The 71,486-nt window shown below is 44.3% G+C and overlaps 4 protein-coding genes across 4 annotated transcripts in view; 3 read left to right on the top strand and 1 right to left on the bottom strand.

The window, feature by feature from the left end:
• Nucleotides 1–6,690, bottom strand: part of LOC311111414 (Wilms tumor protein homolog) — a gene marked incomplete at its 3' end in the record, with an annotated part of 10,607 nt that extends 3,917 nt beyond the window's left edge. The window contains exons 1-2 of the mRNA XM_084154126.1: nucleotides 5,868–6,690; nucleotides 1,198–1,320 (exon numbers count right to left, since the gene is read on the bottom strand). Of these exons, the coding sequence (XP_084010252.1) occupies nucleotides 1,198–1,320; nucleotides 5,868–6,297 (553 nt within the window). The 5' untranslated portion in view covers nucleotides 6,298–6,690. The remainder of the gene's footprint in view (nucleotides 1–1,197; nucleotides 1,321–5,867) is intronic.
• A 23,461-nt stretch (nucleotides 6,691–30,151) lies between these two features.
• LOC311111928 (eukaryotic translation initiation factor 3 subunit M) lies at nucleotides 30,152–36,810 on the top strand. Its single transcript, XM_084154852.1, has 11 exons — nucleotides 30,152–30,301; nucleotides 31,431–31,563; nucleotides 31,978–32,116; nucleotides 32,345–32,468; nucleotides 32,743–32,837; nucleotides 33,425–33,508; nucleotides 33,618–33,717; nucleotides 33,927–34,008; nucleotides 35,068–35,211; nucleotides 35,325–35,385; nucleotides 36,575–36,810. The coding sequence occupies exons 1-11, from the start codon at nucleotides 30,260–30,262 to the stop codon at nucleotides 36,696–36,698; spliced, it is 1,128 nt and encodes a 375-aa protein (XP_084010978.1). The 5' UTR covers nucleotides 30,152–30,259; the 3' UTR covers nucleotides 36,699–36,810.
• Nucleotides 36,811–41,107: 4,297 nt separating this feature from the next.
• On the top strand, nucleotides 41,108–46,501 carry LOC311111625 (transmembrane gamma-carboxyglutamic acid protein 4-like). The gene is made up of 7 exons (XM_084154397.1): nucleotides 41,108–41,319; nucleotides 41,954–42,069; nucleotides 42,185–42,348; nucleotides 42,449–42,476; nucleotides 42,906–43,047; nucleotides 43,814–44,002; nucleotides 44,501–46,501. The coding sequence occupies exons 2-7, from the start codon at nucleotides 41,958–41,960 to the stop codon at nucleotides 44,526–44,528; spliced, it is 663 nt and encodes a 220-aa protein (XP_084010523.1). The 5' UTR covers nucleotides 41,108–41,319; nucleotides 41,954–41,957; the 3' UTR covers nucleotides 44,529–46,501.
• Nucleotides 46,502–46,765: 264 nt separating this feature from the next.
• Nucleotides 46,766–63,499, top strand: LOC311111676 (glutamine and serine-rich protein 1-like). Its single transcript, XM_084154464.1, has 13 exons — nucleotides 46,766–47,118; nucleotides 51,576–51,676; nucleotides 52,250–52,399; nucleotides 54,334–57,684; nucleotides 57,930–58,240; nucleotides 58,432–58,548; nucleotides 58,875–59,008; nucleotides 59,125–59,348; nucleotides 59,770–59,892; nucleotides 60,248–60,345; nucleotides 60,444–60,590; nucleotides 60,882–60,977; nucleotides 62,791–63,499. The coding sequence occupies exons 1-13, from the start codon at nucleotides 47,012–47,014 to the stop codon at nucleotides 62,929–62,931; spliced, it is 5,100 nt and encodes a 1,699-aa protein (XP_084010590.1). The 5' UTR covers nucleotides 46,766–47,011; the 3' UTR covers nucleotides 62,932–63,499.
• Nucleotides 63,500–71,486: the final 7,987 nt, after the last annotated feature.

Raw genomic sequence — 71,486 nt, 5'->3', positions numbered from 1 at the left:
ATCTCCGCTGCCTTCATCATGCATGTTTTTACAAATTCACCCTCACTAAATGGTTTTGAAGCCACTGCGATTTCATTAGCAATGAGGTAGCTAGCTTTCACTGCAGCGTCACTGATGTCTCGGCTGTGAGTAAACACAGACTGCTGTTTCTTCAGACCCGCCAACAGTTCATTCACCTTCTCTCATCTCGCTGTCCTTGAAAGTTGTCATATTTGTTGGCATGAAGACTCACACAGTGGCGACGAAGGTTATATTCTTTCAGCACTGCAACATGCTCTGAACACACCAAACATACAGCTTTCCCATTCAATTCCGTGATTAAATAGGATGACCATTTTTCTTGGAACACTCTGCACTCTGCGTCCACTTTTCTCTTTTTTGACAGAGACATATTGGGGCAATGAGGGTGCCAAAGCACATAATGTTAAAAGTAGAAGCCGTAATAAATATCGCGGGCAAAACAAAGTAGCTCATTGGCTGCACGTGCTTGACCTACTTGCTCTGCCCCGGTATAAACAGTTTGCTTGCTTAACACAATTGCTATTGCGCCATCCAGTGGACGCAATTGGAACAGCAGTTTATTTTATTGAAAAATTGCAGCGCATTTTTATACTTTACCTTTTTTCTTCTTTTTTTTCTTTCTTTTTTTATCATCTTGCGGGCCGGATTATACCCGTTTGCGGGCCTGATCCGGCCCGCGGGCCGTACGTTTGACACCCCTGCTCTAAACAATTATCAAAACACCAGTCCTCCCAGAGGTGGTAAAACAATCAATCTCCTTTTAAAGGATCTACATAGTTCCTTCTCTGGTTCAGTTGTGGATTGGTCCCCTGATGGTGGTCAACATTCCAAAAAAGTCTCTCATAAAGCTGTTTCCTTAAGTTATCATTTCCAGAGCCAGTATATTCATTTGACCAAAATGAACAGAAAACATACGCAGCTTTGAATAAGAGCATTGCGAGAGGTAGTGTTAAAAACAGAGAGAGAGATTGAGGGGAGATAGGGAGAGAGAATGGATGATAGTAATTTATAGCCCTGCAACCTCTGGGTGACTTCCTTACTAACCCTGCAGAGACCTCAGAGTCCTCATTGTTTGTGAGGTTAACTTTCACCTGCTGCACGTTCACAAATACTAAAACACACACACGCTATCATACACACAGGTGGACAGGAAGTGTTAAGGACAGTGATAGTTACCCATGGTAGTCGGAGGGGACAGGGTGTCCTCGTGTTTGAAGGAATGGCTGGAGAACTGAGGGGAGTGGTGAGACGGAGTGTGACCATAGCTGGGAGCCCCGTCCAGACCTACTGTCCCATAACCTACAGAGAAAAGACAGATTATAAAGACAATAGTTTCTCAGTTTCATCATTATGGCAGCATTTTGGAGGAAACTGTGAGTCTCCAGGAGCCGGACGGATATCTGAATCCCCATAGCAGCGGCTCTAAGTCCCTGGCAACATCACAGTAGTAAGTTTATCACACTACTGAATTCTGCCTCACTGGAAGGTATTAATTCACGGTTTCAGTAAAGCTGAAGAGGAAAGTTGGCATCCAGAGAATATGAAGATCAGTAAATCTAAGGACAAAGTGGTATGTGTGTCTGCACTTGCTCATACACACAAACGCATGCACACACACACTCACACACACACGCACACACACACACTCACACACACACTCGCACACACACACACGCACACACACACACACACCCACACACACCCACACACACCCACACACACACTCTCACCCAAACATGACATTAGCAGGACAAGAGTCAAGGGGAGTGTTGGACAGTTCCTGAGGAGACTGACTCATCTACACGTCTCTAAATCACTGGAGCCATTAAAGTCCTGCACTGACCCTCAAACCACTTCATCAAAAACTACTTTCCACAGAATAAACAAACTCTCAGTGTTCAGTGGGTCTGAGACTCACATTACCAATAACACAAGCTAAACGCTATATCAGACTCACATTATCACTCACATGGGCTAAACGCTATATCAGACTCACATGACCAATAACACAAGCTAAACGCTATATCAGACTCACATGACCAATAACACAGGCTAAACGCTATATCAGACTCACATTACCAATAACATTTACATTTTAGTAGACGCTCTTATCCAGAGCGACTTACAGTTAGTGAGTGCATACATGTTTATTTTTTTTATTTTTTCATACTGGAATCGAACCCACAACCCTGGCGTTGCAAATGCCATGCTCTACCAACTGAGCTAAATCCCTGCCGGCCATTCCCTCCCTTACCCTGGACGACGCTGGGCCAATTGTGCGCCGCCCCATGGGTCTCCCGGTCGCGGCCGGCTACGACAGAGCCTGGATTCAAACCAGGATCTCTAGTGGCACAGCTAGCACTGCGATGCAGAGCCTTAGACCACTGCGCCACTCGAGAGACAATAACACAGGCTAAACGCTATATCAGACTCACATGACCAATCACACAGGCTAAACCCTATATGACTAATGGAAGTATGAAACAATACTGAAAATAGACTTTCTTTGTTGACAAATAATAATGTTTATTGCTGTTGTCAAATTTGATAAAGTCTCAATAATAGCACACAGGAAACAAAGAAATTAAATATAAATTCAGATAAATATCTGTTAAACATTCCCCTCTTATCTTCTGGGGTCAGATCTTGGGGGAACAAGACCCAAAATACTATTGGGACTAATAAAGAAACCCGTTAGTCAGCGCTTGTGTCATTTCAACATTTGTTTTTAAATGAAAATAATGAATAATATGGGAAATTCTGAAATTGGAGAGCAATACAGTCCCTAGATATTTTTTTAGGCTTTGTGTAAATCTTGGAAGAAACATCTTGACCCGATATGTCATTATGATTTAGAAAAGCCTGTTTTGGAGCGGAGCATTGCAATTTGGGCTCAGGCCATGTTTCTCCATTGGGCGGAAAAGTGCTCTCAAGGTCTTGATAGTAAAGTAAGGCAAAGTGTTAGTCTGTAAAAAAATGTGTTTGAATTTGATGTGTTTTTGAGGGAAACACCCAAACATTATCACACACAGAACACATAACATCAAATGCTACAACATTCCAGAAATCCTAAGAATCAGGCGTGTGTGTTTTCACGTGTGTATGTGCGCGTGCATGTGTGTGTGTGTGTGTGTGTGTGTGTGTGCGTGCATGAATGAGTGCTGCGTGCATTAGTGCGTGCTGTGCGTACGTGTGTTATCAATTTCCATGGCACAGACAGTGACGGTCCAAGGTAATGTCCTTTTCCCACGCCCTGCATGGCTCCTATACTGCTACCTTTACTAGTCAACATCCTCACACCTCTGAAGAATAAACGCTCCGACTTTAAACAACTTATAAAGGCTTTATATAGCACACATAAAGGCTTCATAAGCACTACATAAACGCTTCACAAATCATCTATAAAATTATCTCATACTCTGTAAATGGTGTATGAACATGCATAGTGCGTTATGTCACATTTGGCAATTCAACCTACAATGGTTTTGTCACCCTTTATACACCTTCTATAGAGTATGACATACGCTTATACATTATTTGTGAAGCATTTACGTAGTGCTTATGAAGCCTTTATGTACTGCTTATGAAGCCTTTATGTATGGTATATAAAGCCTTTATAATGTGTACTTTGTTTAAGGTGGGACCGAATAAACAGTAACATGACTGTAAATAGACACAGTAAGAAACTGTACAACTAGACAAATTATACGGGAAAATGTTGTCTTCCAAACAAATTCATTTAAATCAGTTTAACATTATGATATAAATATTTGTATTTGATCATTTGTCATTATACTGCATTAGCATTTTTGTTTGTAAAAAAAGATGATTACGTTGTTTTGAATGAGGGGAAAACACTAATAATGTAGCTAAACTGGGAAAATGTTGCATCATATTAATTCCTGACATAATGGACTGAATCCTAATTTGAGATTAGTGTGCATGGTAGGCCTATCTTTCAAATGCACATCAATATTGTATTTACTCCATCATCTCAGCTACTGGTTCGGTACATTATGAATTTGAATTGGAGTTGAACATTTAATTATGGAAAAGTGAACATGAAATTGTATTATAAACTGGGTGGTTCGAGCCCTGAATGCTGATTGGCTGAAAGACGTGGTATATCAGAGCGTATACCATGGGTATGACAAAACGTTTATTTTTACTGCTCTAATTACATTGGTAACCAGTTTATAATAGCAATAAGGCACCTCAGGGGTTTGTGATATATGGCCAAAATACCATGGCTAAGGGCTGTGTCCTGGCACTACACGTTGCTCCGTGCCTAGACAACATTTTATATTATAAATAGATTTTGTGGACCAACAACTTTATCATGCTTATTATCATAGATATAATATTTTTGTACCAGCCACCACATCTATGAGGTAGAATATGTGTCTGTCGTTGACAACATTATTTTGTGATAGCTAGGTAAAAACAGATTCAGTTCATTATGTCATGGATTAATATGATGTAACAATGTCCCCGTTTACATTATTTAAAAAAAATTATAATGATTTTTTACAAACACAAATGTAAATTCAGTATGATGAGAAATGATCAAATTAACTTAAATAGCTGATGGTTTGAAATTAGTTGAATAAAAAATAAGACGGTTTAAAAAAATACTGTTGATAATTACAGCACCAAAATAATATTAATTCGTAAGTTATACAAACAGTTGATAAAAGGTTTTGCAATGTTTTTTGCATTATTTAGATTTAGATTTCAAGATTATTTCAACCTAAAATAAAACTGGGGGAAAAATAAAGGGGAAATCTGCAGTTTCTACATCCATTTTGGTTTTTTTAAATTACTGATATGTACCCATTGATTCTTAAATAATATAACTTATTAATACCTAATGAGCTTAGTTCAACTGTCGTACCGCACCAGAACCCAACATATAAGCTTGTTTTGCTACAATGTTTGTAAACAAAGTACATGTAAATAAACACTACAGTATATAGCCTCAAAACATCGTTAAACTATAGTTTTAATACCATGGATGGGCAGTTCTTGCATCCATAGCTCTGTCTATGAATTTGAGAGTGGTTACATTTCTCCAGCCCAATCCCTCAGCTTTTTACCGAAACAGGGGTGGGGAAAACACTTTGTTATTGTTTCAACCGCTAATTGCCCCTTTAACTAGGATATTACTATCAACAATACATGTATAGCAGTATTTAAATGTGGTCTTTTTTTAAATACTGCTTTTTGTATTATTATGTTTCATTATTTTGAAGCACCCCGTTCTTTGAGAATAAAAGTGAAACTAAGCATGTTGAATACAGGCCATATTGTTGCATTAGCTCTGTGAGTCGGGCCAGCGGTGGGAAAGCTGACAGCTCTCTTCCCTGTATAGGGCAGAATGACCCTGTGTAGAACAAAACATCCTGTTCAGACACAACACTATGAACAAGCCCCAAACATCAACACTGGACAATTACACCCAATACAAATAGACACACTCCAACACACACACACAACGACCCAGGAAGTACTGCACGGTCACATGAGAAATACACAGACACATACCATCACTGACATCAGAAAGTGTAGGTGCAACGCTGATGGCCTAACAATCAATCAATCAATCAAATGTATTTATAAAGCCCTTTTTACATCAGCAATTCTCATAAAGTGCTTATAAATAAACCCAGCCTAAAACCCAGAACAGCAAGCAATGCAGATGTAGAGATCTTTGGCCTTGAGCGGTGAGGAGTAGACAGCTTAGTTTGAGCCGAATTCAAGAGGGGTTAGAGAGGATAGAGTGAGCCCAGAGAGGGTCAATAAGGTGGCTATGGAGGAGGAGAGAGGGGAGCAGAGAGCAGCCTTACCCTGGTTCCTGTGGGTCGGTGGGCTGTCCACACAGCCTGGGAGGTAGGCTCCATTAGGAAACACCCTGGACTGGCTTGGAGCTGGCTCCCCGAAGGCCCCAACCCGACAGGGGCCTGTCCCAGTGAACTGGCCAGAGAAGTGCAACGTGAAGGCCCCCAGGCCACAGTGAGGGTCCTCCAGAGGGTCCGTGGAGCCCCAGCCAGGCTCCTGCTTGATGAGGGAGTGATGGGAGGGCAGGGAGCCGTAGGGAGAGCCAGGGTGGAGGTCCAGGTAAGGTGCCCACTGAGGGGCACCCCCAACGGGCAGGCCACAACCCCCGCTGCTCACTGGTAGGGAGGGTACGGAGGGCACCGGGGGTAAGAGGGAGCTCAGGTCTCGCACGTCGGAACCCATGGACCCCATCATCCCATACGGCTCAGTCAGCATCATGGAGGGTGGCAGGAGATGGACCCTGAAAAACACAACCACCTGAGAAGCAGACTGGAACAGACTCCTGAAGCGCAGAGGGGAGGATAGTCCAAAAATAAAACTATATAACAAGCAACACTGGGTGTAAGAGCCTCCTAAGGAACAGTGAAGAAAAAGCTTGAAAAAAATTGACGAGGCGACTTCTCTTCTCTTCGATGTAATTCGATGCGATTTAACCTGAAACCAAATGCACAGTCAAACAGTCCACCAACGAAACATATTTTTCCTTTTGGAACCTCTCTGTTTCAGTCTTTTTCAGCGATCGTTCAAAAGGAGTCGTAGAGTGTTCAGGTTGTCAGTTCAGTGGACAGGCCAGAGATACCTTGTGGATGGTGTGCTGCGTGGGAGTGTGTCTAGTAGTAACAGTGCCTTGTCTCTGAGTGTGATGTCTGCTTTTCCTTACACTGATGACGGCTCTACTGCCTTACTCACAGGCCAGGGGGAGGAGCCAGGACCGAAAGGGAGAATGGATGACTCCTTCACTTTATCCACTATAGACACACCATAGAGATAGATAGAGGACTCTATTGCCCAAAAGCCCATTTTAGCATGGGCAGCGCTATGGAGGACTTTCACCATTTTGAAGATGTCAACTGGGTGGGACTAGCTATGGGTTAAGGAAGGTCTCCAGGAGGGATCAGCCAATGAATTATACTTGTGAGCAAACATTCCGTAACTGCAGGGGGCACAACTTTGACTAGAGAGGGGGTGGCAGGTAGCCTAGCGGTTAAGAGCGTTGAGCCAGTGACCGAAAGGTCACTGGTTCGAATCCCCGAGCTGACTAGGTGAAAAATATGCCGATGTGCCCTTGAGCAAGGCACTTGACCCTAATTGCTCCTGTATGTCGCTCTGGGTAAGAGCATCTGCTAAATGACAAAAAAATTTAAATGTTTGTACCTGTTCAAACAACATGCTCCAGGTGGCAGTGTGCACCCTTTCAGTTTGTTTGCCAACTCATAGAAGTAGTAGAAGAAGAAAATGGACTACTTCAAAATGGAGATGGCCTCAATGGCCCTGCCTATCATAATGGGACAGATACAATGATGCCATGTCTTTCTAAGTCTATGAGGCAAACACACACTCACTAAGCTGCTTGTGTGTTTGCCTTTTTCATCACTTTTGATCAAAAGTTCTAAACATGGATTGTTCTAAACATGGATTGTTCTAAACATGGATTACCTTCATTTCCTTTTATTATGATATTTTTCCCACACAGAAAAGTCTCCCTAGGTCCGCAACATATGAGCTTATTGGACATTTTACAATTACACAATTAACCTTTTTAGCAGGCTATTTAAATATGTTAAGTAGTTTAAATTCTGTTTTGTTGGCTACAAATAACTCAAATACAGCAATTCAATTAAAGCTTCTGTTTGATCTGCTATATTGTCCACTTATTTTGCACAACTTTGTCATTCTTTTATATATAAAGATATATTACCAGTGTTCCGTTGGAGCACAGCACGCACCATTTTTTTTTGCAAAAGCTTCGTGTCAAACATGATGACAGCTTTGGGAGAGCATGAGAGCTTTGCGAGGGCCCAGCTGCTCATCCGTGCGGGAGTGTTTCATCCACATTCCTCAAGAGACGTACTCGCTGCCAATAAGCACAAAATACAAAAAGATCAGCTCACAGTCAACATAAAAATCTACAAATAATACTTGTGTCGGTAGATAAATGCCACTATCATCGAAAAGTTGATCAAATTATTACAAAATATAGCGTCTAAATAAAAGCCAAAATATAATTCTATTATTAGACTTTTTATGTAATTACAAATGGTTCCACGTTAAAATTATGATAGGCCTAAAAACATTTCCCGGTAATTATTTTAATTACTTATTAAATAACACAATTATTACGAATCTATTGTTATATAGGCCTACTTACTTACTGTGTAATGGGTAAAATTCACAATCCCCTTAAATAAATTTTTAAGAAATATGTAGGCCTAGTCTACAATGAAAATAAATCGTTCATATTCACTTCTTGAACGAAACGAAATTCAAACGAATTATTCACTGGATGAATTGGATAATTTGAATTGGATGGAACTTTATTAAAATATATATTGACGCTTATGAGAGCATCTTCGCTGCTGCTGCCGTTTATTATTATACTGGTTGGCTTGGCAAGGAACGTTTATCTTTGACTAGAGAGGTGATGACCCAGGTTTGGATGGACTGGGACAAAGAGGAATGGAGTGACAGGATTCTGGAATTCTGGAAAACACCATAGCTTCTGAAGATTCATGAAGATTCAAAGGTTTCCCCCCACAGCAAATTCTCCAGTGTTAAATCAACGCTGAGAGTGTCAAATGTAACACTGGTCCAGTGTCTCTACTAGTCAATTTTTTCAGGTCAACCCCTTTCCAGTGAATTGTGGAGTTACCACCCATGATTGTTAGTGACAGAGACATGGTTGTTTTCAGTCCTGTGGCCGTCACCAAGTGAGATCCTAAGTGAATATGTAATCATTAAAATGAAATGATTTAACACAATACAACACATAATCCATAAGGCCTTATTTTGAGGGCCTAGTTTTACCCTAATACAGTGACCTGAAACTCATGGTTTACAGGCAACATCAGACCTGCAAGTCACATTATGCTGGCTAGCAAAGTGATGTGTAATTCGTATTGGAATCCAACCAGAGTGGCTATATGCAACATTTTGCATTTTTAGTCACCCGCAACCTGGATTCAGAATGACTGCCGGGTGGGAAGACTAAGATATGAGACTACCTAAAGCATCTAAACTGGAATAACCATTTCCATTACGGGTGTGATGAGTCCAAGTAACAGTTAGGATTAGTTTAGAATGTTTTTATTTATATTTGAGTAGCATAAGATGAATTAATCAATCAATGCAAAAACATAGATATTGAAACAAACAATTATAAAAACCAACCTACAATAGAGCATGCTGGGAAATATGATAGTAATAGGCGTGGTTTTGGTTTAACACTGGTTATTAAGACCAACACTGAGATTATTTTACACCAATGAGCTTTAATTTAAGACTTAGAGTTAAAGATGCACTATGCAGAAATATCTCCTCCATTTCCTGGTTGCTAAAATTGCTAAATTTGCCTAATTTCAGTTTATATGACAAAACAAGCAAGTATAATTTAGAGAATCATTGTACCATCTAAAACCGCTGTGAAATATATTTTCCATAACCAAAAATATTGTATTTTCAGCTGTTTGAAGCTGGTGTACAAAACCGAATGTAAAAGACACAAAAACTAAACTTAAAAAATGGAAAGCATAGAAATGGCGCACATAGAACAGATATACTGCATCTTAGACTTGCTTTCAATGAGAACGACAGATCTATTACTCACATTTCTATGTGACTTTTGTCAGGTCGCCCAAAAAGTTTCATGTTGCAGTTTTAATTTAACACCTGAATTACCACTAGAAATGTTACACAGAAAATTCAACACTAGGTAACACTGGCCAATTTGCTATGCCTCCTTTTGCTCACTGATAATATACCAACACACACGTGGAAAGAATTGATTTTAAACAAAAAAGTAGTTTAGGTCATTTAAGGGTATCAAGGGCGCAGGTCCCGTATAGCTCAGTTGGTAGAGCATGGCGTTTACAATGCCAGGGTTGTGGGTTCGTTTCCCACGGGGGGCCAGTATGAAATATGTATGCACTCACTAACTGTAAGTCGCTCTGGATAAGAGCGTCTGCTAAAATTGTAAATGTGGTGTTTTAGAAAATACATGTAAAAAACAAACAACAACAGGTATTTACATTCACTTCCTGACTGAATTAAAAACTTAATTGACACCAAGCCTCACTAATACCCTGCATCTAATACACATCAAAAGTTCCCTCATAATTTAAAGTGGCAATCTGCAGTTCAAACAACAACAAAGCGAATTGGGTAGAGAAATGTAACCACTCTCACATTCATAGATGTGGCTATGGATGCAATGACTGACCATCCATGATATCAAAATGATAGTTTTAACCATGTTGTGAAGCTTTATAGTATTTGTTTACAATTACTTTAAAAACAATGGAGTAAAACATGCTTATGTTTTGGGTTCTGATGGGGTTAAACAGTTGAACTAAGCTCATCAGGCATTTATAAGTTACTTGTATATTCTTCAAGAATCAATAGGTATATATTATTAATTTAAAATAGATGTAGCAATCGCAGATCGCCACTTCAAGATGCATGACCCTAAACATGAGGCTCTTAATGATGATAATGTATTGAAAGAATGTCAAAGTAATCCAGCGGTTGCCACATTCCTGATGAAGGGAGTTGATGAGAAGCTCCACACCCTGTTTCTCCTATCATGACTGTGGCTTGCTGTCCACTGAAAAGCCACTTAATAGGTTATATCTGACTTTGCTCTGCATTGGTCTGGGTTGTGGGCTAGGCCCCAGCAGGATTAGGGCCTGCCTCAGGGAACTGCTACCCAGGAATTGAGTGAGGTTAGTGGGCCGCTTCTCGTCACCACCTCCCCTCCTACCACCACCTCCACCATGTGGAATTTCAGTCCGGTACCCTAGAGAAAGTCACTGACCTCTGATTCAACTTTTTAAACCTGGGGGAAGGAGGGAGGGGGAGAAAGGGAGAGGGGGAGAAAGGGAGAGGGGGGATAGTCTGTCATGAAAGGATAGCCCAGTGTGTCAGAGTGTGCTCTGTTTTATCATTATCCAGGGGATTAAAGCTACCGGAGAAAGTCCTACCTTTGGCATTAGACTGAGAAATACATACTGCAGACTCTCACAACCCTGTAGAAGTGAAGAAATCAACACGACGATACAGACAGCATACAACAACAGACAGGACAGATTCTTATATTAACACACTTCCTGTTGCTTGACTCAACAGACATGGAGTGCTGATTAAGCATTATTGCTGTTATTCTGTTTTCAGACAGTGTGACTAAACGGATGTCTCACTATGGCCTGGATGAAGAATGATCCTTTCAACGTTTTCCCTTTTCACAACGTTTGCGGAGTAAGTGTCACAGTTCCTATATGTGTTAGGTATTGTGGCAAAGGGACAGGTGGACTGGACACATAGAGGCTGATTCACTAACTGAGTTAGAGGACATATTTACTAAGAGTTTGCACCATGACCTGCAGTTGTGTAGTAATTGGTCATTAATAAATCCATATTTACGATAAATCCAGCACCATTTGAATCTATTCACGTCGTTGAAATGATAAGGTTGTGGTGATGAAGAGAACAGAGTGCTCTCTGACTCACTCCATTTCTGGGACAACATTTTTTGCGAAGGCAGATATCTCTCCCAAAGTAGCGCACAGGCATTCTGAAGATGTCCAAGCAGCCATTTTGAAAAATAACAGTAAAATAAAAAGAATGCCTCCCAATACAATTCTAATGTATTTCTTCCCACCCACGGCAAACAACAAATGATCTGGGATTAAAACATGACTAGTCAATAGGTCTTCAGACCTCCCCCAAAAATATATTTCAGAGGAAAAAAGAAAACTATAAATTACTGACCCAAGACATATTACTCTAGCTATGCATTACCCAGTGGAGTAGTTAAGAGGGGTTCGATCAAAAGTGGCGAGGCCAGGAGAAACAGCCCGCCTTCAGAATCTAGGACTGATAGCAGCCCCCCCAAATACCCTCTCAGTCCCCTGATCAATCTGTGGTTAACACCGGGTTTAAAACAACATCGCCTCAGAGAGGAAGGGAAATGGTCAGTGCTGCCTCTGACCCTGAACAGGGGATACATATCACTGAGCCAGATTGATCTAAGGCTCAGGTTAAAGTGAATGAAACGAGAAGTTCGGCTGTTTTCACATGGAGAAGTGATGTAACAAAGGGTGCCGTTGGCTGTGGTAGGACCTGATTGATTTACCACTTTTTAATTTAAACATGAAAAGGGACGCCCTTACAAAAAATGATTACAGTTTTGAAACTGCAGTAAAAGTGCAGTAACTGCAGTCGACTGTGGTATTTTGGACGCAGTTACTACATTTAAACTGCACTCTGACTGCAATATTTTTTGTAAGGGATGTTCACACTCACAGAGTACAGTAAAATGTTATATTTTACAACGGCATACATTATGCTCAGAGCACAAATCAGTTAGATAGAGGGACCAAGCAAAAGCCAAAGGTGCTGTTTTAGTGTTGCTGACAGCACCACAGAAACCCAGTGTACTAAACACAGAGAAGAGCTGATAACGCCACACAGCCATGTGTTACAGTGAGTCATCAGTTCCTCCATATCTGCCTGTGGCCTCTGCCAAATGCATACAATGTAAAAAACAAAAGTCACTCAGAACAATGTTCCTGTATCTCCCTTCTCCTCTCTCACCACAGAGATAGTGACAGACAGTCAACAACATCAAAACAACTGAAGGTTCATTGTACACTTCAACATATCAATATGTACATCACGGCTGCCCAACCCTCTTCCCGGAGATCTACCATCCTGTGGGTTTTCAGTCCAACCCTAATTTAACACACCTGATTCTACTTATTAGCTGCTCAACAAGACCTTAACTAGCTGAATCAGATATGCTAAATGAGGGTTGCACTGAAAACTTACAGGACAGTAGATCTCCAGGAAGAGGGTTGGGCAGCCCTGATGTACAGTTGAAGTCGGAAGTTTACATACACTTAGGTTGGAGTCATTAAAACTCGTTTTTCAACCACTCCACAAATGTCTTGTTAACAAACTATAGTTTTGGCAAGTCGGTTAGGACATCTACTTTGTGCATGACACAAGTAATTTTTCCAACAATGCCTGAAGGTACCACGTTCATCTGTACAAACAATAGTACGCAAGTATAAACACCATGGGACCACGCAGCCGTCATACCGCTCAGGAAGGAGACGCGTTCTGTGTCCGAGAGATGAACGTACTTTGGTGCGAAAAGTGTAAATCAATCCCAGAACAACAGCAAAGGACCTTGTGAAGATGCTGGAGGAAACAGGTACAAAAGTATCTATATCCACAGTAAAACGAGTCCTATATCGACATAACCTGAAAGGCCGCTCAGCAAGGAAGAAGCCACTGCTCCAAAACCACCATTAAAAAAGCCAGACTACGGTTTGCAACTGCACATGGGGACAAAGATCGTACTTTTTGGAGAAATGTAATCTGGTCTGATGAAACAAAAATAGAACTGTTTGGCCATAATGACCATCGTTATGTTTGGAGGAAAAAGGGGGTCGCTAGCAAGCCGAAGAACACCATCCCAACCGTGAAGCACGGGGGTGGCAGCATCATGCTGTGGGGATGCTTTGTTGCAGGAGGGACTGGTGCACTTCACAAAATAGATGGCGTCATGAGGAAGGAAAATTATGTGGATATATTGAAGTAACATCTCAAGACATCAGTCAGGAAGTTAAAGCTTGGTCGCAAATGGGTCTTCCAAATGGACAATGACCCCAAGCACACTTCCAAAGTTGTGGCAAAATGGCTTAAGGACAACAAAGTCAAGGTATTGGAGTGGCCATCACAAAGCCCTGACCTCAATCCTATAGAAAATGTGTGGGCAGATCTGAAAAAGCGTGTGCGAGCAAGGAGGCCTACAAACCTGACTCAGTTACACAAGCTCTGTCAGGAGGAATGGGCCAAAATTCACCCAACTTATTGTGGGAAGCTTGTGGAAGGCTACCCGAAACGTTTGACCCAAGTTAAACAATTTAAAGGTAATGCTACCAAATACTAATTGAGTGTATGTAAACTTCTGACCCACTGGGAATGTGATGAAAGAAATAAAAGCTTAAATAAATCATTCTCTCTACTATTATTCTGACATTTCACATTCTTAAAATAAAGTGGTGATCCTAACTGACCTAAAACAGGGAATTGTTACTAGGATTAAATGTCAGGAATTGTGAAAAACTGAGTTTAAATGTATTTGGCTAAGGTGTATGTAAACTTCTGACTTCAACTGTATACACTTGAATAATATCCCTACAATCTCTCCAACATTGGCAAACCTCCAAAAGTAATAATAATAATAATAATAATAATATGCCATTTAGCAGACGCTTTTATCCAAAGCGACTTACAGTCATGCGTGCATAAATTTTTTTTGTGTATGGGTGGTCCCGGGGATCGAACCCACTACCTTGGCGTTACAAGCGCCGTGCTCTACCAGCTGAGCTACAGCTTGACCCAGCAAGCTAAAAAACCTTAGCTAGAAAACACCATTTCCTATTAGTTTTTCCTATCAACTCTCAACACACTTCAAAGTAAACTGGGTATCAGAGTGGAGATAAGAAAAGAGGAGCTAGCGTGAGACACAGCACTGGTCTAGAGGCTGTCTGTTGATGGGTCACACTCCCTCCTGTCACCCCTACCTAATCTCCCTGCCTTAGTCTCTCAGTCCCCCACAACAAGATACAGCAGTTCTCTCTCTCTCTCTCTCTCTCTCTCTCTCTCTCTCTCTCTCTCTCTCTCTCTCTCTCTCTCTCTCTCTCTCTCTCTCTCTCTCTCAATTAAATTCAATTCAATTTAAGGGCTTTATTGGCATGGGAAACATATGTTAACATTGCCAAAGCAAGTGAAGTACATAGTAAACAAAAGTGAAATAAACAATAAATATTAACAGTAAACATTACACTCAGAAGTTTCAAAAGAATAAAGACATTTCAAATGTCATATTACAGTTTTTCTCGATTGCTAAGACACATTTCTTGAAAGCTGCTCTCCTTTTCTCTTAACTGTGAACACAAAACCCAATTTTCAAGCTACATTCACAAAACCTCAGACTCTTCTTGCAAAACCAAACTTTCACCTCAAAACAGTTCAATCTGTGCTCAAAACTGAACTATGTTGTCAAATCGTGCCCCGAGTCAATCAAAATAAAAAACACTACTGAACAGTCACTAAACAGTACGTAGAAAAATAGAAAACACAATGCTCAGGACATGAAGCTGGAGAAATACATGTTTATTGTTCACTGTAGGCTAAATGCATGTTGCTAAACAAAAAAAACTGTGCATTTAGCACTTGTACAAAAAGACAAAACAGAAATCTTGTGCATTTACATGTAGCACTTGTAAAAACAAACAGAAATCTTATGCGTTTGCCACTTGTGTACAGTAAGCCCATGTAAAAATAAAGTACAAAAATATACAAATAAGTGCATTACTCAGCCACAGCATCATGTCTCCGTACTGGGTCAGGCCACAGGACTTCATCCACATCACAGGCCACATTTTGTCTGGCCAGGCAACGGGGGAAAAAAACCCTGGCATGCCGTATCCAGGCTTGGCATGCCTCCACATCTATGTCACCACAGGCAAGTCCCATGGCTTGCAGGAGATTTACCCTGGTGTAAGGTTGGCGTTCATATACCTTCCACCGCCATGAGGAGAAGAATTCCTCAAGGGGGTTTAGGAAAGGGGAGTACGGTGGAAGGCAAAGATTGATAAAACCTTGGTTCATATTATACCACTCTCTAACCTGGAGGGCTCTGTGAAAACTCACATTGTCCCAAACAACAACATAGATGGGATGCTCATCCTGCTGCCCTAACAAAGCATCTCGCATGTGATTGAGGAAAATGAGGAGCTGGTGAGTGTTGTAGGGCCCCAGGTTGGCATGATGGTGGACAACCCCATGATTGCTGATGGCAGCACATAATGTGACATTGCCACCACGCTGCCCAGGAACACCAACAATGGCCCGATGGCCAATCACATTACGGCCTCTCCTTCTCCTTTTGGTGAGATTAAACCCAGCTTCATCCATGTAGATGTATTGATGGGGTCTTTCCATTGCATCCAGTTGAAAAACCCTCTGTAGAAATAGATATAGTTTTGTAAGTGATACGGAAAAAGTGATTTAGGCCACTACAGTAAATCACTACTTAGAGTAATCAACATTGAATGTGTCTGGATATATGCCAACCTGTACATACTGGAATCTTTGCTCTTTGACTCTGTCTGAGTTGCGATCAAAGGGCACTCTGTATAGCTGTTTCATGCGCAGTCTGTTGCGCTTGAGGACACGATCAACAGTAGAGAGGCTGACACTGTTGATACCCTCAAAATGTAAATGGTCCTCAATGATCTTCTGCTGAATTTCGCTCAGTTTAATGGCATTTTTCTTACGGACCATATCAACAATTAGGGTCTCTTGGTGTGGGGAGAACATACCTGTCCTCCCACCCCCATGTGGCAGTCTTTAAATTCTACAAAAAGAGAACATGGAGTTACAAAAAATATACATGGAATACTAGGCCTACAAACAGTTAGACCAACCCTCCATTACAATACTACAGTACATTGGTACAGTGATGTACTGAAACATATATTCACTTACAGTATACTGTGGTACAGTATATAGTATGTCATACAGTAATTGCTGTCAACATTTACATACTGTACTATAATGTCAAAAAAAGGTAATTACCTGTTCTCTTCTCTAAATCTTCGGATTATGGTGGACACAGTGAATCTACTGATGTTTGGTTGTACCCTTTGTCCAGCCTCCCTCATGCTCATACCATGGACAAGAACATGGTCAATCACAGTAGCTCTGATTTCATCAGATATTACTGTTCTTTGTCTTCGCTGACCACCTCGACCACCTCGACCTCCTCTCACACGAACTCTTCCTCTCAGATTTCTATCCATTGTAGGGCCTCACAAACCAGTGCTCTCTGAACTGGCTTACTGGATATGTTCCCTCACATCATTAGCCACAAGTGTGATCAATTTTGAGTTGTTGTGTTCAAGTGGTGATACCTGTGCTCTAATTGTGTTTGACTTTTGTCACATGTGCTCACCATTATGCAGCACGGGTGCATCACAATGAAAATGTGTTGGCAAGTTATGTCTAAACAGGTGAAAAGTGCTTATGGTTTTGCCAAAAGAGTGATTGATTCAATCAGTGGGTTCAGGCAACTGAGCATTTGGTTCAGACAATAGGGTTTAGTGTTTTAGCAATTGAGAAAAACTGTATGTATATATACAGTGTTGTAACAATGTGCAAATAGTTAAAGTACAAATGGGAAAATAAATAAACATAAATATGTGTTGTATTTACAATGGTGTTTGTTCTTCACTGGTTGCCCTTTTCTTGTGGCAACAGGTCACAAATCTTGCAGCTCTCTGTCTCTCTCTGTCTCTCTGTCTCTCTCTCTCTCTCTCTCTCTCTCTCTCTCTCTCTCTCTCTCTCTCTCTCTCTCTCTCTCTCTCTCTCTCTCTCTCTCTCTCTCTGTCTCTCTGTCTCTCTATCTGTCTCTTTCTCTCTCAATTCAATTCAATTTCAATTTAAGGGATTTATTGGCATGGGAAACATGTTTACACTGCCAAAGCATGTGAAATAGATAATAAACAAAAGTGAAATAAACAATAAACAATTTGTTTATTCCGGCCCTGTGGAAAGAAATGTGTGTTTTTTTGCCAATTTTAACCACACACTTGCTTGTGTACATGGAATTTATAATGTTGTATGTTTTTCCCCCAACACCACTTTCCATCAATTTGTATAGCAGGCCCTCACGCCAAATTGAGTCAAAAGCTTTTTTTAAATCAACAAAGCATGAGAAGACTTGCCTTTGTTTTGGTTTGTTTGTTTGTCAATTAGGGTGTGTAGGGTGAATACATGGTGTGTCGTACAGTAACAACTTTTTCTCTCTCTCTCTGTATCTCTCTCTCTCTCTCTCTCTCTCTCTCTCTCTCTCTCTCTGTCTCTCTCTCTCTCTCTCTCTCTCTCTCTCTCTCTCTCTCTCTCTCTCTCTCTCTCTCTCTGTCTCTCTCTCTCTCTCTCTCTGTCTCTCTGTCTCTCTCTCTCTCTCTCTCTCTGTCTCTCTCTCTCTCTCTCTCTGTCTCTCTCTCTCTCTCTCTCTCTCTCTGTCTCTCTCTCTCTCTCTCTCTCTCTCTCTCTCTCTCTCTCTCTCTCTCTCTCTCTCTCTCTCTCTCTCTCTCTCTCTCTCTCTCTCTCTCTCTCTCTCTCTCTCTCTCTCTCTCTCTCTCTCTCTCTCTCTCACACACGAGACAGCCTCAGCACAAAGACAAAACACTCAGATCAAATAAAGTCACTGCTGAATGACAAACTTATTAAATGAAAACACGATAAGACCATACGTTTGAAGTCCATAGTGAGTGTATCAAATGCACCATAATGTCTGAATCAAGGCCTCAGAGTACATTTCAAGGGACGATAACTAGGGATATGTCAAAGATCAAATACTACAGACATTGCAATCAGTATCACACGTGGAGTGGGATGGAAGTTTGATATGAAACGGTGGATGATATGAAGGGAAGACTAAACTTGATGGTTTCCAATCAGCAGATGTTTACAAGAGTGTCTGGAGACACAACGAAGTACAGCATTTGGTGGAGCTGGCACTACTTCAGAGGAGAAGAACAGAGGAAGAGAGAAGAGATACTGGGACTATCCAAGAGGACCAGCATATTCTGTGTTGTAGTTGGACACTGGATGAGGCCCATAGACTACTAGTAAGAGTGGTGCTGCCAGCGGTGGGGCCATTCAATCACACATCCCTCTATATCTCTCTCTGCCCACGCTCCAGCTTCAACAGCCTTCAACTATAGTTCATATTGAGGAAAAACTACAGCTCCAAATTCCAGTCTGGGAAATGGACGGGATCCCTCTGAGCCAGGGTGGTGACAATCACCCAGACAGCGGATGGGAAGACTGAGGGTCGTTGTGTTGGCTAATTACTTGGTAAGAGTGATGGGTAGTTTTTAACCTAAACAATGTATACTAACATTTCTGACTCCCAGTACTCTAATACTGAGGTGCCATACTCCAGTACAGTGCCTATCAGGCTACAGTGCTTATGAAGCTACAGTGCCTATCAGGCTACAGTGCCTATCAGGCTACAGTGCTTATGAAGCTACAGTGCCTATCAGGCTACAGTGCCGATCAGGCTACATTGTCTATGAGGCTACAGTGCCTATGAAGCTACAGTGCTTATGAAGCTACGGTGCCTATCAGGCTACAGTGCCTATCAGGCTACAGTGCTGATCAGGCTACATTGTCTATGAGGCTACAGTGTCTATCAGGCTACAGTGCCGATCAGGCTATATTGTCTATGAGGCTAAAGTGCCTATCAGGCTACATTGTCTATGAAGCTACAGTGCCTATGAGGCTACAGTGTCTATCAGGCTACAGTGCCTATGAGGCTACAATCAATCAATCAATCAATTTTATTTTATATAGCCCTTCTTACATCAGCTAATATCTCGAAGTGCTGTACAGAAACCCAGCCTAAAACCCCAAACAGCTAGTAATGCAGGTGTAGAAGCACGGTGGCTAGGAAAAACTCCCTAGAAAGGCGAAAACCTAGGAAGAAACCTAGAGAGGAACCAGGCTATGAGGGGTGGCCAGTCCTCTTCTGGCTGTGCCGGGTGGAGATTATAACAGAACCATGCCAAGATGTTCAAAAATGTTCATAAGTGACAAGCATGGTCAAATAATAATCAGGAATAAATCTCAGTTGGCTTTTCATAGCCGATCATTAAGAGTTTGAAAACAGCAGGTCTGGGACAGGTAGGGGTTCCATAACCGCAGGCAGAACAGTTGAAACTGGAATAGCAGCAAGGCCAGGCGGACTGGGGACAGCAAGGAGTCACCACGGCCGGTAGTCCCAACGTATGGTCCTAGGGCTCAGGTCTCTCAGTTGGCTTTTCATAGCCGATCATTAAGAGTTGAAAACAGCAGGTCTGGGACAGGTAGGGGTTTCGTAGCCGCAGGCAGAACAGTTGAAACTGGAATAGCAGCAAGGCCAGGCGGACTGGGGACAGCAAGGTGTCATCATGCCCGGTAGTCCTGACGTATGGTCCTAGGGCTCAGGTTCTCAGAGAGAAAGAGAGAACGAGAGAATTAGAGAGAGCATACTTAAATTCACACAGGACACTGGATAAGACAGGAGAAGTACTCCAGGTATAACCAACTAACCCCAGCCCCCCGACACATAAACTACTGCAGCATAAATACTGGAGGCTGAGACAGGAGCGGTCCGGAGACACTGTGGCCCCATCCGAAGAAACCCCCGGACAGGGCCAAACAGGAAGGATATAACCCCACCCACTCCGCCAAAGCACAGCCCCCGCACCACTAGAGGGATATCCCCAACCACCAACTTACAATCCTGAGACAAGGCCGAGTATAGCCCACAGAGGTCTCCACCACAGCACAAACCAAGGGGGGGGCCAACCCAGACAGGAAGATCACGTCAGTAACTCAACCCACTCAAGTGACGCACCCCTCCCAGGGACGGCATGAAAGAGCACCAGCAAGCCAGTGACTCAGCCCCTGCAACAGGGTTAGAGGCAGAGAACCCCAGTGGAGAGGGGAACCGGCCTGGCAGAGACAGCAAGGGCTGTTCGCTACATTGTCTATGAGGCTACAGTGCCTATCAGGCTACAGTGCCTATCAGGCTACAGTGCCTATCAAGCTACAGTGCCAATCAGGCTACATTGTCTATGAGGCTACAGTGCCTATCAAGCTACAGTGCCAATCAGGCTACATTGTCTATGAGGCTACAGTGTCTATCAAGCTACAGTGCCTATCAGGCTACAGTGTATATCAAGCTACAGTGCCTATCAGGCTACAGTGCCTATCAAGCTACAGTGCCTATGAGGCTACAGTGCCTATGAGGCTACAGTGTATATCAGGCTACAGTGCCTATCAAGCTACAGTGCCTATCAGGCTACAGTGCCTATGAAGCTACAGTGCCTATGAAGCTACAGTGCCTATGAGGCTACAGTGCCTATGAGGCTACAGTGTCTATCAAGTTACAGTGCTTATGAAGCTACAGTGCCTATGAGGCTACAGTGCCTATCAGGCTACAGTGTATATCAGGCTACAGTGCCTATCAAGCTACAGTGCCTATCAGGCTACAGTGCCTATGAAGCTACAGTGCCTATCAAGCTACAGTGCCTATGAGGCTACAGTGCCTATGAGGCTACAGTGCCTATGAGGCTACAGTGTATATCAGGCTACAGTACCTATGAGGCTGACTGGTTTACCACAGCTGGTGTTAGTGAGTCAGAGCTCTGCGAGGATACAGACACCCATCAGCAGCTCTTTACGGTAACACCACACTGTCTTCACCCTACCACACCCCAACAGCTGTGTCTGTCTGAGGAACACCACACTGTCTTCACCCTACCACACCCCAACAGCTGTGTCTGTCTGAGGAACACACTCAAGCTCAACTTTGTTTATTAGTCATATACACATGATATACAGTTGAAGTCGGAAGTTTACATACACCTTAGCCAAATACATTTAAACTTAGTTTTTCACAATTCCTGACATTTAATCCTAGTAAAAATTCCCTGTCTTAGGTCAGTTAGGATCACCACTTTATTTTAAGAATGTGAAATGTCAGAATAATAGTAGAGAGAATGATTTATTTCAGCTTTTATTAATTTCATTACATTCCCAGTGGGTCAGAAGTTTACATACACTCAATTAGTATTTGGTAGCATTGCCTTTAAATTGTTTAACTTGGGTCAAACGTTTCGGGTAACCTTCCACAAGCTTCCCACAATAAGTTGGGTGAATTTTGGCCCATTCCTCCTGATAGAGCTTGTGTAACTGAGTCAGGTTTGTAGGCCTCCTTGCTCGCACACGCTTTTTCAGTTCTGCCCACACATTTTCTATAGGATTGAGGTCAGGGCTTTGTGATGGCCACTCCAATACCTTGACTTTGTTGTCCTTAAGCCATTTTGCCACAACTTTGGAAGTGTGCTTGGGGTCATTGTCCATTTGGAAGACCCATTTGCGACCAAGCTTTAACTTCCTGACTGATGTCTTGAGATGTTGCTTCAATATATCCACATAATTTTCCTTCCTCATGATGCCATCTATTTTGTGAAGTACACCGGTCCCTCCTGCAGCGAAGCACACCCACAGCATGATGCTGCCACCCCCGCTCTTCACGGTTGGGATGGTGTTCTTCGGCTTGCAAGCATCCCCCTTTTTCCTCCAAACATAACGATGGTCATTATGGCCAAACAGTTCTATTTTTGTTTCATCAGACCAGAGGACATTTCTCCAAAAAGTACGATCTTTGTCCCCATGTGCAGTTGCAAACCGTAGTCTGTTTTTTTATGGCGGTTTTGGAGCAGTGGCTTCTTCCTTGCTGAACGACCTTTCAGGTTATGTCGATATAGGACTCGTTTTACTGTGGATATAGATACTTTTGTACCTGTTTCCTCCAGCATCTTCACAAGGTCCTTTGCTGTTGTTCTAGGATTGATTGCACTTTTCGCACCAAAGTACGTTCATCTCTAGGAGACAGAACGCATCTCCTTCCTGAGTGGTATGACGGCTGCGTGGTCCCATGGTGTTTATACTTGTGTACTATTGTTTGTACAGATGAACGTGGTACCTTCAGGCATTTGGAAATTGCTCCCAAGGATGAACCGGACTTGTGGAGGTCAACAACAAAAAAATCCTGAGGTCTTGGCTGATTTCTTTTCATTTTCCCATGATGTTAAGCAAAGAGGCACTGAGTTTGAAGGTAGGCCTTGAAATACATCCACAGGTACACCTCCAATTGACACAAATGATGTCAATTAGCCTATCAGAAGCTTCTAAAGCCATGACATCATTTTCTGGAATTTTCCAAGCTGTTTAAAGGCACAGTCGACTTAGTGTATGTAAACTTTTGACCCATTGGAATTGAGATACAGTGAATTATAAGTGAAATAATCTGTCTGTAAACAATTGTTGGAAAAATTACTTGTGTCATGCACAAAGTAGATGTCCTAACCGACTTGCCAAAACTATAGTTTGTTAACAAGAAATTTGTGGAGTGGTTGAAAAACGACTCCAACCTGAGTCTGTGTAAACTTCCGACTTCAACTGTATCTGGAGTACACAGTGCAACAAAAATCATTACTTTCGACAGTGCAACAATTTTGAGGATGATGATGGTGGTGATGATGATGGTGGTAGTGATGATGGTGGTGATGATGGTGGTAGTGATGATGATGATGATGATGGTGGTGGTGGTGGTGATGATGATGGTGATTATGGTCGTAGTATGAAAATGTATGCACTCACTAACTGTAAGTCGCTCTGGATAAGTGCGTCTGCTAAATGACTAAAATGTTTAAAAAATGTGATGATGATGATGGTGATGATTATGATGGTGGTGATGATGATGATGGTTGTAATGATGACGGTGTTGATGATGATGATGGTGGTGATGGTGGTGATGATGGTGGTGATGATGGTGGTATTGATGGTGGTGATGATGATGATGGTGGTGATGATGATCATGGTTATAGTGGTGGTGGTGGTGATGATGATGATGGTGGTGATGATGATGATGGTGGTGATGATGATGATGATGATGATGGTGGTGATGATGATGGTGATGATGGTGGTGATGATGGTGGTGATGATGATGATGGTGGTGATGGTGGTGGTGATGATGATGGTGGTGATGATGATGATGATGGTGATGATGGTGATGATGGTGATGATGATGATGATGGAAAATGTCAGATGTGGTTTTAAAAGTGGTCCATATGTCACAGTGAAGGAGTTGGCTCACCACATTTCAGTTGACTTTTTTCCAGTAAGAGGCCAGTTGCTTTCTTGCTGACCCCACCTAGCGCACCAATGAGCCAGTACACATACTGACACACCCACTCTCTCCCCTTTTCTAAGCTTATTTCTAAGAAATCCTGACTGAAAGTGAAAATGAGGATGATGTTATTTGCTATTTCTAAAACCATGCTTTCCGAGAATTCAGACCCATGAGACATTGTGTCAGCACGGTCATCCAGAGATGTGTGGGGATGGTGTGTTTGTGCGTCTGGCTCTGATTCTGATCCTAGTATGACCAAGTTTCCCAAGGACATTCACCGGTGGAAGTTGATTAAATAAACAGCACAGTTGAGGAGAAAATGTCAAAGTCATGTACTTTAACATGCATCAAGGTATACTGGGAAATGAATACGCCACACAACAACAGTGCATTGAGAAATATCTGTTTTAATAACATTTCTGTCTGTGATCTGTGACGATATCGTACGCATGTCACACTACGTTCTAGTCCTACTTGCCTTTCTAACCTCAGTCGCTCCTTGTAGTCGATGAGTGTACGTTGTATAAACACTCTCTGATGACAAGAGGCCAATCTATCATTCCCAAAGCCCCATTCCCATTTCCGCTGCACTGACTGGGTCATTCAGATGGGATTCTTAGCACATTGTGGCTCCTTGTTCATTACATTAGTTTGAAACAGAGCACACATATTCCACAAAGGGGAATTCATGAAATCAGATAGCTCAATGCTAACTGTTCACCCACAGTTTGAAAGTTAGCCAACTTCTTAGTGATATGGAGTTGGTATGTGCTCATTAAGAGATATGGCATGTGACTGATGTCAGTGTTTCATATTGCATGTTTCTTTTCTGGACATAGTCATGGCCAGTATGTAAATTAATCCTGGTAAAACAGTGGTCCTACGTGGCAGTTTATGGTGTGAAATGTTACTGTCCTGAAGGTGGAAAATAAAAGTCAAAATGTGGCTTCTGTGTGGAAATAGGAAACTAATATTTAAATAAATAAAGTATTAACAGTACCAGTCAAAAGTTTGGACACACCTACTCATTCAAGGGTTTTTCTTTATTTTTACTATTTTCTACATTTAGAATACTATTTTCTACATTGTAGAATAATAGTGAAGACATCAAAACTATGAAATAACACATATGGAATCATGTAACCAAAAAAATGTGAGATTCTTCAAAGTAGCCACCCTTTGTCTTGATGACAGCTTTGCACACTCTTGGCATTCTCTCAACCGGTTTCATGAGGTAATCACCTGGAATGCATTTCAATTAACAGGTGTGCCTTCTTAAAAGTTAATTTGTGGAATTTCTTTCCTTCTTAATGCATTTGAGACAATCAGTTGTGTTGTGACAAGGTAAGGGGGGTATACAGAAGATAGCCCTATTTGGTAAAAGACCAATTCCATATTATGGCAAGAACAACTCAAATAAGCAAAGAGAAACGACAGTCCATCATTACTTTAAGACATGAAGGTCAGTCAATACGGAAAATGTCAAGAACTTTGAAAGTTTGTTCAAGTGCAGTCGCAAAAACCATCAAGCGCTATGATGAAACTGGTTCTCATGAGGACCACCACAGGAATGGAAGACCCAGAGTTACCTCTGCTGCAGAGGATAAGCTCATTAGAGTTACCAGCCTCAGCAATTGCAGCCCAAATAAATGCTTCACAGAGTTCAAGTAACAGACACATCTCAACATCAACTGTTCAGAGGGGACTGTGTGAATCAGGCCTTCATGGTTTAATTGCTGCAAAGAAACCACTACTAAAGGACACCAATAAGAAGAAGAGACCTGCTTGGGCCAAGAAACACGAGCATTGGACATTAGACCGGTGTGGGTGAACGGATGATCTCTGCATGTGTATTTCCCACTGTACAGCATGGAGGAGGAGGTGTTATGGTGTGGGGGTGCTTGCTGGTGACACTGTCTGTGATTTATTTAGAATTCAAGGCACACTTAACCAGCATGGCTACCACAGCATTCTACAGCGATACGCCATTCCATCTGGTTTGGGCTTAGTGGGACTATCATTTGTTTTTCAACAGGACAATGACCCAACACACCTCCAGGCTGTGTAAGGGCTATTTTACCAAGAAGGAGAGTTATGGAGTGCTGCATCAGATGACCTGGCCTCCACAATCCCCTGACCTCAACCCAATTGAGATGGTTTGGGATGAGTCAGACTGCAGAGTGAAGGAAAAGCAGCCAACAAGTGCTCAGCATATGTGGGAACTCCTTCAAGACTGTTGGAAAAGCATTCCAGGTGAAGCTGGTTGAGAGAATGCCAAGAATGTGCAAAGCTGTCATCAAGGCAAAGGGTGGCTATTTGAAGAATCTCAAATATAAAATATATTTTGATTTGTAAAAAAAAAATGTTGGTTACTACATGATTCCATATGTGTTATTTCATAGTTTTGATGTCTTCACTATTATTCCACAATGTAGAAAATAGTAAAAAATAAAGAAAAACCCTTGAATGAGTAGGTGTCCAAACTTTTGACTGGTAGTGTATATATCTTTTGTCACCTCATTTAGGGTATATTTTTTCTCCCCCAATCTGGAAGGTCAGAGGTCAATCAGATCGTGGCTCCTTTTCAGTATTGATTATCTAGTGTCTGACCAGATAACGGATCACAGTCATTGAACAGCTATCTAAGCAGACCACAGACATGCAGCATCTATCAAGATACACACAGGCGAGCACAGACAAACATGCACGTGAAAACACACACACACACACAGGGAGGCAGATCATCACGGGAAATCATTCCGACTACACCAAAGGTCATGTCTGATGCTTTGAGAGAAAACAAGTCATCAACTAGATGAACAACATAAGGTCTACACATTTATTTTTTAGATGAAGTACAATGTGCATGTGTGCAAGAGGTGTAGGGAGGGGTAGAATATTTAGGAGGGGTCAGTATAATAATAATAATATAATATGCCATTTAGCAGACGCTTTTATCCAAAGCGACTTACAGTCATGCGTGCATACATTTTTGTGTATGGGTGGTCCCGGGGATCGAACCCACTACCTTGGCGTTGCAAGCGCCGTGCTCTACCAGTTGAGCTACAGAGGACCATCACTGTGTACTTCTATCATAACACTGAAAAGTTATGATAGAATACATCTGCTTCTCACCATTTCAATTCTACACCAAGATAGACCTCTGACTGGCATAAAATGGCATACATTACAATTTAGGATTAGTTTACCCTCCTCAAATCCTAACCTGAACCATTCAGGATGGAAATGCAAAACTGACCGTATATCCGTTTTTTAGGGGCAACTTCGTCTTATTCCAGCGCTCACTCAAGCGAGGCGGCTCTTTGATGAGGTCACTGCTAGTCTGATAGATGAGCCCAGGGCAGGGGATTGGACAGTGGTTGAGGAGGTGAGGAGGTGAGGAGGACTATGGGAACCAGAGGGAGAAAGTTGGGCGACCATGTTGTGTGATGATGATCATGAGAGCGATTTATGTGATGGGTTAGGGTTAGGGTTAGTAGGTGGGTAGGCTACACTTGGCTGAGACAACAGACACCTAAATAAAATCCTCTCCTAATACAGCCTTTTCTTTTCACACCCCCATAATGTCAAAGAGAGGACGTGTTCATCTCTGCCATTGCTATAGCTGATGTCATTGAGGACATTCCTTTGTGCTGAATTTCTGAATAAGTTGCACTCTGATTGCAGTGTGGCACAGCTAACATAAGCTATCTGCTACTCTGAAACAGTCATGTACCAACAATTTCCTGTGAACTCAGCGTATAAACTCTGCAGATGAGTCACACACATACTGCAATAGCTGATGAGGCTGACTTCGAGCCCACTAACCAGTCATTTTCTATTGAAATGTGCACACAAATACTTCACTTGCACTAACACTTCAATGCACACACTCATCCCTTATTCACGCGCTTTCAAACACACACCACACACACACACACCACACACACACACACACACACACCAAACAGCAGTGGGGACAAACATTGGCAGTCTGCAGCAGACACACTGACTGTAGGAAACATGAGGTATATTGGGTCAGAGTGAGATCAGCCTGGCTATGAGAAATAACACAGACACATTATTACACAGTGGACCAGGTAATGTTTCAGTCCAATGACCCTGTAAGACCATGCCTCATAATGTCTGTGGTTTACACCCTGAACACTTTATACCTCTCTTTAATCAAAGAAGATCCCAATTGGCACAGAAGTCATTTCACAGTCTAATTTTGATTTATTTTGGTTGAGTTGTCAACTAATGTGAATTCAACTTGAAATCAACAAAACATTTCACCAGATCACTGGATTTAGGTTAAACGTTGGGTGAAAAAAAAGACAAAATTCCCTTACGTTGATGACTTTTTGCAAATCCAATAAGTTTTCCACGTTGATTCAACATCATCGCTTTTAATTTATTTGTTGAAATGACGTGGAAACAACATTGATTCAACCCGTTTTTGCCCAGTGGGATCTAACCGTAGGAAGAATATGTTCAGGAGATGCTTGACATGCCCTCTCTGATACATAGGATCATATCAAAACCTGGCGTTTTAATGATTCTCCTAAAAAAGACAAATAATGTCTCGTATGCATCTGGAGCTTCAAAACCATAAAAAATAAAAGTTTATTCTGCAGTTGAAATACAACAGGCACTTGACAACAGTCGTTAATCAGCTAATGAAAGGCTCGGAGTTACACAAGCAAGCACACTTTGGGAGTAGAAGCGGCCATAAATTCCTAGCTGTGACAGCCAACGAGGGCAAGGAGAGAGTGAGGGGGGGGAGGAGCTTGGTGCTTGGTACCAGGCACTCTCAGGCCAATGAGGGTTACGCATTGTACAGGGGCTATGGTGAAACACTCCACCGACCATTTACCCTTAGCGCCCTATTTTAAGATCCTTATCCTACTAAACATAATAAAAATGAACTCAGCTCGGTCTAAACTGTAACTGCTACGTGAAATATCTGACTGGCAGACTCTCCAGGAATTATGGTCTGTCCGGAAGTTCTGCAAACTCTCTCTCTCCATTTCATGATGTGAAATATTCCTGTAATCAAACAGGAATGACTTGTTATATGCAAACTGTGACCTATGTGCAGTTCATATCTCACTGCTATTAGATAAGTTAAAAAGCAATTTCTATGCCATATCAAAGTGTCCCAAATGGGCAACATAGAAGGAAATGGATTACAGCAAGCTGCTCTACAGGTACGAGAGGAAACAATGCTGGGTAAAGTTGAGACAGTTAACCGACCAAGACTTGGTATCCATGTCAGGATAGTATCTGTTTTATGAGACGGTGAAGAGGAAAAAAGAGACCACCATTGTTTGGGAGTGGAGGGTGCTTGGCTTTACTCTTAACCTGAAGATGTATGGCTTTACACCCCAATAGCTTGTAACCTGAGCCTGCTTTTAGGGGCAACTGCATCTCCAGCTACTCTTAACCCCCCCCCACCCCCCCACCCCACCCCACCCTCAATCACTCCAGGGGAAAGTGGCCTGCCACTGCTGCTGACAAAATCACCACATCCCACTTGATATACAGGCCCTGGTGCCATATCGCTGGGTCAGTGGCAGGGCTGTGTAAATGTGCTCCCCTCTGATGCTCACATTGTTTCCGGTGTCAACTCTGGGGGAAGTCATGGTGGTCTGAACAGGGAGGTAACTCAGCCAGATAACCTCCGTCCGAGGATCACCTCTACCACTGTAACTCTCAGCCAAGACATCCTGGGACTAGCCCTCCAGATGAGAGATTGATACCTGGATAAGAAGAGGAGAAAGGATAGCATGGACCATGGCAGTGGGTCTCGTTATCTTGTGAACCTGACCATACACTTTGAACCCTGTCTGTTCTTTTTGGAGCACTCAAACTGAGGTTATCCATTTCCAGCTGGTGCAGAAATCATTTAGCAAAAGAAACAGAATTATATGATTCCACTACCTGTTTCACACATTTAGTATCTCGGGAATCCTTATTGAAATCCTTCAATAAAACAGTGTTTATCAACGATATTGTATGACATTCTCAAAGAAACTGGTGGGGGGGGACAAAAACGAAATGGTTACATTGTATCATAATTACATAATTACATTATCAAACACTAATAAACATTACATTGTTTCCCAGTATGTTATAAATGTAATGTAGAGGTTTACCTGAGCATGTTTAGGCTACCTGAGCATTTTGTATAAAAAAATATGCGAACAGTCCAGTCCAACTGAATTATCACTACGGTCACTTTAACAGGATGACCCGGAAGTGCACCATGTTTGCCGGTAGTATGGCGTTTTCTTTTCCGGTGGCCTCAGTGGTAGTGCGAGCGTGGATTTGATCTAGGCTCACTAAAATAATTATAAAATGAGTGTCCCAGCATTTATCGACATAACCGAAGAGGACCAGGTACGATTGAAGTGTTTTAGCAGTAGTTTTATTTTATGGGCACACTCATGTCGATATGTAACGTTACGATAAAAAGGATGACATGCCAGATAACATGCTAACGTTAGCCATTTAATGAGTCAATGACTATGGTCAGTGCACTGGCTAGTTAGCCTAGCTAGCATGCTAATGTTACAGCTGGTTCCATTTTCATCTCCAGTAGCCAAAATGAATCTAAATATTCTCTTTGTAAACTGTATTAGCTATGTCCCCCGTGATTTGTATTCGCTTAATGCAACGTATTGCCAGCTGAGGCATTTGTTTTACACGTAACTAGGAGTGCGCGTTAGATAGCTAGCGAGCTAGTTGCAATCTACAACAACAATTTGTTTCACTGTTTCAAATCAAATTTTATTTGCCACATGCGCCGAATACAACAGGTGTAGACATTACAGTGAAATGCTTACTTACAAGCCCTTAACCGACAATGCAAAGTAAAAAAAAAATAAGAAAAGTGTTAAGCAAAAAAAAATAAACGCAAATAACTAAAGAGCAGCAGTAAAATAAAATAACAGTAGGGAGGCTATATATAGGGGGGTACAGGTGCAGAGTCAATGTGCGGGGGCACCGGCTAGTCGAGGTAATTGAGGTATTATGTACATGTGGGTACATTGTTTGCACCCAATGTAACGTTAGCTAGTTAACTAGCTAGCTGGTTAGAATAGTTTACATGCCTTGTATGAATACACGAGCTATCTGTAATGTATAGATTTACTGCCAGCTGTAAGGCTTGGAGAAGGAAAACACGTCATTGTGCAGCCTTAATCAAATGTACAATTTAAATATCTCAAGTATCAGCTGTTAAGTAGTGAATGTTTTGTTATTGGACTAATAGTGTCAACGCTGTGTCTGCAGTTTGTTTAATCTGGGGTGTATTCATTAGTCAGATTCCGTTGCAAAACGTTTTACAACGGAAACCGGTTACTCAAGGAACCAAACAGAAGGAAATGGGAAGGGACCCAATAGAACGTCGTTTTCGTTGCAAAACGTTTTACGTTTGGAGTGAACTGTTTCACAGACAAAACGGATTGCTATGGAATCCGACTAATGAATACACCCCTGTTCTCTTATTACGTGTTGTTGTTGACAGGCCTCCGAGCTCAGGGCCTACATAAAAGCCAAAGGAGCAGAGATCTCAGAGGAGAACTCGGAATGCGGTCTCCATGTGGACCTGGCTCAAATCATCGAGGCCTGTGACGTCTGCCTCAAGGACGACGATAAAGGTGAGTGACACCAGGGAAACTCTAACCTATAGCCACTGGCACTTCTAAAGGACTGCTCACATAGTTGACTTATCCATGTAGAGAATGCAAACATGCCCAAGGCATCTACAGATACACCTGTCTCTGTATGGTGTGTCAGCACACACATGAACTGTAAACTCTCCTCTTTCTCACTCTTGTCTTTCTGTCTGTCAGCCTCCTCCCCCTCCTTGTCTTTTTCCCTGAATTAATCTGCTGTTCCTCACTTGCTGTTTTTCTTTCTCTCTCTCTACCCATCCTGTCTTTTTCCTCATGGACCCCCACCTCTGTTTGTTTTTCTGTCTCCTCCTAACAGTGGCTTGTATGAATGAGTCTTTAATCATGATGAATGGTATCATTGTGATTGATAGTTGTCTCTCTCTCTCCTCTCTGTAGAAGTGGAGAGTGTGATGAACAGCATAGTGTCGCTGCTACTCATCCTGGAGGCGGAGAAACAGGAGGCCCTGATCGAGAGTCTTTGTGAGAAGCTGGTCAAGTCCCGAGAGGGAGAGAGGCCTTCCCTGAGGATGCAGCTGTAAGTCCACACACTCTTCTCTGTTCTCTACTAGTCTTTCCTGACCTGTGAAGTATGCAGCCATCCACTCTAGATGCCTGGATCACTAGGACGTAGTTCATGGAATCAGCGACCGAAGATTTGGGTTTGTTAATGCACTGTGGAAGAAGTGGGACCCTTGTAAACACTAACCGTAACCCATGTCTTAATGATAAATTCAAACTAACTTGTATGGTTTTGGTTGTGTAGGCTGAGTAACCTGTTCCATGGCATGGATGAGACAGCCCCAGTGAGGTACACAGTCTACTGCAACCTCATCAAGGTAGCAACCACCTGCAACGCAATCGCTTTCATCCCCACGGACCTCGACCAGGTACGCCCACCGTGCACACTCGCCATACACTGACACTCACCGTGCACACTCGCCATACACTGTCACTCTCACCGTGCACACTCGCCATACTGTTACTCTCACTGTGCACACTCTATACACTCTAACTGTGCACACTGTTCTCACCGATGTGCACATCCAATGCGCTCAGACCACACTTTTCCACTCACATGTAAGGGCTCTGTGCAGGAACAAGACATTGTAGAGGAAGGATGATTGATGTTTCCATGGTTCTGCTTGTGTGTTTGTGGTTCAGGTGCGTAAGTGGATCACAGACTGGAACCTGAACACAGAGAAGAAACACACACTGCTAAGGCTGGTGTACGAGGCCCTGGTCGAATGTAAGAAGAGGTAACTAACTACACACAGTCTGGTACCTGGTGGCGTCATCGCACACAGTCTGGTACCTGGTGGCGTCATCGCACACAGTCTGGTACCTGGTGGCGTCATCGCACACAGTCTGGTACCTGGTGGAGTCATCGCACACAGTCTGGTACCTGGTGGCGTCATCGCACACAATCTGGTACCTGGTGGCGTCATCGCACACAGTCTGGTACCTGGTGGCGTCATCGCACACAGTCTGGTACCTGGTGGCGTCATCGCACACAGTCTGGTACCTGGTGGCGTCCTCATTTTCCATATTTTTCTAAAAGTAATTCCTCATTACAATGGGATATGTGTTGTGTATCTGCAATGTATTTTTCTTGAGCTGGACCTTGTGTCACTGAGTGTGTGTGTTGCTGTTTGACCTTGTGTCACTGAGTGTGTCTGAGTGTGTATTGCTGTTTGTCCTTGTGTCACTGGGTGTGAGTGTGTGTATTGCTGTTTGTCCTTGTGTCACTGAGTGTGTGTGTGTTGCTGTTTGACCTTGTGTCACTGAGTGTGTGTGTGTTGCTGTTTGTCCTTGTGTCACTGAGTGTGTGTGTTTTCCTCTACAGCGATGCTGCAGCTAAGGTGATGGTGGAGCTGCTGGGGAGTTACACAGAGGACAACGCCTCACAAGCACGTGTTGATGCCCACAGGTACACACATACACACCTCTACCCTACTGCAACCCATCATAACTACAAGATCTGACATATGACTGGCTGTCTTTGCTGTCACTCACCCCTCTGTCGTCCCTCCCCCCAGATGCATTGTGCGAGCCCTGAAAGACCCCAACACCTTCCTGTTGGACCACCTCCTGGCCCTCAAACCTGTCCGCTTCCTAGAGGGAGAACTCATCCATGATGTGAGTCCTGAACCCCAGCTCAGGGAACAGCTCATCCTAATGTTAACAAGGCAGTAACATTTTAACGCTGTTGTTGGCACTACAGAGGAGGATTTAATAGGTTTATATTAATCGATTCATAACAATGATGCCACATTATTACCTGATAGTTTTAACAGTGACTACATAGCCTTCCACGTCTCTCTCTCTCTGTTCTCCCTCGTTCCCAGCTCCTGACCATCTTTGTGAGTGCAAAGCTAGCTGCCTACGTGAAGTTTTACCAGAGCAACAAAGACTTTATCGATTCCCTCGGTGAGTGAACTCAAGACTCGATGGGGCTACCTCGCGGCTAGTGACCTGACTGCAGAGATCAAATGCACTGGACACACACACACACCCTGCCTAGCCTAAATCGCTGACCTCTGTGAATACAGTGTTGGAGTGTGTGTTTGTTTGTGTGTGTCAGCAGTGTGTCTCTGTCCACACACACACACACTGCTGAGAACATAGTGGTCCAATTAACATGGTTGGTCCTCCCACACAGGGCAGGTGGGGTTGGCTCTCACTGCAGACATCGTGGTGTTTGTGTTAATATGCCTAGTCACTAGTTACACACTGCTGGACACTTAGCCAAGGGAACCTCCCTGAGTCAAGTGGGATTGAGTGTGTTTGTGTGTTCATACTCCACCACAGAATGATTATTTCTTGGAGTTTCCCTCCGATGTTGCCCTGAGAGTTTGAACCTTAGTGAGTTACATTCTTAATCACCCAGCCAACTGACAATTGACTGTTGATTTGTTTGTTTAGGTTTTCCTAATGTGTATTCAGTAATTGTAGTTAACGATCTCATGATTAATGGTACCTAAGAGTTGGTGACCTGCTATTGATTGATTATCTATTTAATTGTCATGTCTTGTTATTCCTGTGTTTTAATGACTGTGTCTTCCTGTCCCCAGGTGTCAATCATGACGTTATTCTTGTGTTTTAATAACTTTGTCCCCAGGTGTCAACCATGATGTTATTCCTGTATTTTAATAACTCTGTCCTCCTGTCCCCAGGTCTCAACCATGATGTTATTCCTGTCCCCAGGTGTCAAGCATGATGTTATTCCTGTCCCCAGGTGTCAATCATGACGTTATTCTTGTGTTTTAATAACTCTGTCCTCCTGTCCCCAAGTGTCAACCATGATGTTATTCCTGTATTTTAATAACTCTGTCCTCCTGTCCCCAAGTGTCAACCATGATGTTATTCCTGTATTTTAATAACTCTGTCCTCCTGTCCCCAAGTGTCAACCATGATGTTATTCCTGTCCCCAGGTGTCAAGCATGATGTTATTCCTGTGTTTTAATAACTCTGTCCTCCTGTCCCCAGGTCTCAACCATGAGCAGAACATGGCTAAGATGCGTCTGCTGACGTTCATGGGCATGGCGGTGGAGTTTAAAGAGATCTCCTTTGACACCATGCAGCAGGAGCTGCAGATAGAAGAAGACCAAGTAGAAGCCTTCGTCATCGACGGTACCAACACCGCCTCAGATCCAATCTGACACACACACACTATCTCTGTAATACTATACTCCCCTCTGACAGCTCTGTAATTCCCCTCTTCCTATCTCTTCTTTTGTCTGTAGCCGTTCGGACTAAGATGGTGTACTGCAAAATTGACCAGACACAGCGAAAAGTTGTTGTGAGGTAAGCCAGAACAGTCTTTTTTTTTTTTTTACGTGGCATTGTAATGAAGTGTGTTCTGCGATGTTAGCGGCTGCGTTTGGCAGGCTAAAGCTGCGTCGTGTTCATTTAAGGCGCAATGTAGAAAAACATTTTTGCAACAGGAAACTAGTAGTCCCTCCCCTTTTCAGTCCTTTTTCTTCCGTTTGGTGTCTGATGAATACGACCCTGTACTAGAGACAGTCTCTTTACTGTGTAGCAATCAGGTCAAGGTTTCTAAGAACCTTCCTTCAGAGCTCCCAATTATACAAACATACAGTTTGTCTTTGTTCTTGTGTTGCTGTACAGAAATACTTTTTTTCACCTGTGGATACTTTTTTTTTGCCAGTTGAGTATAAATGCTATTGTTGATAGATTTCCGTAAAGGAAATCTAGACATCTCTTTTTATTCTCTGCTACAAATCAAATCAAATCAAATTTTATTGGTCACATGCGCCGAATACAACAGGTGCAGACATTACAGTGAAATGCTTACTTACAGCCCTTAACCAACAGTGCATTTATTTTAAACAAAAAAGTAAGAATAAAACAACAACAAAAAAGTGTTGAGAAAAAAAGAGCAGAAGTAAAAATAAAGTGACAGTAGGGAGGCTATATATACAATAGAATAAAGTGACAGTAGGGAGGCTATATATACAGGGGGGTACCGTTGCATAGTCAATGTGCGGGGGCACCGGCTAGTTGTGGTAGTTGAGGTAATATGTACATGTGGGTAGAGTTAAAGTCACTATGCATAAATACTTAACAGAGTAGCAGCAGCGTAAAAAGGATGGGGTGGGGGGGCAGTGCAAATAGTCCGGGTAGCCATGATTAGCTGTTCAGGAGTCTTATGGCTTGGGGGTAGAAGCTGTTGAGAAGTCTTTTGGACCTAGACTTGGCACTCCGGTACCGCTTGCCGGTTCCGTTTGACTCTGATCTGATTGGTGCTTACGTTTGGGGTATGTTCTATGTAGACCTATTAATCATAGGGTTTGGTTGTCTGTATGATAAGAGGAAAATGTCTCCCCTCGTGGCACTTCAGACGTATTTGGCACTACTTTGTCGGAGGGAGACTCAAAGCTCTGAGATTTCCAATGATACCTTTCAGGGTTGCCAGGTATGGCATTACGCTCCCCTTTCCCTGACTGTGTGTCTCCATCTCTGCCCCCATCAGCCACAGCACACACCGCACCTTCGGCAAGCAGCAGTGGCAGCAGCTCTACGACAGTCTCAGCTCCTGGAAGGGCAATCTGGCAACCGTGAAGACCAGCCTCCAGACCCTGTCCCCCTCTGCCTAAGATCTCCATCTCCAAAACCCTCTTTAAAATACTTCCCTCTATTATCGAACTCTGGTTGAATCTTCTGTCACCATTTTTATATTCACCCAATAAAAGACTAATTGAGATCTTCCATGGTTGTATTGCTTGTATTAATACCAGTTGTAAATCGTGTCTAGCTGTTTACAGGGGTAAGTGGTAGCGCAGAAGTTTCAGCATCACATGCTAACATCAGCTGTGACCGTGTTGTCCAGAGAAGCTGCCGTCTGTTGTGTTAATGTTGGCTCTTCACCTGGCGACCCGGAGCATCTGGCTCTAGTTAGACCCGGAGTGGCAATGTGAGATTCTGGCTCTAGTTAGACCCGGAGTGGCAATGTGAGATTCTGGCTCTAGTTAGACCCGGAGTGGCAATGTGAGATGGAGTGTGACTGGGGGCCTGTTACTGAGGGTGACATGGATCTCCTGATTAAGAACTTTATAGACCCTACTGTTATGAGCGCTCTCAACCTGACTCCTCAGCTGATGTCCGAGCAGTGTTCATTTCAGCGCTAGCGTTTAAGACTTTGGGGGAATGGTCTTACCTATTTTCCCTGGACTCCAACCCCATTCGATGCGTTGAATGGATGTGGGTGGAGCTATGTCTTCATAAGAGTGCTAATAAATAAATAAACTAATAAAAGCTCTGACAAAGGACTTGAGGTCGATACGTAAAGCTTATTAAAGAGCAGGGATACTATCAAGAGCAGTGTGCGGGTTTCTTCTACTTTCTCAATGGTCTCCCACCTCTGATACAAAGCAGACGAGGCCACCTTTGAATTTAAATGATTTCTCTCAACATTGAACAACATTTACTGTGATATTTGCGGTATGACGTGCCTTCTCTTTATCTGTGGCACTTCCACAGAAGACTAGCGGCAGGTAGCTTAGTGGGTAAGAGCGTTGTGCCAGTAACTGAAAGGTCGCTGGTTCTAATCCCCGAGCCGACTAGGTGAAAAATCTGTCGATGTGCCCTTAAGCAAGGCACTTAACCCTAAATTGCTCCTGTAAGTCGCTCTGGATAAGAGCGTCTGCTAAATGACTAAAATGTAAAATGTAAATGTACTAGCGACTGGCGTTGACCACATTCCATGCACTACCCTGGTCCATCTTACTTCATGCAAAATGTCAACAGGAAACGTTAAACACTTCAACAGCCCTGGACACTGTTGGAGAATTCTGAATGATAAAAGAGAAAATGTCCACAAAATACACTAATGAGCTGACCAGAATGGAATTCCACTCCCTCCTAATGCTGTAAGAGGACAAATGATTGGCTGTTACACTCTGTGTTAAAATGTCATCTCTAGCAGGATTCCAGAGCATTGGGTTATGAACTGTGCTGATGTATGTGTTGGATCAGGCATTAGATGTAAAAGGGTTCTCTCCAAGTTCTCTCCCTCAGGGACTGATGAAATGTAGTTGATGAAACACAGAAGTAGTGTCAAGTCAACTTCTTGCTAAAACACCACTGCTGTCATACTTTTGACAACAAATTGCAACATAACGTGCCTTTACATTGTAAGGAACTTTAGGGACTTTTTCAAAAATATGTAACATCCGTGCACATTTCATTTAGACAGCAGAAATGCAACGGTTATTTGTCAATCAAAACAAAGTTTATTCTGAAGAGAGCGTGAAGAAGGGAGCAACAGCATTTTTGCCAGTCTGCTGGGCAGAGCCAGAACCAACCGGCAACCTGTGTGTTAATGGTGATGTCACAGCTCTGGCCCAGCAGCGCCTGCAGAAGCTCAAGGCTCACTCCTATCCCAGAGTCCTCTGGGAGAAGCATCCCCTGGTCTTATCAGAGGGAGTAAATCACACAACACTTCCCCAGGAGCTCAACCTCATCATGGTCACCACCAGCAAGGTGGGCCACAGAGGAAGCAGATTTAGACTAATGTAGTGAGAGAGAGTTAGGTTTACTGAACACTGTCGAAGCCCCCATTAACCTGCCCCCAATCTCTCGCTGTCTGAGTCGGTCTCCATCTGTCTCTCTTTCGCTCTGTCTCTCCTGCTCTACCTCCGTTTCCCCCTCTCTTTCTCTCCCTCTCTCTGCTTTATGTGTGTATGTACTGACATGTATGTGTAACTGATAGATTAACACACACACACTACATGTTAATGTTTTAAAGGTATGTAACTTGTAAAGCCTTTTGTCTGTAGTGTATTTTTTAGTTGTGTCGGACCCCACTAAGACTAGCTGTTGCTAATGGGAATCCTAATAAAATCTAAAAGATCTCAAATTTTTCTTTCTCTCGCTTTCTCTCTCTGTTTCCCTTTCTCTCTCTCTCGTTTTCTCTCTTTCTCTCTCTCTCTCTCTCCCTTTCTCTTTCTTGAACTTTGTTTCTCCTCTATCTTCTCTCACCTTGGTGTTTTCTCCCCCCCATCTTAAATCTCTCTCTCTTTCTCACTCTCTGATTTGTCTCTCAGACCCTAAGTTACTGCTTCATGGATGGTGTGTCATGTGAGATCTCCCAGTTGTAACTTTCACGTCATTCTCCAGTTGGTTTATTTGCTACATGTTTCATGACCCCTGTCTTATCACGGTTGGAAGCTGGTAGTTCCTCCACGCAGCTCAGTGCTAAAAGGCAAATGAGCTGATACTCCTATCGTAACCTGGATGGACCAGAAGATGTGTTGACCACAGTAAGGCTGAGTCGGCCTGGCTGATCATTTGTTATGTATCATACGCCTCTGGCTACTCACCATAAAACAGCTTGAAGGTGAATTTGATCTCCTGTGTGCTATGTGAAAGGTGTGTACTCCACTAAATATGAACAGTATGCATATGGACAGCAGTGACTGTTAGTGTTATACCGTTCATTATGCCTTAAAGACATAATGTGCTATGGATGTGCGTAAGAAGTCAGACTCTCAACAGATCATGCTGACTTGGAATATTCCCACCGCTGAGAATATTATCACTTTTCCAGAGCATGGTACTCAATCATCACAGCCTTGCCTCAGAGTGCATGTTTAAAGCCTTTCTGTAATATCATCTAGCGTCACACACTAGATAAAGTCAGGAATTTCACTTTTGCATCAGCCTTTCATTCTCTGCATGAACATTCCTCAGAGCAAATCTAAAGCCCTGACAGTGTCCAGACACACAGCAGAGCACAGGACAGGAGAAGACATCCTATTAACTTTCAATTAGCACCATTTCTCTCTTTATGTATGTCTCTCTGTCTCTACATATCACTACCATATCACTACTTTACATAAATAGTGGCCTAGCACTCGTGATGGAGATAAACCTATTTACACAGAGTGGACAAGACAAACACCAGTGTAATGATACTGACAGGAGTGTTGACCAGGCAGGAGCAGGCTATTTGCTCTGATAACACTAACATGTTACATCAGCCTTAGCAGAACCCTGAGTTGACACAGGATGTTTTGTTGACGTTTGTGATACGTTTGCAGCGTGTCTTGGGGGTTTGTGATACGTTTGCAGTGTGTCTTGGGGGTTGCTGTTGTGACAGGGATATTTTATGACAGAGTGTGGCACGGGGAAGGTTGTCTTATCAAGAACGCACACCTCTGCTCTTCTGTGGGCTGAGAGGAACATGAACCTGTGGGTTTTAACCTGGCTAATTCATACACTCACATTTAAAGCGCAGAGGCAGCATTGTGGACACCACAAAGAGCACTCTGGATAAAATGGTTAGCCATTTGGGGTGAAATATTACATGCAAGGGTTTTTTGCCCCATTAAAAGGTTGTTAAACTCGGCTATCCTAGTCAATCCCAGTAAATCTCAGGGATAAAGGTACATTTGCTGAGACAGGTCACGCGGCAGGCAAATTAGGAATCCAGGCCATGAAGTCATGGTCTGCAAAAAGGAACAGGTCTTGTGGAAAACTGGTACACATCCATTAGATTCAGAGGGTACATATTTCTCTCTCCACAAAATGTCATACAATGTTTAGTACCATATATGCCTCATTAATCTCCAGTTGAATGACCTCTGACCTCTCTTAGATATGGACTTAAAATATATATATATATATATATATATTTCAACAAAGTAAATTGAGAGTGGAAACGAAGACTTACAGTAGAATGTGATTTTATGTTTTGGCGTGATATTGCATGGTATTTTTAGCCATTATGACATCCATTAGTTCCCATACTTCCCTGATTGTGAAGTGCCTGTTTCGATAGTGGAGCGTGAGTTGGCAAACCTCTTTAAATTTATAACATGTTTGTTTATTTGTTCTAAGCTAAATGTAGAGTAAACGTTTTTAAAGGCTCTGGAAAGTCTACTACTCTACTTGATTCACTCTTGTGCCGCTTCTCTCTTGTTTAGTGGTTTCAAGTGCCACCAAGTGTTCACACTGCACTGTAGATCAGTGTATCCAGGTGAAAAGCTTGATTAGTCAGGTCTGTACAGGTAGGTAACTACTACAGAACAGGAGGTGAGCTCATAGTTGTTGGGAGTAAACAGAAACTTCTCGCTTCCTGGAATATTTTACTTTTATCGATTTGACGAATTATAATATTTTGTCATGCGGTGTTGTTGACTATTGATGATAAGTGTTCTGAGTGTTTTTATAAGGAAATATCATATCAAACACAGCTGTTATCGGCGAACGTCCAAGGTAGGTGGTTTCATTTCAGTTTCACCTGTCAACAATCACTGTATTTATACCTGCTCAGTAACATTCATTTCGTGGAGTAGCCTGTTTTCTTCCCGGATTTTACACACGTTTTAAAGTTAAAGGTGTGCTATGCAGGAATCGCTCTGCCATTTGCTGGTTGCTAAAATTCTAATAGTTCGCCAAGTATAGTGTGGAGAATCATGGTACCATCGAAACCGCTGTGAAATATCATTTGCATAACCACAAATATTGTATTTTCAGCTGTTTGAAGCTGGTGTACAAAACCGAAAGCAAAAGAGGCAAAAACCGACATTTAAGAATGGGAAGCATATAAATAAAGCACATAATACAGATCTAGAGCTTCTTAGACTTACTTTCAATGAGAATGACAGATCTATAATTCATACTTCTATGTGAATTTGGTCTGGTCGCCCAAAAAGTGACATTTCAGTTTGAACAATTTAGGGTGTAAAATTAAAACGCACATTTTAAGAAAATAATGACTAAGCTATCAACAGAAACTGTATAGGCTTCTGAACAGCTTTTTGATAAAAACTGGGTATGTTTTGTTGTCACTCACTTCTGAAATGCATGTTCTAATCTCTATAACCTATGCTCAACTCATTATCCGCAGGTGAATGGCGATGCTTTTGCATTTATTCATACTGTATCAACTGCTTCCCTGTGGAAACTTTGCTTGTATGAGAAAGTTATTACACACCACAGGGACGGAGGACCAGTCAAAAGAAGGTGAGACATGAGTTTACAAACATGTCTAAAAATATAATTTTGTTATATTCCTAAATTATAGTATTAAAGTATTGTTTGCATAATTTTGTTCCACTCATGTGATTGGGTCCCCTAGTTTTCCTGGAAGAGGAGCAGGCAAATGCATTCTTAGGACGCCATCTATTGGCCAACCGATTTGACTTTGAGCTCTTCACTCCTGGGAATTTGGAGAGGGAGTGCTTTGAAGAAGTCTGCAACTATGAGGAAGCACGAGAGGTCTTTGAAAATGTCCCTCAGACAGTAAGTGATGCTGAGATAAAGTGTTCAGCCAGAGTTTGTGTGGTAGGCCTAGTCACATGACCACACAACAACCTGATGTTGTCTTTATGTTACTTTGCAGGATGACTTCTGGAAAAAGTACAAAGAGGGTAAGAGAAGTATGACTAAGTATAACTACATGTATGTCACAGGTCAACTATTTGCCATTGTACAACTACTAATCGCACAGGCTTTTCCTACTGCACTGATGGGTACAGAGAGGTGAAAGACTCCCTCAAGCAGGAGGACAAAATGCTAAACCTAATGCAGTCTATAGCCCAGGGGTGCAACTGAAGCCCTCAAGTTCTGCAGTCCAGTTTATTTTCTCCTTGACAGGTTTATTAGTCCATAAATGTTACAGGATGGCTGGAGAGTCCACAAACCTGGTTACTCTGGTAGAAATGAGTCTAGTTAAAAAATGAGAAAAAGCACCATACACTGTGACTCTCTCAAGGAGAGTTGGCAGCATATTTAGGAATCTTGCAGTGTGTCATATGTGCAAAAATACTTACATTGGTTATTTTTGTGTGATCCCACAGATTACGACTCGCGGCCATCGCGGCTGGATGTGACTGCCCTGCTTGTGGGTCTGATCGTGGCAGGGGTGGCCATCGTCATCGTCGGCCTGTTGGTCTGGTACTTCTGCAAGGGGAGTTGTAAGGATAACCTCTCACGTGCAGGGTGAGTTAGATGTGGGCCATTTTGTTGACTGAATGACAGTGGTCACTGGATCAATAGTTTGAATTAAATCAAATCACATTTTATTTGTCACATGCGCCAAATACAACAGGTGTAGACCTTACTGTGAAATGCTTATTTACAAGCCCTTAACCAACAATGCAGTTTTAAGAAAAATAAGAGTTGAGAAAATATTTACTAAATAAATTAAAGTAAAAAAATAAAAGAGTAACAATAAAATAACGAGGCTATTTACCGGTACCGATACCGAGTCAATGTGCGGGGGTATAGGTTAGTCAAGGTAATTTAGGTAATATGTACATATAGGTAGAGGTAAAGTGACTATGCATAGATAAAAACAGCGAGTAGCAGCAGCGTAAAAAGGGGAGGGGTCAATGCAAATAGTCCAGGGTAGCCATTTAATTAGCTGTTCAACAGTCTTATGACTTGGGGGTAGAAGCGGTTAAGAAGCCTTTTGGACCTAGACTTGGCGCTCCGGTACCGCTTGCCGTGTGGTAGCAGAGAGAACAGTCTATGACTAGGGTGGCTGGAGTCTTTGACAATTTTTAGGGCCTTCCTAAAAAAGAGTAGATTGCATAGTCTGTAGTTTGTGTGGGTGTTTGTGCAGGTGCTGTCTGTGTGCGGGGGGGGGGGGGGTTGGTTGGTTATGTGTGTAAGCAGGTGCTGACGTGTGTGTGTGTGTGTGTGTGTGTGTGTGCACACATTCTTCAAAGGGATACTGCATCATTCCTGACTGTGTCTCTTCCAGCTCTGTCAGGGCGCGTCCAAGGCGCAGTAACGCCTCGCTGATCATGCGGAGACTGGATGAGGTCTCTCTGCAGCCCGTGCTCATGCCCCCACCCCCCCTGGAGGAGATCGACCCCCCTGGCCTGCCCTCCTACGAGGACGCTATCGGCAAATCCGGAACGCACGACGCCCCCCCTCCTCCTTACCCTGGGTATACACACACACACATACTCATGCATACACACACACAAGATTGTGCCGGTTGCTGCGGAGAAGGAGGAGGTCAAAGGGGGGTGAGTGTAGCCGATGTAAAATGGCTACCTAGTTAGCTGTGCGCGCTACTAGCGTTGAATCGCTCTGCGACCTTGAACTGGTTGTTTCCTTTGCTCTGCAAGGGCCACTGCTTTTGTTGAGTGACAGGTAATGATGCTTTGTGGGTAACAGTTGTCGATGGGTTCAGTGTCCTCCCTGGTTCGAGCCCAGGTTAGGGGAAGGAGATTGACGCAACCAACACTGTCACACATACCCAAAAACTTGCTCTACCTATTTGAATTTAATTATAACTACAAAAATGTTCATACATTAAAATCTTTTTCAAAGCAATTTTTTAAAATATTTTATTTTGGTTTATAGACAATAGGGTTATTTCTAACCGTACCTTGCCTTGTTAGGTGAACAACATGTTTACATTCTTGTTTCTTTCCCACAGGTCTCAACCTGGAAGTATTCGACGATAGCACCTTTGACCTCGCTGGATGAATGTCTCCATATTGAGCATCATCAAATGCTACGAAAGAGGTTTAGATCTATCTACTTTACATGGTTGTACTCAACCATGCATGTTCAAGATGTGATTTTATTGGATTGTAATACCTGCTGATAATTGTAGATCTGTGTGACTGATTACCTCTTCCGTTACCTGCAATGTTTAGGGTATTTATCTATTTGTACAAATGTTTAGCTATTTTTCTGCATGTGCCAAAATGGATTTCATTACTTTATTCCTCACTTACGTCAACTTTTGAGTTGGACCCGCTCTAACCCATAACCAGTGAGGTAATACTTGACATGATATATCTTAGTTTAACTGTAACCTGGCAACTGCTCTGCTGTTATGAACGGAAAATGAAGCATGAAAAACCGTATTGAGTCTACACACAATACTACTGTCCCCTTACACAATATGAGCATAGTGTTAGGATGGACGGAGAGAATTGATGCTTCCACATTCTTCTAAAAGTATTGAGACAGTGGCACAATTTTTTGTGAGAAAGTTACAGATGCACAAATATCTAACCTTCCCTGTTATTTTAATGGTAAGAGGTTAGCATGTCTTGGGGGTATGATCTTTGTGCATCTGTAACTTTCTTACTCATCATTATTCACGATTCCTTCAGGATTATCCGTAATCATGGTAGCATCCACATTAATGTAGAAGTGTTTAGAAACATATTCTATTCTTATTTGCAATAAAAGTGACTCCCAAATGACACAATACATGATTTACCATTAATTTCTATTGGGCACAAAGTAATCTTAAACACAACCAAAACAAGCAGCAAATGTATCCAACACATTTGGAGTCACACGCTTGATGTATTCATTGAGTGCTATGAATATGGGACCAAATACTTAACTTTTTACTACTTTAATACACATATAAGTGAATTTATCCCAATACTTTTGGTCCCCTAAAATGGGGGGACCATGTACAAAAGGTGCTGGAATTTCTAAACGGTTCACCCGATATGGATGAAAATACCCTCAAATTAAAGCTGATAGTCTGCACTTTAACCTCCTAGTCGTTGTATAATTTCAAAACCAAAGTGCTGGAGTACATAGACAAAACAACTAAAATGTGTCACTGTCCCAATACTTTTGGAGCTCACTGTTTGTGTTGTATGTGGTCAAGTAGACTGTGTGAGTTTGATGACATCACACTCAGTGCTTGACTTGGACTGAAATACTGTATGTGCTGGTACTCATTTACCTGCACTGTTTATATATATATATGTGTGTGCAGGAACTCTGCAATACATTTGAGCTAATATTCTATAGGAGGTGCAGAAACTCAAGCAGTAGAACATTTGTGGTGCCAGTACTCAGTTCCTGTGATTTCCTCCCCAGGTCATGCACTGATCACACGCTATGCTATAATGAGTGTCCCAGGAAGTCTTTGCTCTTGTCTGAAGCTCCATTCATTCATGAAGAAGAAACCTATCCATGTTATTTAATGAAGTGTTTTTTTTAATTGTCATAACAGGGTGCTCTTTTTTTTATAGGGCTTTGCAACCACAGGTCGGGATAATTAGCTATTTATTTCTGGACACTGATGAATAGTGGGCTGTTTCTTTCCTCCATACCCATCCATCTGTAAAATAGGATATTTAATTAACACTGCTCACATCTGAGCATGACTTCTGTAAGGATTAGGAGGTATAGTGACATGCGTGTTTTGTCTTTGGATTTTATATCTATGAATGATGCCAATGGTGAGGTTGACATCATGGGACAATGTACTGTATGTGTGCTGGTGATTGTGTACTGTAAGTCTATGAAACATTTTAACTGTCAGAGGATCATTTCATAAATTGACATTTTAATGATTGTCTTGTCTCGCTGAAGAATGTTTGAATGGTGATGTGTTAATGTTTACAACAAAATCACAAAGGCTATCATTATTTTGATCATTAAATTATGTCTGCAAATTATATCATGATGCATTACATAATTCGGTGATCGTGCAAAGGTAAAAAAAAAAAAAAAAAGTCAGTGCAAAGGTCATTGTGTTAAATAATATGTGATCAGTGATATGACTGACCATAGATGCCATTTCAGACAGGTATAAAACGTTTCACAAATAAATATTGCTCCATTATTATACTGAAGGGAAATTATGAGAAAGAACTCTTCCAACTCAAGCAGGTTTGGCGGTGCATCATGGGAAATAAACCAACATGGGGACCTGATCCAAGTACCAAACCACCATGCAGTGCCTGCACAGTTTTTGATTAGGGAAAACGAACAATGATTATCATCAAAACCTCATGCTAAAGAGAAGCGGTTAAAAAGTTTCAGGACTGTACAGCTGAGCTTGACGGCGCCTAGCAATCTATGGTCCGGGAGAATGTGATTGTTTTGTCCGGCCCCGCGCTCGTATGTGTGCCTACTGCTTCACAAAGCGCCATCCGGGAAGTGCATCACTCCCAGCCTTCGACGGATGATGGACAGGAATTACCCGAATTCCAGTTTCGCAGACCCGCTGGCCCCACCAGCACAGACCGTAGCCTGGGCCTATGAGCGGAGCACCGCAAGCATAAAGCCAAGGTAAATGAGATGAAGGAGAGGGCGGGTCACCTTCCACGGAAAATTCCGGTGATGGAAGGCCTAGCACAACAAACAGAAATGTGTGACGAGCTTTTAAAGTTAACGCGTCGTGTTATGGAACAATTGGGTCGAGGGCTTCACATGGGAATAGGAAGTTACGGATCACTCATTGAACATTGTTTTAGAAATGTTGGACACCCCTAAAATCTGTAGCACGCCATCAGCTACGTAGCTATTTGGCACTGTTGCACGTTAATTGCCAATATGCACAATGGTCTATCTGCATGCAAGACTGAAATCATGTCGAATACTTCAATCTATCGTTCGATCGCTTACAACGAACCATCTTGAAGAAGGAAAAAAGTCACCAGACAGATCCACTTCATCATACCGGTACCGGTACATTTGCATAGCTAGTTAGATAAGTTGTTGCGCGTAAAGTTGTCAAATCTGTTGAGGTGTTGAATTCGCTGATAAACTGTTGTCATTGACATAGTCTCCAATTTTAGGAAGTAGCCTGACTGTTTGCACTCTGACTGAAAGTGAAGTCACAGAAAGACTGGTGTTTTGTACAATTTGTTGACAGTTGTCCAAGACGTCAACGTTAGTGGTCAACTCTGAATGTTTATTTAAGAGCACGGCAGTCATTTGAGCGTTGAACAAAATGATGATTATGAAAGTCGTGCTTGTCACACACGTTTATTTGGGAGGCTCAGTGGGGCAGTAGTGTGTGGTTGATAATGTGTATTTTTCTGTCCACTCTCTATGTGGAGTTAACCTGAATTGCCTGTGAAAATATCCTGTTTTATAAATGGATAGCGCTGAGAATGTGGGACACCAGCTGCCCTAGTTATGGCATCTGCTGAGCACAGACAGATAGCGAGAGACAAAATAAAGTAAGTTAGTCAGTGTCATACCAGTTGATCAGACATGTGGATATTGAGATTCAGTCTTTAGCTAAACCCCAACTACCTGCTTTCTGACATTTAAGTGTAAACACATTTGACAGAATCATGTCTCTGATCTTGGCAGACTGGGTTCTTCAACTCATTTCCATCTGCATGAAGAGAGGAGCCCTCGTTAGTGGTGTCAGTGGGAATCTCTGTCGAAACATGAACTGTGGAGCCCCACACAGTGTCTCGGAGCAGACTGCCACCCACCCTCCTCCTCGTTCCACCTCCCCACCCCCAGGGTCAGAGGCGAGAGGGAGAAGTAAAGTGAGAGTGAGGGGCTGGTTAGAGACTAGTGTCTTCACAGGTTATGGAGAGAAACTGGGATTGACACAGTTAGGGGGGTGAGTGGGGTCTTGTTTTGACCTACTCACCAGCACATGTTTTGTTGGAGAGTTTTAGGGTAGGTAAGTTAAATCAGGGAAGGTAGCATATCAGACAAGTGGGTTTTAAAACAGTTTTTTTTTATGGTGAAGCTCTTTTTGCACTAGGCTATGTCATTACATTATTATGAAAGTAGGCTAGACTCCACATGCTTGAAGCCTGTTCCTGAGCTCTGTCTCCAACTGCTCATTGCCCCTGTGAGTGTTCTACCCTCCAGGAGAAGGACTTGGCCTGAGCTCTGTCTCCAACTGCTCATTGCCCCTGTGAGTGTTCTACCCTCCAGGAGAAGGACTTGGCCTGAGCTCTGTCTCCAACTGCTCATTGCCCCTGTGAGTGTTCTACCCTCCAGGAGAAGGACTTGGCCTGAGCTCTGTCTCCAACTGCTCATTGCCCCTGTGAGTGTTCTACCCTCCAGGAGAAGGACTTGGCCTGAGCTCTGTCTCCAACTGCTCATTGCCCCTGTGAGTGTTCTACCCTCCAGGAGAAGGACTTGGCCTGAGCTCTGTCTCCAACTGCTCATTGCCCCTGTGGAGAAGGACTTGGCCTGAGCTCTGTCTCCAACTGCTCATTGCCCCTGTGAGTGTTCTACCCTCCAGGAGAAGGACTTGGCCTGAGCTCTGTCTCCAACTGCTCATTGCCCCTGTGAGTGTTCTACCCTCCAGGAGAAGGACTTGGCCTGAGCTCTGTCTCCAACTGCTCATTGCCCCTGTGAGTGTTCTACCCTCCAGGAGAAGGACTTGGCCTGAGCTCTGTCTCCAACTGCTCATTGCCCCTGTGAGTGTTCTACCCTCCAGGAGAAGGACTTGGCCTGAGCTCTGTCTCCAACTGCTCATTGCCCCTGTGAGTGTTCTACCCTCCAGGAGAAGGACTTGGCCTGAGCTCTGTCTCCAACTGCTCATTGCCCCTGTGAGTGTTCTACCCTCCAGGAGAAGGACTTGGCCTGAGCTCTGTCTCCAACTGCTCATTGCCCCTGTGAGTGTTCTACCCTCCAGGAGAAGGACTTGGCCTGAGCTCTGTCTCCAACTGCTCATTGCCCCTGTGAGTGCTCTACCCTCCAGGAGAAGGACTTGGCCTGAGCTCTGTCTCCAACTGCTCATTGCCCCTGTGAGTGTTCTACCCTCCAGGAGAAGGACTTGGCCTGAGCTCTGTCTCCAACTGCTCATTGCCCCTGTGAGTGTTCTACCCTCCAGGAGAAGGACTTGGCCGGCGTCTGTCTTTAGAGAGAAACCAGCCTGTTACACAACTCTAATGGTGGTTTCGCTCTAAAAAAGAGACTATCCCACTCAGGGAGGTGGAGATCACCTCCTCCTCCTCATCCCTGAGTGTGATAGTGTCTTCCTGACCTTTTCACTCTCTTGACTGTGTGAAACCACCAGCGTTTTGGTTGGTTCCTCCAAACTGATCAGTGAGAATCAACTCAGGGCGTTGACCTTTGACCTGGGCCCTAGTTTGTGAGTAGCGCTAGCTTACCTCACCCTTTTACTGTAGATTAGTAGAGATCTGCTAGTGAAACAGAGGGACACAGAGAAGCAGATGAGATGGCTCCCTTCCAGCTGTGCGTTCCCCCCAGACAGCTGTTTGTCTCCTGGCTAGAACATCAGTCAGTCTGCTCTGTGTGTTCATCGCACCGAGACGTCTCGTATTATCTGAATAATAGGAAATGGGACATGTTCATCACATGGAAACAAAATGGAGCCGGACAGACTGACTCGTTCTGTTGTTGTTTTAGGGCTGTGATGATATCAGTATCACAATATTTTTTCAATAGCGAAAATGAAAACACGAAGCAGACTAAACTCTTTGGTCCTTTAAAAACCTGCTGTATGTAAAATAGTGTGAGCTATAGCTTGGAAAATAAATAAATGTGACTCTGGATGACAACATAATGATGTTTGTTTTCAACATTAGGGCTGTTTTCCTAAAGGAGTTAAATCCGCTTCGTGTTTTGTTTTCTTGTCACGATACTAACGAGTATCACGATACTGGTATCGTACCGGCCCTAGTTGTTTTTACTACGTGTTTTGATGGAAAGTAGGAGTTAGCTACTAGCTAGCCTAAATTATCTTATAGTTTGTGTTTGTACAGGGCCTTTCATTCTGAAGTTCGTATACTGACAAGTCTGTTTTAATGCGCCAGTGAATTTTAAAGTACGGAGTTAAAGTTGAATTGGATGCAAATATAACCCAAGGTTCGTGAGGTAGTCTGTCCTTCAAAAAATTTATATCACTCTCTGTTCTTCTTTCATATAGCCTAGCCTCAGCTTCCTGTTTGTGGGTTAGGCCTTTGTAGGTTTCAAGACTGAGGCCGACATAAAAATATCACACACCTCTCATTCATAACCCTGCTATGACTTGTACCAATCCATCTTGGTTTCCTCACCCTACCTGGGTTCCCCTGTGCAGTGTACATTAATAATTCACCTCTGTGGCGATGCCAGTCTCTTTGTGTCACTCTGGGGGTTGTGGAAAGGGCATGAGGGAGCGCCAGCTGGTTGTCTAGCTACAGTGCCACTATCCATGACCGTGCAGGTTGATAGTGCTGCATGTTACCCTGTGGTAGTTAAGCTGTGAGCAGGGAACAACAAGTGTGTCTGCTCTCATGTTGTGAGTAAAAGTGATCCCTGTTTAGGACAGCAGTCTTCACATGGACTCGTCTGACTGGGTTATGATCAATACTAATGTTTCTATAAAAATAATCACCTGTTATGGTTGCGTTCTGTCAACGTATATATACTTTTATAATCAAACTCCTTTTCTAATGCTAAAAAACAATCAGCTCTTATGTTACTGTCAATTGTAATATTATCAACAGGTGAGAGATTTGTATATATCAGTTGGATGAGACATGTCGTGCGCCACATATTCAAGGGCCTCCATTGCGCCTGACACACTTTGGTAGGCTTGCATCATGGGCCTATAAATACCGTCTGGGTCTCTGTGTGACAGGGCAAGGTCCAGGGGACTGACAGGGGCACAGCGTGTTGTCGTGGCGGTGGTCACACAGTGCTGTTGATGTATGGAATAAGCTGGTCTGGTTTAGTGCCTCCGAGGCATGGGGAGGTTGGAACAGTAAATGTGAAAATTGTGTGTGTCCTTATGTGTGTGTGTGTGTTCCTTTCCGCAGTGCCAGTTATGGTGCCACACACCTGGAGTCAGAACTCCTCCATCGGCAGACATACGCATCCCCCCAGCTGCCCACCTACACCACTACCCATCACCCCACAGGTAAGATGTTGCTTTAATAAAGGACTAAGAATTGGGACTTATTTAACTAAGCAACTGTAGAGGGGCTGGCACTCACATTTTGTGTTGTGATTGTAATAAGACTATTAGGAGAATGTTACTGGGCAAGTCAGTTAAGAACAAATTCTTATTTACAATGACGGCCTACCCTGGCCTCACCCTCCCCTAACCCGGACGACGTTGGGCCAATTGTGCGCCGCCCTATGGGACTCCTGATCACGGCCGGTTGTGATACAGCCCGGGATCGAACCAGGGTCTGTAGTGACGCCTCTAGCACTGAGATGCAGTGCCTTCGACCGCTGCGCCACTCGGGATAACCGGTCATGTCTAGATGGAGACAGCTTTAGTCCAATTGACATCAAAAGTAGATGTTTTGTTGTTGTTGCATTTTAGCTAACCCTAACCCGTTTCCTAACCTTAACCTAATTATCCTAATCTGCTACGAAAAGTAAATTTTGACCAAAGCTGTATCCCTTCTAGACAAAACCTCAGTAACCTCATGAAATTCTCAGTCTCTCTTCACCTCACCCTTCTTCCATCTTCCACCTCTCCCAGGTCTGTCGGGGGGGTTTGACTCAGGCGCTAACACTACTGAGACCTCGGTCATGAACTTCCTGTCAGCCATGGAGTCTAGAGCCCTGCAGCAGGCTGGTCCTGTCGGGGCCTCGCTGCTCCCCCCCTTTAGGACCACCACGTGGCAGACCGGTGAGGCCACACACACATATACAGTGGGGGAAAAAAGTATTTAGTCAGCCACCAATTGTGCAAGTTCTCCCACTTAAAAAGATGAGAGAGGCCTGTAATTTTCATCATAGGTACACGTCAACTATGACAGACAAATTGAGAATTTTATTCTCCAGAAAATCACATTGTAGGAATTTTAATGAATTTATTTGCAAATTATGGTGGAAAATAAGTATTTGGTCACCTACAAACAAGCAAGATTTCTGGCTCTCACAGACCTGTAACTTCTTCTTTAAGAGGCTCCTCTGTCCTCCACTCGTTACCTGTATTAATGGCACCTGTTTGAACTTGTTATCAGTATAAAAGACACCTGTCCACAACCTCAAACAGTCACACTCCAAACTCCACTATGGCCAAGACCAAAGAGCTGTCAAAGGACACCAGAAACAAAATTGTAGACATGCACCAGGCTGGGAAGACTGAATCTGCAATAGGTAAGCAGCTTGGTTTGAAGAAATCAACTGTGGGAGCAATTATTAGGAAATGGAAGACATACAAGACCACTGATAATCTCCCTCGATCTGGGGCTCCACGCAAGATCTCACCCCGTGGGGTCAAAATGATCACAAGAACGGTGAGCAAAAATCCCAGAACCACACAGGGGGACCTAGTGAATGACCTGCAGAGAGCTGGGACCAAAGTAACAAAGCCTACCATCAGTAACGCACTACGCCGCCAGGGACTCAAATCCTGCAGTGCCAGACGTGTCCCCCTGCTTAAGCCAGTACATGTCCAGGCCCGTCTGAAGTTTGCTAGAGTGCATTTGGATGATCCAGAAGAGGATTGGGAGAGTGTCATATGGTCAGATGAAACCAAAATAGAACTTTTTGGTAAAAACTCAACTCATCGTGTTTGGAGGACAAAGAATGCTGAGTTGCATCCAAAGAACACCATACCTACTGTAAAGCATGGGGGTGGAAACATCATGCTTTGGGGCAGTTTTTCAGCAAAGGGACCAGGACGACTGATCCGTGTAAAGGAAAGAATGAATGGAGCCATGTATCGTGAGATTTTGAGTGAAAACCTGTTTCCATCAGCAAGGGCATTGAAGATGAAACGTGGCTGGGTCTTTTAGCATGACAATGATCCCAAACACACCGCCCGGGCAACGAAGGAGTGGCTTCGTAAGAAGCATTTCAAGGTCCTGGAGTGGCCTAGCCAGTCTCCAGATCTCAACCCCATAGAAAATCTTAGGAGGGAGTTGAAAGTCTGTGTTGCCCAGCGACAGCCCCAAAACATCACTGCTCTAGAGGAGATCTGCATGGAGGAATGGGCCAAAATACCAGCAACAGTATGTGAAAACCTTGTGAAGACTTACAGAAAACGTTTGACCTGTGTCATTGCCAACAAAGGGTATATAACAAAGTATTGAGAAACTTTTGTTATTGACCAAATACTTATTTTCCACCATAATTTAATGTAATTTTCTGGATTTTTTTCCTCATTTTGTCTGTCATAGTTGACGTGTACCTATGATGAAAATTACAGGCCTCTCTCATCTTTTTAAGTGGGAGAACTTGTACAATTGGTGGCTGACTAAATACTTTTTTCCCCCACTGTATACACACACCAAATGGCCGCCGCTTTGCACACTCGGTTTTTGTGTGTTGTGAATTATTTGTTGTCGATTAATGAATTTTTCTGTGTGCTGTGCTTCATGAATTCCAAAGAAAATGACATTTTGAATTGAGGCACCATGCTGGTTTCAATTGGGAAAAGAGGGCTGTATCCATTCCACTCAGTTCATATATTAGACAACGCTGGCCTTGTCTCTTTCTACCTCATGTTTTGTCACGTGTGAACTGTTACCTGCTTGTTTTTGTCTGTATCATTTGTATTTTGTACTTGCCTTTGCCCAAAGATTTATCTTTATTCATCTGTTTTTTATTTCTTAGGCGCTAACTCCTCCACAGAGCTGTTCCTCACTGGTGCCCTGCCTTCCAGCGCCACATTCCCCTACCCCGCCCCCCTCTCCTCTTATCAGCACCATGGTGCCTTCCCCTCACGGAGCTACGCCACCACCCCCTCCCTGGCCCTCCAGGACCACGCCTTCAGCACCTCCACCAACGGCCTGCTCTCCCCCCACCACGACCCCCTGCTGCAGCTTAAACCCAGCCAGGCCACGCTACCTACCTCCCTGGGCTTCGACCGCCTCCCCGCCCCCTCCCTGGGCGCTGCCCTCCCTCCCCAGTCATCCACATATCGCTCGGCCCAGGAGTCGGCCCCCCACCTCCTGCAGCCCCAGTTTGGGCTACTCCCTTTGGCTACCCAGTCAGCCCCCCAGCCTTACGGGGTGCCCGTCTTCTCGGGCTCCATCGAGAGAGCACTTCAGCGGGAATGTAGTGTGATCAAGCACCACCAGAGGCCTTCTAGCAGCAGCCACGCTGTCTCGGAGCAGCTGCCTGGCTTGCAGCACTCCCTGCAGGGCTACCTAGGCTCAGGCAGCGGGGAGGGGGATGTCTCCTTCCAGCAGGACCCCTCACGGCAGACCCCAGTGCCCTGCAGCCCCTCCATTGGGACGGACTCCTCCCAGGGGGTCAACAGCGCGCAGCAGCCCAAGACGGGTGTGCAATCTCAGGCCTACCCCTCCTCCATCCCCTCCCCCTCTAGGTACCGCTCATCTTCCACGGGTGCCAAGACTAAAGACTGTTCTTCCAAACTTGCCCCGGATGGCGGACAGGGTCACCCCCACTCACAGGGGGGATCTCCAGAGAGCTACCCCTCCCCAGGGCAGGGGCCAGGGCTGAAGCAGGGTTCGGTGATCGCCAGCCAGCAGACTCAGCCGTACACATCGGCCCCGCTTCCCAGTCTGCTGTCCACTCTCAGCCACTCTCAGAGTTACATCACCTCCCAGGCGTACTCCTCTTCCCCCTCAGACCAACTGCCTTCTCGCTACAACACCCTGCCCTCCTTCTCTGGCCATTCAGGCAACGTAGCGTCTGTCAGCCAGTCCCTGGTCTACTGCTCCAGCCCTGGGCAGGGCCAGGAGAATGAGGGCCAGTACGGAGCCCAGGTTCAGGGCCTGTGTCTGGGCAACCTCTCCCAGAGCTCCCCCTCCAGCCACTCTCAGGGTGCCCCTAACGTGAGCTACCTGTCTCAGTCCCAGGGGCAGGCTTCGGTCACTCAGTCTCAGAGCTACGCCGCAGGACAATCCCTCAGCGCCTCCTACCCCTCCGCCAGCGCCCAGAGGTTACCCACGTCAAACTCGGGCCAGGGCTACACCCCCTTCTCTTCAGCCCCTCATGCACAAGCCTTACAGAACAACTTCAGATCCTCAGTACAGGACCTAAAGCCAGCCTACTGCAAACTGAAACTGGAAGGAGAGATCCCCATTGAGGACCTCCAGGCTCTCCAGCAGGTCTCTTTAGAAACCTCCAGCCTGGGGGGCAGCGGCGACATGGCCGCCCACAACAACAACGTGGTCTACGTAGTCTCCAAAATGGATGACCGTTACAACACTCAGAGTGTGATCCGGAGCAACTCGCGCGCCGAAGACCAGCTCATGGGCCCAAAGACTACGACCAACGCCCAGCCCATGAGCGCTGAGGAGCTCAAACAGCACTCACTCATGCTCAAAGGGCCCGAGCCACAGCAACAAAATCACCAGGCCCACACCCAGTCAGCCCAGAACCACACCCAGAACCAGTACATCAGGCTCCCCAACTCTCAGGTTCTACTGGAGTCTAACCGTGAACAGCAGATGGTCCTGATCCAGCAGCCTCTCATCCACTGTGGTCACAACCCTGCCAAGGTGCAGCCGACCCCAGGGTCAGGCCATGTCCCAGTCCAGTACCTTCACATGGAGGGAGATCATCTGATCAGCGTCAGCCTCAACGGCAGCCAGAGACAGCCTGGAGCAGTAGGACAGAACACCATCACAGACTCCTCCATACTGCACCTCTCTTCGCCAAAGGACACTTATAGCCAATCGACCAATCAGCAGCAGGACGCCAAGCACCATTTCGCCCTGAGCTCCATCTGCTTCCCAGAGTCCATGCTGCTGGCAGATGAGAGGAACATCCTGTCCAACGTGGACGACATCCTGGCCGCCACGGCCGCCGCCTGCGGTGTCACGCCGCAGGACTTTGTCAAAGCCACGTCCGCCGAGGGCGATATGTCCGACCCCAAGGGTCATTTCCAGACTGTGGACGCCAGACACCAGTCACCTAGTTTCTCCTCTTCATCTTCCCAGACCTCCATCATCACCAACACTAACTCCCATAACACCATGACACTCAATGGCACTCATATGACCTCAGACGGACACCAGTTTCCCAAAGGGGAGGGGCATCTGGGGCAACAGTACTCAATGTCACACTCGCACACCGCTGTAGTCAACCCCAGGCACGACATGGGCGCCGGAAGCCCGGAGACGGGTTTGCTACGGAAGCCCGGAGACGAGCAGAACAACAGTTCGCCCAAAGGACAGTCGGATCACCCTAGCAACAGGGCCGATGGCAACCCCAACGGAGGCCACTCTGAGAATGAGTACCACCTGGTTGGCCTGGGGTACGACCCCTCAGGGCACCTCAACAGAGGCAAGGCCAATAAGCAGAACCCCAAAGGGCCCAAAGTCATCAAGAGAGAAGACGGCCTTGACGAGTGTCCCTCTGACTGCTTCCCTAACCCCAAAAAGAGGGTCCGCTCCAAGGCTTCGGCCAAGCCACCCGTTCCAGAGGAAGAGAACATCCAACCAAGGAAAAAGACAGTCCAGGCCAAGAGGCAGAACTCCCGGGGCAGCGACCCCACCAGCTCCCCCTCCACCTCCACCTCGGAGCCGGTCTACGACAGCTACCAGCAGCAGGAGAGGATGAGGCAGAAGATCCGTGAGGTGGAGGAGCAACAGCCTGAGGTCAAGACAGGCTTCATCGGCTCCTTCCTGGACTTCCTCAAGTCAGGTCCCAAACAGCACTTCTCCTCGCCCCCCGTACGGACACCCAGTCGCTCCCGCAAGCCCTCGGCTTCGTCCAAGCGGCCCCTGTGCGCCATACCGCCTCTACCCCTGAAAATACAACCTCCATCAGCCCCATTGATAGGCCAGGAGGGCCATGGGGTTGGGGTTGGGGGGAGCTCTCAGCAGCAGCAGAAGTGTCTGGATGAAGAGCTCCAGAAGAACCTGGAGACACTGCCATCGTTCAGCTCGGATGAGGATGAGAGCAGCGCTGGAAAGAACCAGGCCCTCCAGAACAGCATCAGCTCAGCCCTGTCGGCCCTGGACGAGCCCTCCGACAGGACACACAAAGCGGGTAAACATGGACGGGCTGCCCTTACAAGCCCTTAGGATTCAGTCATCTGGTTTGTTAGTTATCAGTGTAGTGTGAGACAGCATTATGCCCTGAATGGAAACATTTTAAATAAAATGCTTAGTTTTTTATATCCAAAACTATTTTAATTATCAAGGAAAATATGGCTTATCACAAGTAGATACAATAACATCTAATACCCTAACCTCTCTCCCCTCTCTCCTCCCCTCTCTTCTCTCCCTCGAAAGACAACCGACTCTCCAGCTCTCTCCTGAAGCCAGACCAGGCTCCCAGCATGCCTCACTCATCCTCCAAAGCCCAGGAGCAGCAGAGGGCTGCGCCCAAGGAGTCCTCGGCAGCCGGTTCGTCGTCATCGGCGACTGGGTCGTCGGGGCAGGAGGGGGCGAAACCGGCGCCCCCAGGCCAGCTGGCCGTCCAGCTGACCAGCGTGGCCATAGAAGGACTGACGGACGAAGAGCTGTCGGACAGCGGGGGAGAGGGCATGTACCGCGAGAGGGACGAGTTTGTGGTCAAAAACGAGGACACAGGGAGCCTGAAGGTAGGAGGGAGGGGAGGGGAGGGGATTTGTGTGAAAGCAGGCCTTGGCTGAGTTTCCATTTTTGTGGCCAGTCAGTCTTATACAGTTAGTCCAGATATCTAAAACATATTTGTGTCAGTCTCTGTGTGTGTTTGTTTGTTCTATTGATCCATGCTGAGACTTGTTCTGCTCGTGTGTGGTGTTTTGTGTAGGTGACATTGACATCCGGACAGGAACCCCCAGCCATCTGGAAGGTCCAGAAAGCTCTGCTTCAGAAGTTTGTCCCTGAGCTGAGGGACAGCAAGAGGGTGTTCTCAGCCACTAACAGTGTAAGAGCAGGCGTACATATGATTAGAGACACACGCATACACACACTACTCATCAACACACATACACACACTACTCATCAACACACACACACACACATGCACACACACACTACTCATGAACACACATACATACACTACTCATGAACACACACACACACACACATGCATGCACATACACACACTACTCATGAACACACACACACACACATATAGATGAGTTTGAATTGTGGTTTGAATTTATAACATGATTATGTAAGCAGAATAACATTTATCCACTCTGTTGTTTAGATCACTAAACTATTGTTTTGTGTATGCATCCTTTCTAGTATCTGGGCTACTTTGGCGATGCTAAGACCATGTACAGGAGGGTGTATGTCAAGTTCCTGGACACGGTCAACAAGAAGGAGTACGTCCGGGTCTGCAACCGCAAACCACGCTGCAAGCCCATGCACTCCTTGAGGTACTGATATTTGTTACAATACTTATTTTACCTGAATTCGTCACATGTTCGTGTTCATCAATCTAAATCTTGATTCATTCATTCATTCATTTCTAACTTCATTCTCTGTCCTCCAGAGGCTCCCAGGCGAAGGCACTGCTCGGTCTGAAGACCCCTCCCCGCTCAGTGAACTCTGACCCTCTAGCCACGCCCACATCACAGAAGCCCCAGTCCAAGCCTCGCCCCAAGCAGCCCAAGACCAAGGCAGAGCCCCCACCCAAGAAGAGGAGGAAGTGGAAGGAGTACTCTCCGTCTCCCTCCGAGTCCTCTCCTGAGGATGAGGATGAGGCTGAAGATGATGGTGAGGGTTGAGGCTTTAGAGGGCCTTCATTTAGGCTCATTCCCATGGGCTTGATGGCTTGATGGAGCTCTGCAACTAAATCTCTCTCTGCCTCCCTCTGTTATGCACTGTTTTCTCTCTCTCATCCTTCCCCATTCCCTCTCCCTCCTTCCCACTCTGTTAATTCTCCTTTCTTTATTTTTTCTTTTTCTCCTTTCTTTCTTTCTTTCTTTCTTTCTTTCTTTCTTTCTTTCTTTCTTTCTTTCTTTCTTTCTTTCTTTCTTTCTTTCTTTCTTTCTTTCTTTCTTTCTTTCTTTCTTTCTTTCTTTCTTTCTTTCTTTCTTTCTTTCTTTCTTTCTTTCTTTCTTTCTTTCTTTCTTTCTTTCTTTCTTTCTTTCTTTCTTTCTTTCTTTCTTTCTTTCTTTCTTTCTTTCTTTTCCAGTGCCGTTTTCCCCTCGGTTCCTCAACACCAGGACCATGAAGGAGACGTTTAAGAGCTTTGTGGAGCTGCTGATCAGTGTTGCCCTGGATGCAGACGTGATGAGCGCTCTGGAGAGGGAGAACGGTGGGTATACATCCAGGAGAGGGGGATGATTGGTACCCCTAGTGCAGGGGTTCCCAAACTGTTTTATTTACATTTACGTCATTTAGCAGACGCTCTTATCCAGAGCGACTTACAAATAGGTGCATTCACCTTATGGGGGGGCCCCCTTCCAGCAGGGGGGGCCCCCCTTCCAGCATTGTGGAACATCCCCACATCTATTTCTATGGTCACAAGCACTGTTCATGACACAAACTGCTCACACAGGTATATTCACGGAGGAGTGATCAGGTTGGATATACCTGAGGAGAGAGGGGAAGGGAGTGGGACAGTTGTTTGTAGGATTTAGGAAGCTGATCCCGTTGTTTCTGGGGTTCAGATGAGCTGCTGCTGCCCCACATGAAGAGAGTGGACGGGATGATCTGGGACAACAGGAGACGCCTGCTGCCCAGACTACGAGTGGGACAACTCTTTAAGGTTTGCGTTTTAGCATTCTCCTGAAAATAAATAAATATAGGCCTATGACTTCCTCAACACCCTTTTATTGAGTACCTCTCACACGTCTCTGTCCTCAGACGGCTCTGGACAGCTTCCCAGAGATCTCGGTTGTAACAGAGCTCAAGAAGGATGGAGAGACCCAAGCCTTTAAGGTGCGGCTCAGTGGGAAGGCCTACAACAGGAAGAACATGAAGCCTTCCAAGTCCCCCAGCAAACTGCCCCTGGTAAGATGCTCTATGTTCACACTGCTATTTACAGTGCAGGAAGGAGAATGATTTGAAGTCCAGGCCAGAGGGAAAGATGAAGCACTTCCTGGTTTTGTCCAATAGAGGGCGTCCTGCACACAGTTTGTCTCTTGACGCAAAACATTTCTGTGACTGCTATTTTTGTAAGTACTGCTTGGTTTGAATGCATTTAGTTTTCTATGCTTACTTGACCAAACTGTGAAGTCTGCGTCGAGTGTTTATGAAAATCTAGTGTAATGAGCTCTCTGCTTGTGTTCTCTCTGTCTCTAGGAATACACAGTGGACCAGCAGAAACCCCAGTGGTTCTCCCTCTACCACTCTCTACAGCATTACAAGTACCACACATACCTCATGTGTAAGGACGAGGTGAGAGCACTCTACTGTGTGTGTGTGCGTGGCCTAGGGTGACCACATGTCCCCGCATTCTGGCCCTTTGTCCCGCAACCAAAACAACTCCCTGCCACCAAGCTACACTGTCCCGCAAAATCATCCCGTTGTCCCACATTTGGGTATTTTAAATGTGGTTACCCTAGTGGGGGCATTAATGTGCACTGTGTGTCTGTGGTGGAATACTTCAGGGATGCTAAGAAGAAGACCATGTACAGGACTGTGTCTTTGGACAATACCCCCTAGCCAGCTGTCTAGTTGGCCCACACTGCCCTCGGTCTAAACAATACCCCCTAGCCAGCTGTCAAGTTGGTCCACATTGCCCTCGGTCTAAACAATACCCCCTAGCCAGCTGTCTAGTTGGTCCACATTGCCCTCGGTCTAAACAATACCCCCTAGCCAGCTGTCTAGTTGGTCCACATTGCCCTCGGTCTAAACAATACCCCCTAGCCAGCTGTCTAGTTGGTCCACATTGCCCTCGGTCTAAACAATACACCCTAGCCAGCTGTCTAGTTGGCCCACATTGCCCTCGGTCTAAACAATACCCCCTAGCCAGCTGTCTAGTTGGCCCACATTGCCCTCGGTCTAAACAATACCCCCTAGCCAGCTGTCTAGTTGGTCCACATTGCCCTCGGTCTAAACAATACCCCCTAGCCAGCTGTCTAGTTGGTCCACATTGCCCTCGGTCTAAACAATACACCCTAGCCAGCTGTCTAGTTGGTCCACATTGCCCTCGGTCTAAACAATACCCCCTAGCCAGCTGTCTAGTTGGTCCACATTGCCCTCGGTCTAAACAATACCCCCTAGCCAGCTGTCTAGTTGGCCCACATTGCCCTCGGTCTAAACAATACATCCTAGCCAGCTGTCTAGTTGGCCCACATTGCCCTCGGTCTAAACAATACCCCCTAGCCAGCTGTCTAGTTGGTCCACATTGCCCTCGGTCTAAACAATACCCCCTAGCCAGCTGTCTAGTTGGTCCACATTGCCCTCGGTCTAAACAATACCCCCTAGCCAGCTGTCTAGTTGGTCCACATTGCCCTCGGTCTAAACAATACACCCTAGCCAGCTGTCTAGTTGGCCCACATTGCCCTCGGTCTAAACAATACACCCTAGCCAGCTGTCTAGACAATACACCCTAGTTAGCTGTCTAGTTGGCCCACATTGCCCTCGGTCTAAACAATACACCCTAGCCAGCTGTCTAGTTGGCCCACATTGCCCTCGGTCTAAACAATACCCCCTAGCCAGCTGTCTAGTTGGTCCACATTGCCCTCGGTCTAAACAATACCCCCTAGCCAGCTGTCTAGTTGGCCCACATTGCCCTTGGTCTAAACAATACCCCCTAGCCAGCTGTCTAGTTGGCCCACATTGCCCGCTCGGTCTAACCTCCAACATGTGATGTTTTGACTGCCGAACGGAGACGCCGTATCAGCAATGACCACTGAGTGTGTCATGTTGAGATTAGAATAGTCTTGAACCTAGGTTATCTCTTCAGTAACAATCCCTCTGTATGTGTAATTGTTTGCGGCTTGTGCCTTCGTCAGGCCCTGACAGTGAGGGGCCTGACAGACTCACATGACTGCCTGGGCATGGATTAGTTGTATGACACTAACTCATGACAGGCATACAACTGTTGTGCTACCAGGGTTGTTTAGTTGGCAAGAAACGGAAGATAACGGCCCGAGGAGTGAGACTCCTGTTGCAGACGGGAGTCCAACAAGAAACACTGGTGTGGGTGACATGTGGGTTGTTTTCTGGTTGACGTGTGGGTTGTTTTCTGGTTGCTGTGTTGCAGATTGCATCTTTGCGGGTGCAGGAAGGGGACATGGGGCAGGAGGAGACGGTGCAGCTGTGCATGAGGAACGGAGCCTGGGTGGAGGGCCTGTTCGACCGCTTCGGAGAGCTCCTTAACCAGGTGCAGCAGGCTTGCCTATAGCACAGACTAAGAGGGGGAGAGAGATGGAGGGAGAGAGGCATGCATATAGCACAGACTAAGAGGGAGAGAGAGATGGAGGGAGAGAGGCCTGCCTATAGCACGAACAGAGAGATGGAGGGAGAGCAAGGCCTGCTTATAGCATGGACAGAGAGATGGAGGGAGAGAGGCCTGCTGCCTATAGCACAAGAAAGAGAGATGGAGAGAGAGGCCTGCCTATAGCATGGACTGAGAGATTGAGGGAGAGCGAGGCCTGCCTATAGCATGGACAGAGAGATGGAGGGAGAGAGAGGCCTGCTTATAGCATGGACAGAGAGATGGTGGGAGAGAGGCCTGCTTATAGAACAGAGAGAGATGGAGGGAGAGGCCTGCTTATAGCACAGACAGAGATGGAGGGAGAGAGAGGCCTGCCTATAGCATGGAGGGAGAGAGAGGCCTGCCTATAGCATGGAGGGAGAGAGAGGCCTGCCTATAGCATGGAGGGAGAGAGAGGCCTGCCTATAGCATGGAGGGAGAGAGAGGCCTGCCTATAGCACAGACAGAGAGATGGAGGGAGAGAGACAGTGAAGGACAGAAAGCAGAGACAGAGAGGGGGAGGGGTCTATAGTGAAGAGCGAGGGATGGAAAGAGATGTCTTCCTACAGCCCAGAGAGATGGAAAAAGAGGCCTGCCTATAGCCTGCTCAGACAAGAGAGAGGGAGAGGGAGGGGAGCTATAGCCAGCTGACAGAGAGCATCGACTTCCTGCCCTCCTGTTTTAAACTACTAACTGGATGACCAGAGGAAGCAGAGGTGTCTGGAGATCAGCGCTGTCACCATGATGAGAAGAGGAGGGTCCAGCATTTCAGCACCACCTGATTGGCTGGACGCTTCTGAAACCACAGAGTAGGAGGACAATCTGGGTTTTATAGTAAACAAATATATATCTAACTAGCCAACTGCTAGTGGACCTTTTCATAGACTTGTTTATTTTTCTTATGTAGTTTTGTATTTGTTTTGCAAATCATGAAAGATCGCAACCAATGAGCATGCACTAGATGGGCAGAGATTAGCATAGGAAATAGAGGACAGCCAATCAGAAAGCTGAGCCTTGACTACCTACAGCAAGCTTTTGGGTTCGATTCAATCGATAGCGCTGAAGATCAGCGATGTGGCGCAATTTAACGGTAAATACTGATTGAGCCGACATATGCAGCGTTTACCGTGAATGCAGTGTTTACCGTGAATGCAGTGTTTACCGTGAATGCAGTGTTTACCGTGAATGCAGCGTTTACCGTGAATGCAGCGTTTACCGTGAATGCAGTGTTTACCGTGAATGCAGTGTTTACCGTGAATGCAGTGTTTACCGTGAATGCAGTGTTTACCGTGAATGCAGCGTTTACCGTGAATGCAGTGTTTACCGTGAATGCAGTGTTTACCGTGAATGCAGTCTCTGCGAACGCGGGAACAAGGCTTTTCCATTTCTATCGCGCTGAGGTCTTCAGCACTATGGATTGAATCAAGTCCTTAGTCAGATATTTGATGAGTAAATAAAGGGGCGGGGTTATATAAATATATATTCATAGATATATATATGTAAAACATATGTTTTCTCACAATGGATCGCCAAATTTATATACATATAATGTACATTTTGTAAAAAGAGCAGTTTTGTCACACTGATTCTTTCCAGGAAGAATTTTATATAATATAGATACTTACGTTTTGTGCTTCAAGAACTCATTTTCTCATGATGAGTTATGGATCCGAACACTGAGTTGGTGCAATTCTAACACTGCTTTTTGTCATCTTTTATTTTAATGAAATGCTATTACCTTAACTGTTGTATCTGAGGTAAAAGAAGAAAGAAAAAAGCCTTTATACTCCTGTTTTTCTTTACAAACGTACATTTTATCTCACAATTTTCACAGAAGAAAATATTGTGGTCATAATTGTTTCTTGTTCATTACACCTTGCAATGCACTTTTCATTGTTTTTCAGAGAAGATTCCCTATGCGTGTATATCTCGATTACATATTGTATACTTACTATATATATATCTCTTAAAAGTCTAATGCAGCTGTTTTTATCTCAATATCAAATCATTTCTGGGTAACAGTTAAGTACCTTACCAGTGATTATTTTCAATTAAAATGGTCAAAAATAAACAAATGGCTTCTTAGCACAGAGCAATTTATCAATCAAGAATTTTTCTAGGACTGTGTGGGAGTGGTCTGAGTGGGGAGGGGAAAACTGAAAACTAGCTGTTATTGGCAGAGAGGTTTGGAACTTTGTGTAACCTAAGACCAATAAGACTCGTTCTTATTGAACCATGAACTAATTTGAGCAGGCCAAAACTCCATCCCACCAAAACAGTCTGAAATGTCAGGTGGTCTTTTCAAACAGCTCTTACACTAAAAGGGCATTATAATCATTTTCACAATTTCACAGTATTATTCCAACCTCTGTGTGGAAATATATATATATATATATATATATTATATATATATATAAATATATATAAAACACAGGAAAATCACGTTTTTGACTGCACTGGGCTTTTAAGATAATGTATTTTCTTTAATACAGGTTTGCCTCCATTTTGAGCAGATGTATGCAGACAGCATTTGAATCATTTTTTATTTTCAAGTATAGCTGTGTTAGACACTGCCATTATGTTTCTGATGTGAAAACACATTTCCTACTAAACATGGACATTGGAATGGTTGAATTCATCTGTAGTGTCCGTTTACTTACATCAAGGTACTGCTATGTCATTGAGATGTCTGTCTGTGCATTTATTTCTTTTAAACATAGGATTCAATCCATGACTAGGTGTTGTGGCGGGTTTTAATTTAACACGTTTTTGACCTCCTACCCCTTTCAGATATAAACAAGATGGTATAAGGAAGACGGTATGGTAAAGAAGACAGGGTTTTTGTCTAGATATGACAAGGCTATAGTGGCTTGTGAAAGTATTCATCCCCCTTGGCATTTTTCCTATTTTGTTGCCTTACAACCTGGAATTAAAATGGATATTTTGGGGGTTTGTATTATTTGATTTACACAACATGCCTACCACTTTGAAGATGTAAAATATTTTTCCTTGCGAAACAAACAAGAAATAAGACAAAAAAACAGACAACTTGAGCGTGCATAACTATTGACCCCCCCCCCCCCAAGTCAATACTTTGTAGAGCCACCTTTCACAGCAATTACAGCTGCAAGTCTCTTGGGGTATGTCTCTATAAGCTTGGCACATCTAGCCACTGGGATTTTTGCCCATTCTTCAAGGCAAAACTGTTCCAGCTCCTTCAAGTTGGATGGGTTCTGCTGGTGTACAGCAATCTTTTAAGTCATACCACAGATTCGCAATTGGATTGAGGTCTGGGCTTTGAGTTTTGGTGGGCCGCCCTCTCTTGGCAGGTTTGTTGTGGTGCCATATTCTTTCATTTTTTAAAATAATGGATTTAAAGGTGCTCCTTGGGATGTTAAAAGTTTCGGATATTTTTTTTATAACCCAACCCTGATCTGTACTTCTCCACAACTTTGTCCCTGACCTGTTTGGAGAGCTCCTTGGTCTTCATGGTGCTGCTTGCTTAGTGGTGTTGCAGACTCTGGGGCCTTTCAGAACAGGTGTATATATACTGAGATCATGTGACAGATCATGTGACACTTAGATTGCACACAGGTGGACATTATATAACTAATTATGTGACTTCTGAAGGTAATTGGTTGCACCAGATCTCATTTAGGGGCTTCATAGCAAAGGGGGTGAATACATATGCACACACCACTTTTCCGTTATTTATTTTTTAGAATATTTCTTAAACAAGTTATTTTTTTCATTTCACTTCACCAATTTGGACTATTTTGTGTATGTCCATTACATGAAATCCAAATAAAAATCAATTTAAATTACAGGTTGTAATGCAACAAAATAGGAAAAACACCAAGTGGGATGAATACTTTTGCAACGCACTGGATATTTACATTTACGTCATTTAGCAGACACTCTTATCCAGAGCGACTTACAGTTAGTGCATACATCATTTTTTTTATACTGGCCCCCCATGGGAATCAAACCCACAACCCTGGCATTGCAAACGCCATGCTCTACCAACTGAGCTACATCCCTGCCAGTCATTCCCTCCCCTACCCTGGACGACGCTGAGCCAATTGGGCGCCGCCCCATGGGGTCTCCTGGTCGCGGCTGGCTACGACAGAGCCTGGATTTGAACCAGGATCTCGAGTGGCACAGCTAGTACTGCAATGCAGTGCCTTAGACCACTGCGCCACTCGGGAGACATGATATGACAGGAGACTGGTATTATGAGCTGCACATGGTGGGTAAATGTTTCTCGCGTACCACGACTAGTATTTTGCCAGGCCGTTTACTGAAAATGCACACTTAACCGGTCAATCTACATGTAAACTAGAACCAAATCTCTGACAAGAAAGGCAGTTTGACTGCATGTTTGACTATTATTTTTTTTTGGGTCCGGCTGGTAGATCAAGAATTCCACTGTATTGGCCCAGTCCCAGTCATACATAACACGTCTTGACAGTGTGATAGTTATTAAACTAGCATTTCCCTTTTCACCTGTCATGGAAATCTGGAAAGGAAACCACCTAAAAGCATTGCGTGATTGGCATCACTAGCCATCGTCACACATAGATCTTTAGTGTGCCCATCCAGTTCCTGTTCAATACCACAGAGACTTCAAAGAAACTGAGTTTGACTATGCAGGTGAGAGTGAGAGGTTTCCCTTGGCAACTCACTTCACGTTCATAACCACACAGGGAGAGGCCGGTTGGGGTTTAACCTTTTCATAAAACACATGCTGTAGCCTCACACAGTAACCTATGGAGGAGGACAGTTACTTCTGCTTGCGTAAGCCACCTGTGTGCTGAAAGCCTCTTAAAACCTGAGCGCACTGCTCCTTCCCTATGATGTGTGAGAGAGAAATAGAGAGGGAGAGAGCCAGAGAGGGAGAAAAGGGGAATATGGTGTCCGTCTGTCTTTGTCTGCGTGTCCAATATGTGACATGTTCTATAGTTTCCAGAGAGAGAACACACTGAGGCAGGAAGATCAGACTGTGATGCTACTCGCCCTCTCTTGGAACAGACTATTCCCTCTGACAATGGACGTCTGACGTTGTGGCCTGTGCCCTAGCCTCCGCCAAGAGCCAGCGGCCTGTTGAATAAAATGTGATTGTCCGGACGACCACAATGCAGAAAACGTTCCCCTGTACCCTCCAGAAAACAAAAGTGGCCCTGTTCTCCCACCACGGCCCTATGAAGGAGGGCACTGTCCCCTGTCCTCTGGGCAGGGGTGGGGTGTGGGGCGTTTGGGATTCCAGTGCGGGCATCACTGGGAGAGACGCCGGGCTTGTGGAACACAAACGCTTGTTCTAGGCCTACAGCTGAAAAGCATATGAATATTGATACATAGTTTAATATGTGGGAGATGAACAGAGTTGAATCCTTTGAGACTGGGTGAGACTGAGCTGGTTTCTATGTCTCCATGCCAGGAGGAATTGGACAGCCTGATGATGTGCTGATGATGTCCCACTGGGTCATGGGAACACTGCATCCTAATAGAGAAGAGACTCACTCATGTTGGTCATAAGCAGTGACGTCCATCAGTGGTTCCCAACGAGGGGTACTAGCACCCCTGGGGGTACTTGGCCTATCCACAGGGGGTACTTGAGAAGACTCATGAGACCATAGGCTTACTGGTAAAATGCACATGAGGGGGTACTCCGGGTAGAACAAAATTCAGTTGGTGGTACAGTAACTGAAAAAAGTTGGGAACCACTGATGTAGATAATCTGTCCTCACACTGAATGAGGGAGTAGAACACAATCCACCCAGAGGAGGCTGGTGGGAGGAGCTATAGGAGGATGGGCTCATTGTAATGGCTGGAACGGAATAAATGGAAAGGTACCAAACACATGGAAACAACGTGTTTGACTCCATTCCATTGGTTCCATTCCAGCCATTACATGGGCCCGTCCTCCGATAGCTCCTCCCACCAGCCTCCTCTGAATCCACCCATTATACCGGGAACACTCGCTAACCAAATACATTTAGCTAATTCATAACCACATCAGCCCTAAAGCAAGCAATCATTCTCCTCTGACATTGTATGGGTGATACGTTTGAAGGGGAAAGTCAAGGAAATAAAGTTGGTTCATTTTCCCGGTACAGGAAGTGAAAGAGGAGAGCAAACATTGCTTTGACCTTGTGGACTAGTTCTCTTAATTGTGTTAACCAAAGAGCTGTTTGGTGACATTTCAGCACAGGTGTATGTGTGCATGTGTGTGTACACGTGATGTATGTGTGTGCATGAGAGATGTCTTCCGTTTTGCAGCTATGACACACTGAGTGTACAAAACATTATGAACACCTGCTCTTTCCACGACATAGACTGACCAGGTGAAAGCTATGATCCCTTATTGATGTCACTTGTTAAATTCACTTCAATCAGTGTAGATGAAGGGGAGGAGACAGGTTAAAGAAGGATTTTCAAGCCTTGAGACAACTGAGAGATGGATTGTGTATGTGTGCCATTCAGAGGGTGAATGGGCAAGCCAAAAGATTTAAGTGCCTTTAAATGTGGTTTGGTAGTAGGTGCCAGGCGCACCGGTTTGAGTGTGTCAAGAACTGCAACGCTGCTGGGTTTTTCACGCTCAACCGTTTCCTGTGTGGTCCACCACCCAAAGGACATCCAGCCAACTTGACACAACTGCGGGAAGCATTAGCGTCAACATGGGCAGCATCCCCGTGGAACGCCTTCGACACCTTGTAGAGTCCATTCCCCGACGAATTGAGGCTGTTCTGAGGGCATAAGGGGGTGCAACTCAATATTAGGAAGGTGTTCCTAATGTTTTGTACGCTCAGTGTAGGTGGCTGGTTTAAGGAACACCATCACATCTGACTAGAGCCTTGTTTACACCTTGCGCTAACATGTGAGTTTTGTGATCTGATAAATATGATCCAATGCCCATCTGATCAAGTTTTGTTGCGTCTACACATGGTGTTAAAATGTGTCTCATCCGTCCACTGTGTCCAGATTGTGACCTGATCAGCTGGTTTCTCCCTGTCTGCAAATTATTTGACAGAAATTCTTTCAAAATATTATGAATTGATTTATTTTAAGACAGTTACTGGTGCCATAAGACTTAGGTCAATGGTGCTTCCTGTCAATGATTTTAGTGGTTGGTAAATTATGATTTAAATGGTTTGACCATCCAGATCCGGAGGTCAGGAAGATCTGATCACAATCAGATTGTGTCTTTTAATCGCCTACACCTGTAAATGTGGGCACAATCAGAATGTGGACAAGATCAGAATGTGGACAAGATCAGGACATAGGACGCATGTTAGCACCAGGTATAAACAGGGCTCAGGAGAGCAATAGAACCAGTTCATGTGGATGTTTTTCGCATGTTGACATTTATTGTCATGAGCCTTGCCCTGGAGGCAGCACTGAGTGGTTTCCACTAGATTGGCCAGTGGCAAAGTCAAAACTGGCGATATTGTAAAAATTCATAAAAACTAAAATTAGCTTTTTGGTCTTCATTTAAGGTTAGGGTTAGCAATCATTAGGGTTAAGGTTTAAAATCAGATTTTATGACTGTGGCTGCGCCAGCTAGTGACCACTCTGCCTCCAGTACATGAGTCATCCCAGTAAATGCCAACCTGCATGGTTTTCACGCTGCAGGCTTGACACTGACAGTCAGTAAGGCAAAGAGACAGCTCTGAATTCAAGTGTAATATTCTCTTGTAACTACATTTAGACCTTCTTGCTGTTTGGAGTAACACATTTGTGGTGAGTTAGTCTATTAGGTTATGTTATAGGTCATCTTGTGTATGTATAAAGGTTTCTCATTAGGATATAATATATCATATACCTATATAGGTGTATATAGGTGTATATAGGTATATAGGTATATAGGTATATTTAAGCAATAAGGCCCGAGGAGGTGTGGTACATGGCCAATATACCACGGCTAAGGGCTGTTCTTATGCACGACACAACGCGGAGTGGTCTTATTGGTCATATATCATGCCTTTGCTCTGAGTTGTCAGTGTGGAATGGAGGACATTCCAGTGGAGACTTTAGTCCTGGGCCTCAAAATAGTTTATGTCCACCTGGGGAAAAAGGCATAACGTGATCAGTTAATCTCAACCACAGAAATAGAATCATTCTAATTGTGTGTTGTCAACATGCTTTGTGAGTGCTCCAACACTGGGCCTGGAGTCCTATTTGGAAGTTTAACACATCCAGTCAGCTCTTAGTTTGAGTTTCTGTTGGTGGTTTCAGGAGGAGTTGTGGCATTTCATTTAGAGCGTTTGACCACGTCCTGAGCTTTGTCTTTCATATGAGTTCACCTGCTCTCTAGTCTGTATTTAGTCACACCGTGGAGCAGTCTGTATTGTGCTGTTTATAGGTGTGTTACATTGTGTTTTATGGTTAGGGGTTAACATTTACTGCTCTGGGAACTGTTTCATGTGAATGTGACCTCCCAGAAAGTGTGCGGGACGGAAACAATCTCTAAATGTTTCTTATCG

Source organism: Coregonus lavaretus (genome assembly GCF_964263955.1).
Source record: "Coregonus lavaretus genome assembly, chromosome: 37".
NCBI lineage: Eukaryota > Metazoa > Chordata > Actinopteri > Salmoniformes > Salmonidae > Coregonus > Coregonus lavaretus.
Note: the sequence above shows the minus strand (reverse complement) of the source record. Positions and strands in the feature narration are given on the sequence as shown.

Excerpts from the sequence above, each read along its gene's own strand:
- LOC311111928 (XM_084154852.1), top strand. The coding sequence starts at position 30,260 with ATGAGTGTCCCAGCATTTATCGACATAACCGAAGAGGACCAG. Across the intron at positions 30,302-31,430 it reads ACATAACCGAAGAGGACCAG|GCCTCCGAGCTCAGGGCCTA; the intron begins GTACGATTGAAG and ends TGTTGTTGACAG. Across the intron at positions 32,117-32,344 it reads CCTTCCCTGAGGATGCAGCT|GCTGAGTAACCTGTTCCATG; the intron begins GTAAGTCCACAC and ends TTGGTTGTGTAG.
- LOC311111625 (XM_084154397.1), top strand. The coding sequence starts at position 41,958 with ATGGCGATGCTTTTGCATTTATTCATACTGTATCAACTGCTTCCCTGT. Across the intron at positions 42,349-42,448 it reads TTGAAAATGTCCCTCAGACA|GATGACTTCTGGAAAAAGTA; the intron begins GTAAGTGATGCT and ends GTTACTTTGCAG. Across the intron at positions 43,048-43,813 it reads GATAACCTCTCACGTGCAGG|CTCTGTCAGGGCGCGTCCAA; the intron begins GTGAGTTAGATG and ends TGTCTCTTCCAG.
- LOC311111676 (XM_084154464.1), top strand. The coding sequence starts at position 47,012 with ATGATGGACAGGAATTACCCGAATTCCAGTTTCGCAGACCCGCTGGCC. Across the intron at positions 59,349-59,769 it reads GGATGAGGCTGAAGATGATG|TGCCGTTTTCCCCTCGGTTC; the intron begins GTGAGGGTTGAG and ends TTTCTTTTCCAG. Across the intron at positions 60,591-60,881 it reads CCCCCAGCAAACTGCCCCTG|GAATACACAGTGGACCAGCA; the intron begins GTAAGATGCTCT and ends CTCTGTCTCTAG.